Source organism: Panthera uncia, chromosome B1, assembly GCF_023721935.1.
Source record: "Panthera uncia isolate 11264 chromosome B1, Puncia_PCG_1.0, whole genome shotgun sequence".
NCBI lineage: Eukaryota > Metazoa > Chordata > Mammalia > Carnivora > Felidae > Panthera > Panthera uncia.
This window is the reverse complement of record NC_064811.1, coordinates 137,024,638-137,096,726: the sequence shown is the minus strand read 5'-3', so window position 1 is coordinate 137,096,726 and position 72,089 is coordinate 137,024,638. Positions and strand designations below refer to the sequence as shown.

Below are 72,089 nucleotides of genomic sequence, written 5' to 3'. Positions count from 1 at the left end.
TAGTGACAAGCAGAGCTCCTGCCTGGAGTGCCTGGAGATTCTCATACTTTGAATCTCCTTGAGGGGCACCTGGGTGGCTTAATCGGTTAAGGGTCCAACTTTGGCTCAGGTCATGATCTCATGGTTGGTGAGTTTGAGCCCTCCATTAGGGGCTATGCTATCAGCGAATAGGCCACTTCGGATCCTCTTGTCCTTTTCTCTCTCATTCCCTCCCCTGCTCTCTGGCTCTCTCTCTCTCTCTCTCTCTCTCTCTCTCAAAAAAAAAAAAAAAAAAAAAAAAAAAAAAAAAAAAAAAAAAAAAAAATTTGTATAGGGCATGACAGGAATAGCTTGCCTCTGTCTGAGGCTTAGTTGGAAGACTTGAAGGCTGAGGGCTAGAATCATCTAAAGACTTGTTCATTCAAATATCTGGCAGTTGATGCTGAAACTCTTACACATAATAAGGCCTCTCCTCATGGCTTGAGCTGCCTCATAAAATAGTAGCTGGGTTCCAAGGACTTGAATCCCAAAAGAGAGAGAGAGAGAGCCAAGCGGAAACCCTTTGTAGCCCAGTCTCAGAGTCACACAGTGCCAATTTTGATTCTTTCTATTTATTGAGATAGTTACAAAGGCATGCCCAGTTTCAAGGCGGCGGGAAATAGATTCCGCCTCTTCGCTGGAAAGTGACAAAGTTCTGGAAAAGCATGTGGGACTGGAAATATTGCTGTGTCATTTTGGAAAAAAATACAATCTGCCACAAAAAGTTGCACTGAAAACATTGCATTTGAACAAAAATTGACACGACATTTGAAAAACCAAGGGAAGCACTTTCCAGACAGAGTGAGGGCACAGCCCTTTAGACTGGAGCACGGCTGACACATTCGAGAAAGACAGAGGGCACTGATGTGATAGAGCACCAGACAGCTATTTCCTCACAAGGCCCCATAACCTCCCTGTTTGAGTTATTCACAAAACACACATTCCTTTGTCCTCTCTCCAGTCTTAGGAAAAGGTTTTCCAGGACCAGCAACTTCTATCATCTGGCAACTTTGAGCAATTTACATCTTGGGATAGGGGGTGGGAGGAATGCCTCTGAAAGGTAATATTCTTCCTGCCACACAAATACATGCCTCTATTTAGTTTTAAATTTTATTTTCAATGTTTATTTATTTTTGAGGTGGGGGTGGTGGACGGGGGTAAGAGAGGATCTGAAGCAGGCTCCCGTGCGGTCAGCCCAGAGCTCAGTGAGGGGCTCGAACTCCCAAACCTTGAGACCATGACCTGAGCTGAAGTCAGAAGCTTAACTGACTGAGCCACCCAAGAGCCCCTGTTGTTTTTTTTAAATGGCAACCATCATAGTGAGTGTTGTATCACCTTTCAACATGCTATAAGTTATAGGATAAATTTATATTATTTATTATTTTTCCTTTACCTTAAGAAGTTAAGCTTCATGAGTGCAGACTTGCTTTTTTTCTTAGTTTTTTACAGTGGTGTATCTAGTGCCTAGAGCAGGGCCTGGCACATGGTAGGTGTGAAGGAAATAACTGTTGAATAAATGAATGAGTGAGTGAATTAGGTTAGATTTTATTTTCTTATAGGTATGCATATGTTAACCATAGGAATCTGATGCATTCAGAATTTAAAGATTTGGGAGAAGTAGAGTGCTGTAACTAATATTTTTTATGTTTGGAAGGAAAGTAAACATTAAAGCCTTATATATTAGTAATTTTAATAAGAATTTGGGTTATTAGAATGAAAGTCTTATTACTTCAATTGATTATGTGAAATTTGATCACTTATTTAGAAGGATAATTTTTAAGTTGAAATATTACTACTTGTATGGATAATGTTAGGACATCTGACAGAACATTAGGTTTATCTTATTTAGCTATGTAATTTATTACACTTATAAGAGTTATTGAAATAATCAGACAGGATCTATTTGAAGACAATTAAAGTTCTTGAGAAGAAAATAAAGGACATTAAACTTTTAAAGTTATAAATGCAACTTGAAACATTGAAGGTGTTTGACTATTTAAGCAGTTCTAAATATTATTCCAAGATCTCTTAAAAGTGGTTATTAAAATTGACTAGTCTTACAAGTGAATAGTAACATTATGAGGCAAACTTAAATGCTTAAGAAAGTAACAAGGTTTTTAAATTGTAAATGTATTAGACTGATTTCACACAAGTTTCTTTTCTACATATAAAATGGCTGGAAAGGACACCAAAAGAACTCACATCAACAATGCCAAATATAGTGCTTTTAATGATACTTTTCAAGCAAAACTGTAACTGTTTACATTAAGTGCTGTATGTTCAGGGAATATCTAATTAGATGATTTCTTTTCTGGGGATAGAACCATCATCTGTTGTAATAAAAAGAAAACTATTTATAATACTTTCCATTTTTCTGGGCTAGTTCAACAGTTCATTGCTACTGAATATAATAAAGTAAGAAAAACTGCTTTAAAATAAACTCAACAGAGTTTAAATAAACAGAAACCATCAGCTACTCTAAATATCATTTATCAAAGATGCACATTATCAATTATCCATTATTATTTTCATTACTTTTAAGAAAGCTTTGAAGAGCATAAAGGATGCAATAAATAAAAAGAAAACATACTGGTATAGAAATAATACCAAGCTAATTAAAGAATATCTTTACCATGTTGAAGAAAAATGGTTAGAAGTCATTAAATAATTCCCAAATTTTAATTTTTCCCATTGTAGGCATATTTAGTGCATCATTGCGTTTTCCCATATACTCAGTATATGAAGGTAATAACAGCAATAACTTGTCATTATTTCAGAGAAAGAATAAATTATTATGAAAATATTATATACTTAATTTGGAAGCCATTTTAAATCTTAAAAGCAAATAATTACCTGAACCTCAGTCAATCTAGTTGTTTTTCAACCTGTTATTATATTACTTGTATTCTTAATATTATTTTTAATGTTTCCTTCCAATTAAACTTTCCCAGAATTTCAGAGGTAATTCCTTTGCCCCACTTGATGTTGGGGAGAAGAATACAGATAGAATATTGTGCTCAGTTTGAGGTTTCTCATTTTTAGGAGAACATGGAAAAATCTACAGGATTCCCTCTGTTTTCATTCATTCATTCATTCACTGGTACATGTAGCAAATAATTATTGGGCATTTACATGGTCCAGGAAGTATGAAAGGAACTAGCTATGGTGGGGGAGACATCCTTTTTAGGAGTTTAAAAATCTATGTAAGGCAACTTTGGAAAGCTTGATTTTTTTCCCTTTTGGATGACTGCTAACATATGTCAAATCATTGAGGCTATTATTAAAGTCTGTGTAATCATCAAATGGAACAAACTAGCTACAGAGTTTTTAAGAGACAATCATCACCTGCAAAGCTTGCTTAACCACAGAATTCCCAGAAAGCTGTATTTAACTCCACAGGCTAGTTTGCAGTTGGTATGTGCCATAAAATTTTGTTGCCTTAACCAGAACTGGTGTTACAAGGAAAAACTACAAAAAGAAGCTTTGTGCATACTACATTGACTAGGTATTTCTGGTGAAACTTTAAAGAATATGTTATAAAAGATAGCTGTTTTGTATCTGAGTATTCTGCCAAAGAAATAAGCACATTTACCATTTCTGGACCAGACCTTTTTAAAACTTTGTTATGGAACTGAAATTTCAGATTACCAAGATACAGAGACAAAATAAATGTTTTTATTCTCTATGGTCCTATTGAGAAAAAAAAATATTTTCTGTTTTTCTCATCCTAACTAAGAACTAGAAGTTCTGGACAAAAATAAAATAAAACAAAATAAAATCTATTTGAAGGCATAGGAAAGCTGCCAAAATAGCAAAGATTTGTGAGAGCACAAGATCCCAGAGAGAATGGAAGTTCAGAGAAGTGAGTCCAAGATCCGTCAATTCCAGAGTAACTGCTGAGGCTGCAAAACCAAGCAAAGGGTTTGACAGACTCATGAAGTTCCAGTGAGAAAAAACAAAACAAAACAAAACAAGAAAAAAAAAAAAACCCTAAAAACCTGGGCTTTAGGGACTAGGAGGAAAGAGAAAGCCTTGTAAATGTTACAGGTTTTATGCAGGACCCTGGAGGCCTCCATCCTAGGAAGCAAGGGTGAACCAGAAATAAGGCTCAAATTAGAATCATTTCAATTTCTGACTATATGAAGGTGACCTGAAATTTCTGGCACCTTAGTAAAAGAAGAGTAAATTTTCTCTGTCGGAAAGTATCATCTAAAGATCCAAGTTACCTATAATTTTTCACAAATAATGTCTGACATTAAAAGAAAAATCTCTAGACATAACAGAATGAAAAGAGGATAAATAAATCAGAACTATAGTTCTGATTGTAAGGAAAACAATGTCCAAACTGAAGTATGACAGACAAAAACATAGAAAATACATTAAAAAGTGCAAAAAACATGTGACATAGTAAAATGGTCTATCATGTGTAAAGTTGGAGACAGAGAGGAGACAGACAACAGGACAACAGCAATATTTGAAGAAATAATGTCTAAGATTTTTGTCAAAACAGTTCTCATGATGAAGAGCTGAGGAAAATCTGGCTCTGAAAGGGGAAGGAAAGACTATTCGTTGTGAAAAACAGAGAGCATTCTACGTAACAAGAGCTATTCTTTAAGGGAAAATCTTTAGCAGAGCCTTACCCCATGTGGGGAAGAACATTTCATGTCAGTCCACTCTAGTCTTTCTGTCTCACATAAAAGGGGAAACACAGGAAAGGTAGTAGTCCAAGAACTTAGATCCAGTAAGACTGAGAGTTCATCATAAGATTATAGAATGCTTCTCCTTCCCCACACCTTACCAAATGCCAACAGTGCTCCAGTATAATAACAGTGGGTTATTGCTGGAAGGGGTGCAAGATACAGACTCTTTCTAAGGAGAAGTACTTAGGGAAGTCAAAAGTCAACAGGGGAGAAACAAAAGAGGATACTCAAGGGATTGGAAGTCTCAGGTACTTACAGCTACAGAGACATTAAACACAACTGAATTCCTTTTTGGTTTTGCCAAATGTATTACAAAATGAAAAGAATGTCAGTCCAGTTAAATCTTGTGAAGGTGGGCAAAAATGTTCTAAATTATCAAGGAAATATGCTTTGAAATATGCTTTCACATCTGCTATTATTCATTCATAACTTAATTCACTCTAAATGTATAACGTATATTGTTTATCTTATGGTTTTGCGATGACTCTTTTTCAGCTATTACAGTAATTAAAATCAAATACCAATATAATTGTAAATGGCTGTTAAAAACATAATGAAAAATGTGGAAGGTGACTGGATATTTGACATCATTAAGGAATTTTTGTTAGTTTTTCTTTGTTAATGTGATTTATTTTTAAAATGCATATCTTCAAGGAATACATATTCAAATATTTACAGATGAATTTTATGATATCTGGAATTTGTTTCAAAATATTCTAAGTTAGCGGTTGGGGAATTAATACATAAACCAAGACTTCTACGAACTGATAATGATTGAAATGGATGAAGAATACAAAGGGGTTCATTTTAGTATTCACATTATTTTTCTATTAAAAATATCCTTATTTAAAAGGTAAAAAAAAACCCTTAATTTAGAACCTCAGCTTTTCTTTTGAGAGAGAGAGAGAATTCACTAGCATGAGCAGGGGAGGGGCAGAGTGAGAGGGAAAGAGGATCCCAGGCAGGGATTATTATTTTCAAATAATAAAGCTTATTCAATAGCATTACACTAAGTTATTACTAAAACTGATATTTGACAAAAGTAAAACTTTTTGTGCCATTAATTTAAAAGTTTGTATTGCTTTTAAATTTGAATTATTTAACAGTATGCTTTATTTTATCTAAAGTTTTATTTAAAATTCTTCATTTTCTAATTTCTATTTTAATGCACTTAATATTAATATGGTGTATGCATATAGTTTATAAGTAACTAAATATGCATTTTTGGGCACACATATTCCCAAATCATTTTCTGATGATGTACTGTAGTGTTTCATTTTATTTTGCTTTTTAAAGTCTATTTATTTATTTTGAGAGAGAGAAAGAGAGAGAGCATGAGCTGGGGAGGGCTAGGGAGAAGGAGAGACAGAATCCTGAGTAGGCCCCCCACCAACTTTCAGGGCAGAGCCCGACATGGGGCTCAATTCACCACCATGAGATCATGACCTGAGCCCAGATCAAGAGTTGGACACTTAACCAACCGAGCCACCCAGCCTCCCCTTTGCTGTATTGTAAATATTTGTGATTTTCTGTATATTAAGATGTTTTAATATCTTAAAAAGAGAACAAAAAAACTTGTGGGGACAGACTGCCCTTTAGGGAGCTAGCCAATTCTTGGAGATAGCAAAGGGCCCAGCCAGAAGCATGTCTTTGTTATGCAAACTAAGCTATCCAAAATCAAATCTCTATCTGGCACATTATACCCTGGAGGCAATATTTTTCTACCTTAATCATCCCATGGTCAAGTGCAAGGCAACTAGGGACTACCACCGCTGGCCCAAACCTGCCAAAATTATTCCAATCAACCAATCCTAAACTGTGCAAACTGTCCTTGACTCCCCAGGGAAACCCCAATAAAGACTGTGGCCTACACCTTCCCATCCTTCCCATCACTCCTGCTTCTGCCTCCTGACCATCCTGGTGGCTTTCCCACATGGTCTTTGTGGCATGCTATGCCTCCTGTCTGCAGAAACTGTGAATATAATAAACGTTGCTATTTCCTCAGCCAGTCTTCTGTGTCTTCTTGTAGTACATCTGTCTGACCATCTCTTAAAAAAGTAGAAAACTGGTGCACGTACAGAAAAAAAGTTTGGAGATCTCTACCCTACAAGTTGTCTAGTTCACGTTCAAGCACAATATAAGACTTTGTTTGAAATATTCCAATATGGTTTTAAATTCACCCCCCTCCCCTGCCCCCTGCCGCAAAGAAGCTGACTACATTGTTGATTTATGCTGTTTGCAACAAACAATCTTTAAATTGGCAATTCACAGGCCAGGGAAGAATAGACAGAGGTAGTAGGGTCACTGCTTTTACCTTTAGGTATGACACAGAAGTGTTAAAAAGTGAGTTAATCATTTCCTGAGAAATGCTGAAATGTTTCTGCCTACCACCATCAGTGCACCACAGTGTCTTTGACAAAAGGACCTCAGGACCTTTCAGGCAAAAGCATCTTTTCTTCACTCCATCATTCAAATTTACTTTCCTCATGATATACGCAGTAAATAATCCAGCGATTGCCATCGTCATTTAATTCAAAGAACTGAGCAAGAATGACTCTGACATACTTTAATTTGGAATCTAGAGGAAAATAACGTATTTCCTATAAGAACTTCTTGTCGATCATTAGTAAATCTCAACAAGGCAGTGTGAAAACAATTTTCTCTGATTTCACAGACAAACCACCAAACATCTGTTTTTACTGCTTCTTTCCCAAATTGGAAATAATGGCAGCTGCAGCATTCTAACTGGCTGGCTTGTGAAATCGTTCAACTATTGACTGACCTCTGTTTAACTTTCATGTCACTTTATTAAAAAGGAAAATTTTTTTGGAAGAGTACAATCAATTTTAGTAACTTCAAGATTGAATTATAGATAACAAATTGAAATATTCAACATTAGCCTGTGAACTGAAATTTAGAAAAAGAGGAATGCAAACCCTGGCTCAGACAGAACTGAAAATAAACAAAAATGAAATGTAAGAAGTTTGTCGAGCGTATTACCTTTACACCCTGCCTGGGTATAGCAGTTCCAAAAATAGTCACTGTTTCTCTTTTCTTATTTCCTAAAATTTCAGCTTTATTTAGGGACAACTAGCATATAAAATTAACTCAAGACTTATGGATGCTGTCTTCTTCTCTTATACTCCTGTGTCTGTATTCCTGCCTAACTTGATTCAGATCCTGCTCTTTGTCAAACAGCAAAAATTCAACTGAGTAAATTTGAAGATCTCACTGGCTTTGTTCAGTGACTCAAGAATTAAGCAGCATCCCGTCTAGCAAGTGGAAGGGAGCTCCTGAGAAGCTGTACAAATAGAAGACTATTACACGTAGAAGAGGGAAGACCAGATTGTTTCATCTTCCTTTTGAGGATGGCAAGAGTCTGTGCGGCAGATGACCTTATTAGTGCTGGTCAGGATGTTCCAGACTGACCAGTTAAGACTACATTCCTGGAGAGAAAGTGGAAATTGCAATTAATTTAGATATTAAGTCTTGATTTGGTGACATGGGCTTAGCACAAGTGACTCTATTTTGGGAAACTATTTTCTTTTTAACAGTTTCCCCCTTTTGATCGGATTCTCATCTTAACTGAGGGATGTGATACAAATATGAAGCATTAGCAGCACCTCAGCTACTGCTTGAAATTTTCGTTTGTTCTTTGTGTGCTACCTATAGGTCATGATGTTTTTGCTTAATGTCTGTAATGCTCATAGGTCACAGAGGTTCACAATCTTTAAGTCGGTCATTCTCTTTGTTCCTTTTATGATGTTCCAATCTTAAGGAGATCATTTGACTGCTGGTTAGTGGCTGAAAACGTGCATTAAAAGCTTCTGAGAGGATACAACACACCAGGGACATTATTATGATTATTACAAGCAGAATAATTCCCAATGTTTGAAGCACACTTCAGAGCCATGGTCCCCCAGACCCAAACTAATCAAAATCAAATAAGTCAAAGACAGACCTGCTAAAGGAATTATCCTTGTAAGCCAAATGGCTTGCTCTGTGATTGTATGTAACTGAGTTTTGACTTCCTCAGAAGTGTTAATCCAGATATAACAGGTAGTATTAGCCACAACACAGAGACCTCTTTACTCAGCTAAAAGATAATTGAACAACTTGGAACAGAACAACATGGAGGCAGAATAGGACCTATAAATACAGAGAACAAACTGATAATTGCCAGAGTGAGTAAGGTAATGAGCAAAATGGGTGAAGGGGAGTGGGAGGTGCAGGCTTCCAGTTTTGGAATGAAGAGTCATGGGAATAAAAGGTACAGCACAGGGAACATATTTACTGATATTGTAATTGTGTTATATGGCAATGGATGGTAGCTACACTTGTGTGCGCATAACATATAGAACTGCTGAATCACTATGTTGTACACTTGAAACTAATGTAACATTGTGTGTCAACTATATTCAGATAAAAATAAGATAAATGTTAACATTTGCTTTCAACAAAAACAACAACAGCAACAACAACTGCAACAACACTTTGGCCAGAGAGTCTAAGGATCTTTGCAGAGCAGCAATCACCTTAACAGTAGATTCTGCAATATTTACAAGATTTAAGGAGGTGTTTCTAATCATAAGGTCATTTACATTTATTCCTAACCAGGGAAATAGAACCCTGCCAAAGAAAGTGAATCCTGAATCATGAATGCCTTCTGGTAATTATTTGAGATCATGTGAACGTGAAAAATAGTTGGGTTAATTTTTATAAAGTTTTTGAAGATTTTTATGAATGCTTAATTTATATAAGGGTTTGATTTTCTTAAAACTAACTAAAAAGAGTTCTTTTCCAAATTAATTTTGGCAATACCATTCAGAAGTAGAAAATATCACACATCTACAATCTACAACACACACACATATACTATACATATATATGTATATATGTATATGTATATATGTATATGTACATATGTGTATATATGTATTCGTACATACGTATATATATGTATGTATATATTAAACTGAGAGACAGACAAGAGAACTTACAGCTTCCATACACACATTTCCCATTAGCCCAAATTCCAAATTACTTTTTTTTCTTTTTTTGATAAGAATTACATCCATGCAGTTTGTATTTTAATATTTATATCTCAAAGTCTCAAGACTTTTAAGAGAAATAGAAGAAGTTTGGGGATTGGTAAGAAAGAATAGGTACATTTTGAACTTCCTCTAGAGTCGCATTTCTAGTTTTTGTAAAGATTTGTAAGATAACGACAGTTGCTCTCAATTCCTCAGGAAATGGGCTTGCAACTTAAATGGCCTGATAGGTTGATCCACCCGTAAATCTTTTCACAGGGGCTTTAGAAAGTTTTTCTTTTCCTCTGAGTATATCGTTCTATTTTAACTTGGGGAGAAGGCCTAACAAAAAATTTTTTTTCTATCAGACTCTATAATTTGACCAATTTTTTGACCACAGAGCTACTTTGTAGTTTTTAGCTGGAACAAACAATGAATATTTCTGGCAGTATTGAACAACCTCTTGCACTGAGGAGGCGTTCTCAAAGATGGTGCAAAAGATATTTTATTTTCCTCTTTCTGCTAGGTACTACAGCAGAGATCCAGGAGAGCTGACTCTGATAAGGATTCTTAGTCTTAACTGGCTTCTGCCAGTTTTCCTAGGATCTCATCTGTAGCTCCAGTATATTTACCAGAATTTGGCAAGGTTTTTCATTATTTTTAGTTTTAGTTTTCCCTTGGCTATTTGAGAGAATAACAGCAATTTATCAGAAAATTCCTCCAAGTCAGGTAAACTTCGGGAGGGACCCATTTAGGGTCCCAGCTTTAAGGGCAGATTTGAAGGCATAAATTGTTGAAAATTTTGCAGAGGCCTTTTGAGCACAATCTTTTTTCCAGAGTCCTCACTGATAACAACTGAGACATTAATCCCTGGGCCAGTATTTTAACAATGGACCCCAGGAGATTGTGATATGGAGGTGGAAGGAAAAGTGTTATTTTATTTTAGGTGTCTGGCCTTGGAGCTGTCATAGCTGTAAAGCTAATGGTTTGGTAAACTTTTGTTTATGCTCTTGTGTCTTTAAATTTTCATTAGTCTTGGGGCGCCTGGGTGGCTCAGTCGGTTAAGCATCCGACTTCGGCTCAGGTCACGATTTTGCGGTCCGTGAGTTCCAGCCCGGCGTCGGGCTCTGGGCTGATGGCTCGGAGCCTGCTTCCGATTCTGTGTCTCCCTCTCTCTCTGCCCCTCCCCCGTTCATGCTCTGTCTCTCTCTGTCTCAAAAATAAATAAACGTTAAAAAAAATTTAAAAAAAATAAATTTTCATTAGTCCTTTACAACTAATTTTTTAATTAAGCTATTTTGGAATCTTGAAGCCTTTGAAAGCTTCCATATACCAATTAAAATAGGTATCCCAGGCGCATCTCGGTGGCTTAGTAGTGAGGGCCAACTCTTGATTTTGGTTCAGGTCACAGTCTCTCATTTCGTGGGTCTGAGCCCTGCATCAGTCTCTGTGCTGGCAGCACAGAACCTGCTTGAGAGTGTCTCTCTCCCCTTCTCTCTGCTTCTCCCCTGCTTGCTCTCTACTTCTCTTTCAAAATAAATAATAACTAAACATTTAAAAAAGTAAGTATCCCATTCTGTTTGTTTGATATGGGGACCCTTACTTTTAAGTATACTTAAGTAAACAATCTTGTCTAATAGGAATATTCCGCATAATGAACATTATAATTCTAGGTTGTCTTTAGTAAAATTTTGTCATTTTGGTGGATATTTAAAGCTTGCAGGAACACAGTTCTCAGACCTAAAATGAACAGATATGCTAAGAAGATGGTGTGCTTGTTGAACTTTGAGATTACTATATAATTACTGTTATTGTTATTATTTTAGCTAAGCCTTTGGGTCACTCAAGCCAAACTAATACTTACAAGGGATGTGCCATAGGGTTGGGGTTGTGTGGTGTTTCACAGTGCACCTCATTCCACACAAATTATCTTGAGGTTGGTGGGTGACCTAGGGTCAATCTAATCCATTGTGTGACCAACTAATCCTCACATAAGAGTCTTTGAAATAGGTGGCAAGTGCTCTAAAACAGCCTTTAAGTTCTCAACTTGTGCCTGCCATTTTTCGTGGCCTTTTTCCTCTCAAGATTCCCATCAGCAATTAGCCTCTATCTACACAAACCCAGGCAAACAGACACATAAGCCTTAATAGATTAGCAATAACCAAGAGAATGTTACTGCTTCCTGGCCAAGAGAACAGCTTGTGTATACCACCAGCAAATCCCAGCATGGATTAAGCCAGCAGAGTTCAGTAAATGGGGATTGTGCACTAAAACTGGGGAAAGAGATTCCAAACAACTGGGGAGTTTTGGACTGAACCAAGGGCTAGGGACTCAGGTTCCAGTGGAACCATTTGACAAAGCTGATCTGCTAAGCCCTGAAAAGCCAATTAGATCAGGATCTCAATGTAAAGACAGTGGAGCTCAGAACCAATTGGCTCTCATAAAGAGCAAGAAAGATGGTGAATTCAAAGAGGTTCACAGAGCACCATGCCTATGTTTTTCATTGTCCCTGAATGCCATCAGAAGTTTGCTTCAGATCCAGCTGCCACCACCAAATCCATTAAACAATAAAAATTCAATGCAGTAAATTTGAAGGTCTAAACAGCTTTATTCAATGATTCATGAATCATGTAATGTCCCATCTAGCAAGCAGAAAACAGCTCTGAAGACCCGTACGAGATGGAAAGCTGTTATACACAGAAGGGGAAGGGATTAATTCATCTTCCTTTAGGGAATGAAAAAGGGTTTATATGGCAGATTACCTCATTAGTGCTGACCAGAAAATTCTGGACTGACTGCTTAAGACTACATTCCTGGAGAAGGTTGAAAGTAGAATCAGTTTAGGTATTAAGCCTTGGTTTGATGACATGGCTGAGCAAAAGTGACTCCGTTTTGAGCCTATTATTTATTTTTACACCTTGACGCATAGATAAACTGAATTGCAGGCAGCACTGCTCGCAGCAATGTGTCCTTGGGCAAGAGGTTATTTGAGGTTAAGTAGAGGTTCTGAAGCAATATTAGTCCAGGTTGTTTTGAGCTATGTTGGTGGGATAAAGAGACAACATTTAAAAGTGTCAAAAGTGCAATATTAATGAATGCTAAGTCTGATGAGATGGGACTACAAGAAAATTACATAGAATTTACCAGAAGAGTAAAGAGTTAAAGATAGATTTACAGTATGGTTTGTGTTAAGCAGTTCAATGTGTTACAGACACCACCCCTTTTTTTGAAAACTTCTTTAAGGCTTTATTTCTTATTTCTATTTTTAACTGTACGGATATATATTTGGATTTTTAATTTTCTTGGAATAATTTCAAAATCATAGAATAGTTATAAGAATAGTACAAAGAGAGGTGTCTGGATGGTTCAGTTGGTTGAGCACCCAACTCTTGATTTCAGCTCAGGTCATGATCTCATGGTCATGGGATCAAGCCCTACACAGGGCTCTGTGTTGAGCATGAAGCCTTCTTGAGACTCTCTCCCTCTGCCTCTGCCCCTCTCTCCTGCTCATGCTTGCTCTCTATCTCTCTCTAAAATTAAATAAAGAAATAAATAAAGAAGAATAAAAAAAAATAGTATTAAGAACTCCCACTGACTCATTACCCAGCTTACCTAAAATTAACATTACTGTAATGGCACATATTCTGATGTAATTTGCTGCCAGAAACACAGCATTGTTTTTGTGATATCCTTGCAAAATAAATATATCATATGAATCAAATAATGAGAAAACATCAGATGAACCCTAGTTAAGAAACATTCTTCAAAATAATTGCCTTGTTCTCCAAAGAAACAATTGATTGTTACGTACAATTGATAATTTTATTGTGTTTATACGTGAAATGTCCTTTTTATAAGAAACACGCGCTGAAATATTTGAGGGTAGAGAGGCATCATTTCTGTCACTGACTTCCAAGTGGGGCATAATGTTGTACACACATGCACAAACAGATGCAGACGTATGTATACACACACATGGGGTGACAATGAGAATATGTAGTAAAATGTTAACATTCTGAGACCCTTTTTCACCTGAAGCCCTAAGCTTGCTGTGGAAGCTGCCTTGCCAGGAAAGGCACAATCACTCACTCCTGCACCATAACCACAGGAGTGCAGGGTTTGGAGTGTGCTTGAGGAAGCTAAAGGCCGTAGCTATGCCCCCTCTTGCCCATAATCTAGCCAGGGACTGAAGCTGAGTGTCAGGACAGAGAAGCAAGGCGATATGGAAAAGTAAGGCGTAATAAAGAATGAAGAAAAACGAGATTAAGAAAGTGCAAGAGCAAGAAAGTGATGAGAACAAGGACACTAGTTCTCTGGTATGAGTCAGGAACTCAGTCGTTCACTTTGCAGCAATTTGCATCTTTCTTTGCATTACCTTCAGCTCTCAGCAAAGCATGCTTTTCTGGGGGATTTTGAGGGGTGTTTGGCTTTGGTCATAAAGGAGTACAATGTAGTGAGGAACTCTTCTAGGTTTGGAAGGGCAGATGGCTGGGAAAGTCTGGGGGCTAGGACTAGGTAACTGGTATTTTGAACACAATGGACTCGAGCAGTGTAATCCAAAAAATGAACTTTATTTCTTCCACTGTCCCATTAAATCTGCCCAGGGGGACAATCCTTCTATTTGTGTGAAAACTCAGTCTCTCTGACTTTTCTGGTCACTCTGCAAAAAGAGAAAGTCCTATGATCTTTTAACATGGCAAACATAAAAATAACAATGTGTCTCACATAATAATCAAAATTCTAAATTTTATTTCAACATAAAATCTTCACACTTCTCTCCAACTGAAGACTTCTTTTTTTTTTTCAACGTTTTTTATTTATTTTTGGGACAGAGAGAGACAGAGCATGAACGGGGGAGGGGCAGAGAGAGAGGGAGACACAGAATCTGAAACAGGCTCCGAGCCATCAGCCCAGAGCCTGACACGGGGCTCGAACTCACGGACCGCGAGATCGTGACCTGGCTGAAGTCGGACGCTTAACCGACTGCGCCACCCAGGCGCCCCTCCAACTGAAGACTTCTTTGAGCTGGTTGCTGACTGTGGGAAGCAGGACATGGTTTTCCTTTTGTCTTTTATCCTGTCCTAATATTTCTCCTCCTTTCCAAGGTTGTTATCATGCTAGATTTTTTTGGTCCTTCCTGTGTTGATGAGAAATGGCAGAGAGAAAAGAGGGAAGGTGGATTGAGAGAGGGGGTGAGAATCACAATAATCCATCAACTTTATCCTTCAACAGTTTTTTTTTTTAATGTTTATTTACATTTGAGAGAGAGAGAGAGAGAGAGAGTGTGCTTGAGTGAGGAGAGGGGCAGAGAGATGGAGACAGAATCTGAAGCAGACTCCAGGCTCTGAACTGTCAGCACAGAGCCCGAAGTGGGGTTCAAACCCACGAGCTGCAAGATCATGACCTGAGCTGAAGTAGGATGCTTAACCGAATAAGCCACCCAGGCACACCTCAACTTCTCTTTCAAAACCTCTTCATAAAATCCTTTGTCCGTCCTACTTTTTTATATTTTCATTGTGAATAAGGGAAATTTAAGGTTTTCATGAATGAGCATTGGCTGTTTCCTTTGAAATTCTGCCTTCAAGGAAGTCTAGCACTTTCTCAAAGGTAGCACCACTTGTATTCTGGTGCTTTGTTCAAAAGTTCCAATTTAATATCCTGTTAGAACCATATCATGGAATATTGGTGTCTTAGTCAATTTAGGCTGCTAAAATGAAGTATTGTGGACTTGTTAGCAACAGAAACTTATTTCTCACAGTTCTGGAGGCTTGAAGTATGAGATCAAGGTGCCAGTTTGCTTGGGTTCTGATGATAGTTCCCTTCCTGATTGCAGAATGCTGACTGCTTGTTTTAATCTCACATTGCTAGAAGAGCAAGGAAGTTCTCTCAGGTCTTTAATCCCACTCATGAAGGCAGAACCCTCATGACCTAATCATCTCCAAAGGCTTCACATCCTAATACCATCACATTGGGGATTAAGTTTTAACATATGAATTCTGGGGGCATACAAACAATTAGTCTATAGCAGCAGGTATATATGAATTCTATCTTCAGGGAAAGAGGTAATCCTATAATCATGCTTAAAAAATTTGTTTCCCTGGAGACATTCTTCAAGGACCTAATTTATATGGTCCATCTGGTTGTTCTCATAGCAAAGGGCAATGGGAATGCATACTTGTCTTGAGAGAGCTTTCAACCCTGAAAGCCTGACATCAACTGGCATTCTGAGTGAGATGCATTAGGGTTTGGAGGACTTTAACAGCCATAAAAACAGGGTCAGAAGATGATCTAATGCAATCAACAGATGATCATTTTTAAGGGTCAACAATAATGTATGTGGAGTCCTCAGGGCAGTCTAAGATAAAGTCTATAGTTCCAGCTCTCAAGACCACTCAAGTATCAGAAGATCACATCCAGTATATTTTGACATATTTGAGAACAGTATGTTGAATGTAGAAATAAAAAACAATGCCTAGCCCAAGAGAAGGAAAACCAGCCCAACTTTCCCTGTCTCCTTGTTTTGCTTAAAATAGTCTCTGACAACACTGTCTTCATTCCCATCACCTATTGGGTGGTTGCTTTGCAATTTTGTTTTCATGTCATATTTAGGAGTTTTCTTTTATCTTAAGGAAATGGTGAATTACGGAAAGATTTTAAGTCAGAAAAATTATATGATCATATTTGCATTTCAGACATCTCATTCTGGCAAGAGTGTAGAGCATGGGTTAGAGACAGGTGAGACTAACTACTACATCAACAGTTAAGAGAGAATGGAGGAAAAGCCAAAAGTAAAACCAAGAAAATGAAAATAAAGCAGAAAGGGGGAAGGTAGAAGAATGGTACCATAGATGCCACAGGTAGGTGGAGGGAGTGATAAACAGCTTATAATCGTTATGTGACAAATGTTACAAAATCTTATTTCCATTTAACATGCTCCTAACCATACATGTGTCTATTCATGTCTATTTTTTAATCTAAATTTTTTTAAATATTTTTTTTCAGAGAGAGAGAGAGAGAGAGAGAGAATGGGGGAAGGGCAGAGAGAGACCAAGATAAAGAATCTGAAGCAGACTCCAGGCCCTGAGCTGTCAGCACAGAACCTGACATGGGGCTCGAATTCATGAGTTGTGAGATCATGAAGTGAGCTGAAGTTGGACGCTTAACCAACTGAGCCACCCAGGCACCCCTATTTATGTCTTTTTAAACATTGAAATAAACAGATCAATCACTGTTATATTCTATAAAAATTCCTGAATTCAAAAAATCTGAGAACTAAAAGACTATATGAAATCACAATTCTATAAAAGGTCTTAAGTTTCAAGTTGTTCTTTTTTTTTTCTTTTCTAAATCTTTTCTTCAAATGAAATCTTACTTGAAACCCAACACTTGTAATCCATCTGGAATGCCAATCTCTGCATTATTGGCTCCTGATGCACTCTGAGGTCTATCAAGGTCTGTTCTTGTGACCATTCATCATTTAAAACTGAAATTTATACTGTGAGTTCCATGAGCTCTAGGGCCATTTCTGTTGTATTTACCACTTTATTCCCAATACCTAGCACAGCATGTGACACAAATTGGTGTCTGATGAATATTTATTGAATGAATGAGTGACGAAAGATCAGACAGAGAAAATGACATGACTTGAATTAAGTCACACAGCAAATTGATGAGGCTCAGACTTAGTATATAGCGACTGGGTAGGTACCGGTGGCATTACCAGAATAGGAAATAAAGGAGGAGAAATAGAGTGAAAAAGGATGCTGAGGTCACTTTTGGATATTAGAGTTTGAAGTGCTTTGGGGGCATCCAGGTAGAGGCATCAACAGACAACAAACTGTTAAGTCTATTTAGTTTAGACTCAGTGGTCTAGCTCTTCAACTCCTCTTGCAAACGGCTTTCATTTGTTTCACTTTTAAGCACTGTGTTTGTCCAGGCATGTTTCCCACCCTCACATAGCCACCAGAGCAGAGTTTCCTCAACTTTATTGTACATGCAAATCAACATGAGGAATCTTCTTAAAAAACAGATTCTGACTCAGAAGATAGAGCCTGAGCTTTGGCAGTCTTAACAGGCAGTCTTAGTAAGTTTCCGTGTGATGCCGAGGCTGCTCATCTACATCTTGAGAAGCAAGACCCTGCAAATCAGTGAAAAATGGCACGAAGAGTTGGTTGGCAGTTTGTTTTTTTCGTTCTGTAAAATTTCACAATCTTTATAATAGAGATGGGGAACTTGCAAAGTTTTATTTGCTTTTCAAATGAATTTCTTCTCATAAACTTTTCTTTTGCACTTCAAAGAATATGTTTAGGTGTTTTACATGTTTGCTTTATAATATAATGTGACTCTTAATTCATAAATTAATTCAAGACAAATTTTCTTAATTTAGTTTTATTTTTTTGTTATTTTATGTATGTATGTATGTATTTACTTATTTATATTTTATTCTTAGGAGAGAGTATGAGCAGGGAAGGGGCAGAGAGAGAGAGAGAGAGAGAGAGAGAATCTCAAGCAGGCTCCACACTACCAGCTCAGAGCCCAACGCGGGGCTCGATCCCACCAACTGTGAGATCATGACCTGAGATGAAATCAAGAGTCCAATGCCCAACCGAGCCACCCAGATGCCCCAATTTTTATTTATTTTGAGAGAAAGATAGAGAGCAAGGGGGGGAGGGCAGAGAGAGAGGAAGACAGAATCCCAGGCAGGCTCTGCACCATCAGCCCAGAGTCCGATGCAGGGCTTGAACATACCAAAGCGAGATCGTGACCTGAAGTCAAGAGTGAGAGGCTTAACTGACTGAGCCACCCAGGCGCCCCAGAATTTTCTTAATTTTAATAGTGATCCCATAAACTGCTTATTCTTTCTAGGAGTTTTTTTTAGCTGTTAGCCTCAGGCTAAAGATTTCAGGCTAAGTTTAGCAGCTGTTGGAAGTAAAGCTGTTAGAGAGGCAGGCTCTGGAAGTAGGTAAATTCAAGACATTTTGAAACATTCAAGTACTTATAAAAAGTACCAATTGCAAAATAGTAACATAGTTTAAATCTATGCAGAGGTCTAGTTATTCTTATCCTGAAACATGGAGACCATCCCAACTGGAAAACAAAAAGATTTTTATGAGAAACCAGTAGCCTTTCTTAGATATCATTACATTCATCTAAATTGAATGAATGACTTAGGCATCATCTGTACTTTTATCTGTAAGTCATTTTTCTTTTAACGTGATTGCTATACAAAACTTCATTGTTTTCTTTTTCATTCTTCCATTCAAAAAATCTTTTTATGATTCGTTATGCTTCTGGGCACTGAGAGACAGCTGTTGAGTCAGATAAAGATCTTGGGTTCACAGAATTAGTTTTGTAGGAAAAGAGACAATAAGTAAATAAATGTGATCGTTTCATGTGAAAATATGTACTACTAGAAAAATAAAAAAAAAGAACAACCAACTAGAGTGGTTCAAGGGTGGTATTCTTAGATTGGGTGGTCTGGAAAGCCTTATCTAGGGTGTAATATGTGAGAGAAATGAGTAAAATGAAGACATGAACCATATTTTTTTATTTTTTTAACTTTTTTTTTGACTTTTATTTATTTTTGAGACAGAGAGAGACAGAGCATATGAACAGGGGAGGGTCAGAGAAAGAGGGAGACACAGAATCAGAAGCAGGCTCCAGGCTCTACGCTGTCAGCACAGAGCCCGATGGCGGGGCTCGAACCCACAAACTGTGAGATCGTGACCTGAGCCGAAGTCGGACGCTCAACTGACTGGGCCAACCAGGCGCCCCAAGACATGAGCCATATTAATAAGAAAAGATAAGAGCAGAGTGGAACTGCCATATACCAAGAGTGAGCTTGGTGTGCGGAAGGGAGATTAAGACCAGTGAGATGACGGGCACAAGGGAGGAAAAAGCAAAAGAAGAATTGAAATGAGAGAGATAAGCAGCAGCCAGATCAAGCAGAGCAGGGAGTATGGATTTTATTCTAAGAGTGACTGCAAATATTTAGAGTTTTTAACAGAAAATTACATGTAATTTCTCTCTTCAGCATTTCCATCTGTACATTCCACTACTATAGTACATGCTTCTATAATACATTTCTTCACTAACGTTATTTATCACTTATTTCCAACATGTCTTTTCTACTAAACTGTTAGCTCCTTAAGAGCAGGGACTGTATTGATTTATCCACCTTCTTGTATGCCCAGTTCATAGTGCAGTGCATAATATATGGCAGTGCTAAGTAAATGATTACTGAATGAACAAATGGGTATTTTATTTGTTCATAAACCTCTACTCCTGGTTGTAACCTTTCTATTGAATTCTGGTCTCATACTTGCAAATGCTACTGGCATTTTCAATTAACTGTCCAATTTTTTTTTTCCTCAAGTTCAACTACAAACTCATTATTTCATTCCAACTTCTCCATATGTATTGGTTAATATCAACTTCTTTCTAGTTTCCTCAGTTAGAAATGTTAGAGTACTGGGGCACCTGGGTGGCTCAGTCTGTTTAGGGTCCAACTTCAGCTCAGGTCATGATCTCTCAGCTCGTGGGTTCGACCTTGTTTTGGGCTCTGTGCTGACAGCTCAGAGCCTGGAGTCTGCTTCAGATTCTGTGTCTCTGTCTCTCTCTGCCCCTCCCCTGCTCATGCTCTGTCTCCCTCTCTCTCTGAAAAACAAATAAACACTGAAAAAAATTAGAAATTTTAGAATACTTTGATTCTTCTGATATTGGGAATTTTCTTTACTTCATTGACTCTAGCACTGGTTCAGACTTTCATTATTTAACCTGGAACCATCCAACAGACTTTTATCTGGCTAGGACATTCTGACTTAAATTTCTTCTCTTTTCACATTGACACCACATATCTCTGCAAGATCATTGTCGCTGAAGTGTCATTTTACTCCTAAGTTTGTTCATTGTTCTATTTATCAACCATTTTTCACACTAATGTGTGTTTGATATGTGGCATTTTCTTGTATAAATCCTTAATTAGTGCTCACATGAACTATATGAGATAGTATTTTTATCTCCATTTTATAGGTAAGGAAAATGAGATTTTGATAAGTCAGGCTACCTGCTTAAGGTTACTTTTTTTTTTTTTTAAGTTTATTTATTTATTTTGAATGAGAGAGGAGAGAGCACAAGTGTTAAGGGGCAGAAAGAGAGCAAGAGAGAGAGAGAATCCCAAGCAGGCCCATGCTGACAGTGATGTGGAGCTCAAACTCACAAACTGTGAGATCATAACCTGAGCCAAAATCAACTGAGCCATCCAGGAGCCTCCAGGTTACTATTACACCAATAAGGAAATGGTAGGGCTGAGATTTGAACACAGGTCTATTTAGCTGGGAGAACTAAACTTTAGTTATTGCATTCATGAGTGGTATCTCAAGCTTAAATTCCTGCTTGTCTTTGGAGGTTATCCATGATACAGCCTACCAGTCTTACTGAACTTCTTATGACTGCTGAATTTGCATCCTGTATTTCACATTTCAAATGTTTTTCTAGTTATCTTCTGGGCATTGACCTTTTTACTTCAATTACATCGTAAGCTCCTTAAGATCAGATACCATGTATTACTCTTATGTTTCTGTGAAGGTCTGCTAATGTGGCGTGCACAGGATATATTCTCAGTAAAAAACTGACAAATCTTTAGCACAGTCCTTGGCACATATGCATGCTTACTAAATGGTAACAATGATTATTATTTATTATTCCTGAAGAGCTGATACATTAAACTGAAGTTCTAAAAAGATAACTATAGAGAAGCCTGGGTGGCTCAGTCAGTTAAGTGTGCGACTCTTGATTTTGGCTCAGGTCATGATCTCACTGTTTGTGGCTTGGAGCCCCATATCGGGCTCTGAGCAGAGCCTGCTAGAGATTCTCTCTGCCCCTCCCCCACTCACACTCTCAAATAAACATTAAAAATTTTTTTTTGAAAAAGATACCATCGAATTCCGATCTCTGCCTCAATCCTAAGAAATTTTTGCTTACCTTCCTTATGATCTAAACAGTTTTCCATGCTAAGTTTGTTCATTTTAGTCCCATCCTACCCTTTCTATTAAGTGGCATCAACTACAATATAGATCTCACCATAACATCAACAAGCAGCAACATTCCGTCAACTATTACTGCTCTTTTTGAGAGTGCTTTGAAGAAAAACAAGGAATAGTTGGAGTAATTTTTTTCAGATGATTGTTAACGCGCTTGCTATCTATCTATCGATTTAACTTTAATGAAGTTTACTAGAAGTGTCTGTTCCAGACTGCTGGCTCAAGTTTCTTACTTACAGTGACTCGTGCAATCAGGTAACTCCCTTGCCCTACAAGCCCTCCTTCGCATCTCAGCTTGAAGTTGAATTGTCCCAGATGCAATAATTGGAACGTCCAGCCCCCTCACCCCACGGTGCCCGGGGACGCAATGAAACGGAGGGTTTAGGGCCCCGCGGGTCCGCCCCGCCCCCGGTGAGCGCAATCGCTTCCGGTCACGTCGTACGCTCCCCCGGAAGTGCCGCTGAGTAAACGGCGGGGGCGTGTCTCCAGGCAGCTAGGCGTGCAGTTAGCCAGAAACGCGGGAAGTCGGGCCTGGCGCGGTTACAGACGGGAACCCTGTTGTTCTGTCCTTTTCCCGAGGGACCCGCGAGCCTCTCTGAGGGCCCTGAAGGTGAATCCGACTGGGTCTCCGGCGCGACGCCATGGAAGTGGTGGAGGCCGCTGCCGCTCAGTTGGAAACTCTGAAATTTAATGGCACCAGTTTGGGAGATAGCCAGGGTCAGGCGGTGCTGTCTCCGAGCTGTGTACCTGTCCCAGACCCTCGGCCGCCACCACAGTCGAATGAGCGGTCCCCGGACACCGGCCAGGCCGCGGAGGCTCAGCCTGCAGAGGAACAGCCGCCAGAACTCGCGCCGCAATCAAGGCCAGAACCTCCACAGGGAGGGAACTGCGTCACCGGCTCAGGCTCCGCAGAGCAGGCGCGGACCCCAGACTCTCTAGAGACCTCGGACTCGGATTCAGACTCGGACAGGTCCGGTGCCTAGGGGTCCCGGATCTCCGGAGGGTGGGGGGAGGCGCGAGGCCAGGGACTGAGAGGGTTCTCGCGTGGGCCCGGGAGGGAGGGAGGAGCGGTAGCTAAGCTTACTGAGCACATGTTGACAAGTAGCTCGGACCGCCCATTCCTCTCTCCTGCAAATCGCGTGGTGAATCCGAGATTAATAATCAGATCCCTCTTTCTTAAATGTGGTAGTCTGAAGGGTCCTATGTATAGATCGTAAAAAAAAAAACCTGAAGATGATGGATTCGATAACCAGTTTGGCGTGTGTCCCTTTACGTTTATGATTTTGAGTTTTGTCGGATCTTCAAACAAACAAACAAACAGGTTTAGAGTGTGTTTTTTTGAGCCAGATGAGTTAAGGAAGGACCAGTTACAGGATTTCAGACATTTCCCGTTTGGCTCCTGACAATTTTGTTAATTCGTAGAATTCTTGCAGGGAGCACGTGTTCGTGAAATTAGGGAAACGTTGTTATTTAGCATTATTATATGATCTGGATAGATTTTATAAACAGGTTTTTTTTTTTTTTTTTAGAAATATGACACGTGGTGAGAGAGGACTTAAGGTTGTAGGATGTTACTAGACCACACTGAACGTTATCTACACGTATTTGAGTGTCATGTGGGATACTGAATAGGTGAATAAAATAGAGGGACCAAAACTAAAACTAAACACATCAATACATAAATTAGAGGTGGTGAGAATTACAGTGAAGGGACAAGTGAGACATTGAGAAAGTAATAGGAGAGGCCAACCCTGTAGGACCCTGTAGCCGTGTTAAAGTTTTCATTCAAAGTGTTAGAGAAGCTTTTGAATTTTAAGCAGAGAAATGGCATTCTCAGGTGTATATTCTAGTAAGTTTTGCTCTGTAGAGAAGGAATTGAACTGGATTCAAGAGTGAAAGAAGAGGGGTGCCTGAGTGGCTCAATCAGTTAAGTCTCCCACTCTTGGTTTCAGCTCAGGTCATCATCTCAGGGTTTGTGGGTTCAAGCCCCACATCGGGTTATGTGCTGATAGTTTTGAGCCTGCTTGGGATTCTCTCTCTCTCTGCCCTTCCTGCACTCGCTCTCTCGCTTTCTCTCAAATAAAGAGTGAGAGCAGAGAAGCATGAGTGGAACAATGGTTGGTGTGGAAGTAGTTGGAAAGATGTTGCATGAGTCCATGATGTGACCATTGTTGTCTGGGTTAAATATTTTGAAGTTGCCCTAATAGATGGGGCAGTGAGCTAGACAAAGAGACATTGGTGGTGCTGTTTAGTGAAGTGGGGAGTAACCTATCTGGGATGGGGGCTGGAGACAAATAAGAGTGTTTAATTTGAACAGTTAATTTGAGATTTCTTTGACAGCTAATTGTAGATGTCAGGGAAGCATGGGATAATAAGTTTAGAGTTCGGGGGACAATTCTTGACTGGAGATGTAAAGTTGAACATCAGATTACAAATAGGATTTAGTTTAACTTTTTATTACAGACATTTCAAATTTGTTGAAAGTAGAGAGTAATGTAATGAATGCCCATGTACTCGACACCACACTTAAACAGTTTCCATTATTTCGCTAATCTTGTTTTATCTTTTTTTTTAACCTGAGAGTTTTAAAGGAAATCTAAAACAGCATGTTACCTTACCTATATGTTCTTTACATTTCTGACTGATAAAGTACTTGTTAAGCAACCACCATGTCATTATCAGATGTAGTAAAATTAACCCTGATTCCTTAATATCACCTAATAGTCAGTCTATATTCATATTTTGCTAGTTGTCTTTTAATAGTTGGTTTGTTTGAATTAGAATTCAAACAAGATTCTCAAACAATGCATTTGGATGTTATGTCTGTTTAGTCTCTTTTAAGTGAACGACATTTTTTATTTAATGTTTATTTTTGAGAGAGAGAGAGAGAGAGAGAGAGAGAGAGAACAAGTGGGGGAGGGGCAGAGAGAGACGGAGACACAGAATCTGAAGCACGCTGCAGGCTCTGAGTTTTAGCACAGAGCCCAACACGGGGCTTGAACTCACTGGGATCATGACCTGAGCTGAAGTTGGACGCTTTACTGACTGAGCCACCCAGGTGCCCCAAGTGAAGGTCATATGTAAAGCCGTGAAGACAGAAGAAGCCACATGAGGGTGGAATACCCCCTTAACATAGTGGATGCCAAAATATGGAAGTTTTTTTGAGGAAGCCAGTGGGAACCATGTCAGATGTTGCTGAGAAGTTAATTAAGATGACAGAAACACGTCCATTGGACTTGACAACATGGGGAATGTTGGTGATCTTGTCAAGGAGTGGTGGTGATGGAAGCCATTTTGGGGTAAAGACTGAATGGGAAGTAAAGGAGCAGAGACAGCATGCGGTAACAACAACCGTGTCAAGAAACTTTAAGGGGAGAAATGAGGCCATAGCTGGAGGAATTCAACAGAGGTAGTGTAGAGTTTTGATATGCTGATGGGAATGATCAGGGATAGAGGGGAAGATTCCTGATAATAGTAATAGTGGGAAGGAGTTCACTGGTAACAGAAGGAAAGACCATACTTGCCAGGACTAATGTCTTAATTTCAAGCACTTAATAGTCCATTGTTTTTCAGTGAATTATGGAATAGTATGGACTGGCTGTACTAGGCAGTTTGAAAAGAAAACGCTGTGCTAGACAAAGAAAGAAATAAGTGTACCTTTGGTGGGTAGGGGGTGGCTTCAGAGGAGGTAATATTTGAGTTGAGCCTATAAAGAAGAATGGAATTTTTCTGCCCTGGGGCATTCCAGTCAAAAAGCACAAATAATGGCATGAGGTGTGAAAATAAGGGAATTTGGGAAGTTTTATATGCTTCTGGGCTAGAGAAGTGGCAGGAGATGGGATTGTAAAGGTTATCAGGAACCTGATTGCAGAGGGCTCTGAAATACACTAGGAGCATGGCCTGTGTCTTGTACCCAGCATAGATTTATGGAGAAAGTTTTAAAGGTTTTCTCTGTTTAGTGTTTTCTTAATAAAGAAATGGAAAGAATGGTACAAACACACAGCTGTCATCTTGATTTAATACTTATTAACATTTCAGAAGTTAGTTTCAGAGCCATTTTATTTTTTTAAATCCTTATTTATTTTGAGAGAGAGAGAGAGGAGGAGAGCATCCCGAGCAGGCTCTGCACTGTCAGGGCAGAGCCTAACACAGGGCTCCATTTCACCAACCATGAGATCACGACCTGAGCTGAAATCAAGAGATGCTTAACTGAGTCACCCAAGTGCCCCATTAATGAGCCATTTAAAAGTCATTTATAGGTATTATGACACTTTCTCCCTGAATGTTTCAGCATGCATTCTCTAAGGGGACATTTTCTTACATAATCACAATTACCACACATAACAAAATTAATAATTCCCCAAGATCTAATGTCCAATCATGGATGGTTTTTTTCTTTTTTATTTTAAGCAAGTGTGAACTGATTAGGAGGGAAGGTCATGAAAGGGTGAGGGTTAACAGCAGTAGAAGGAAGGGTTGACTGTAGTGGAAAGAGACTACTAGTGTTAACGCCAGTTATACAGTTATTACAGAAAGATAGGTGAGAAATGAGGACCTCCCCCAAATATGGTCATAGTGACAGTGGAAATGGGAGTGAGAAGTGGAGTAGGAGTGAAGTTTGCCATCTGAAGATAGTATTTTATCACTGTGAGATTGCATTAGCTCAAAATGATTCCAACTTTTCTACCTATGGTGACTGGATTGAAGACTAAGCAATGAAATAAAATAGTAGCTCAAGGAGAGAAGCAGGTTTAATAGGGAGAATTTTTTTTTTTTAAACTTGTTGCTAGTATGAGGTGAGTGTAGGTTATTCATACAGAAGTGGCCAGTGTACAGCCAGAGATAAGGGGTGGAGCCTAGAATTTTCAGTATCAAAGCTGATGATTTAGGAGTTATCTATACAGGAGTGATGATTGAAATCATTGGAATGGATGAGGTTATCCATGGGAAGAGGACAAAGGAGAAGAAATGAGGATGGACTTTTAAAAACATAAAATGTGCTGAGGGACATAATCAGCAATTTAAGAAGAGGGTTACTGGTCATTGCTGTGGAAATCAAGGGCTAAGGGAGTTTTTAGAGAGTAGAGTGGTCAGCATAATTGGTAATTTTCAGGAGTTTCCCAAGTTGCATGAAACTGTGAACATTTTATTGGCAATTAAGTGATCTTCTGGTCATTGAGTAGTAAGAAAGGTCTCTTGTTCAGAGATTTCTTTTGTGAGTGATTTGTCACATGCATAATTACATTAAGACAAATGTGTGATGTGTGAGACTATTTTAATAAAAAGGTTTTGGGTTATAGCAGAGGTTTTGCAAATGTTACCAATGGATTAAAGTCTACTTTCCAAAAATCATAGTCAATTTCGAGATGCTAGCTTTTGAATTATATCAGCAACAGTAAATACATAGTAAAGTAGATATTTCCTAGTTGAACACTTGTAATTTAGTACTGTTTTACTACTGCTTTACTAAGTTTTCAACTTTTTCTCCCTACAGTGACACAGATTCAGATAGTTCAAGCTCCTCCTCGTCCTCATCATCTTCCTCATCATCGTCCTCTCGTCTGTCACTTCCTCCACTGCTGTCAGATGGAGAAGATGATTTACAAGTTGAGAAGGAAAATAAGAATTTCCCTCTTAAAACAAAAGATGAATTACTCCTTAACGTAAGTACTTCTGTTTGTTCTTAAACTTAATTTGCATGTTATAAAAGATGTTACGGTACTAATTCTGGTCTCATTTGGCCTGTATCTGCCTCCATAAATTTGAAGACTTCTCAGCCTGTTATTGGGCAGACTTTTGCTATGCCTTGTTTTTTGTTTTGTTTTTGTTTTTTTTTTAACATAAAAGCAAGGATTGATCTGGTTGCTAAGGTTTCTAAGGTTGCTTCTAACTCTAAAGTTTGAAAATTGTTCATGCTGGGCATTAACTTTAGTTTGCTACTTTTTTTAAATTTTCTTAGAAAAGATTTCATATGTGGATTTACAACCTTGGTGATGTGTGTGTGTGTGTGTGTGTGTGTGTGTGTGTGTGTTTGTCCACACGTCAGAAAATTTTGTCCAATAGTAATTGATATCTTTTTTTTTTTTTTTTAAGTTTATTTATTTATTCCGAGAGAGAGAGTGAGGGGAGAGGCAGAGAGAGGGAGACGGAAAATCCCAGGCAAGCTCTGCAGTGTCAACTTTAAGCTAGCCGGATGTGGGCTCAAACTCCTGAACCATGCGATCATGACCTGATCTTCAGTCTGAGCTGAAGTCAGGCATTTAACCAACTGAGCCACCCAGGTGCCCCATAATTGAAATCTTTTTATTAATTTATTTATTTTTAAATGTTTATTTACTTTTGAGAGAGCAAGAGTGTGCATGCCCAAGTGAGCAAACACAGGTGGGGGGAGGGGCAGAGAGAGCAGGAGAGAGAATCCCAGACAGGCTCCACACTCAGTGCAGAGCCCAATGTGGGGCTCATTCTCACAAACCATGAGATCATAACCTGAGTTGAAATCAAGAGTTGGACACTTAACTGACTGAGCCACCAAGGTACCCTTGAAATCTTTTTAATTGATTGCATTTAGAGGAGTAGAAAGTGCAATTAGATGGGTAGAGTTTCTTAGGACCCCTATTTACTTGAGGTTTGGGAACATTTTATTGTTGCAGATGGAGAAAACTTGTTCATTACAGGATGGTATTTATTGGCACCTGATAGGTTTGGTTTGTAAAGTAGTCTCGTGTGGTTATTTCCTCTTAAACTGTAAACCGTTCCTAGAAGGATGGTGATAGTTTGGTTGAAACCTCATGATCCAATAGAAATATCTCCTCAGAATTTCAGAATATAGGCTATATTGCCCCATGTTTATTCTCTCTATACCCTTATGTACTTTACTTATTGTTAATGTTTTTTAAAAATTTAATGATCACTAATTACAGTTATTATGTAATAACTTAAATCAATGAAACATTTTAGTGCAAGGTTTGAAAGCATTTAATTTTTTAATTTTTAATTTTGAAAACATTTTAAAAGCCTGGAGGTAATTGGGCACCTTTTTATGACCTACCAATATTATTTCTTTTTCTCTGCTTGTAGTGAGAAATATCCTATTTTATGCTTTATGTATTGAAAACCGCTTGGATTTTTATGCAGCTTCATCAAACTACAGACATTGATATCCCTTCCTGGCCTTTTTATGCACAGGCTCTCCCAACTTATGACTATTTATTTTCTGAAAATATTGGGAGACTTCTTTGGTCTTTCTCTTGTATTTTGGTCACCTTTCTAAGTTTTCTCAGATCAACAAATAAAGGACTGCAGTACTCCGTATATATATCATTAAAAAAATTTTTTTTTAATTTACTCATTTTTGAGAGACAGAGACAGAACATGAGTCGGGGAGAGGCAGGCTCACCCTGAAGCAGGCTCCAGGCTCTGAGCTGTCAGCACAGAGCCCAATGTGGGACTCAAACTCGCAGACTGCAAGATCATGACCTGAGCTGAAGTTGGACACTTGACCAACTGAGCCACCCAGGTGCCCCTGTAATATCATTTTTTAAATTTATCTTACTAGACCTGGAATTTTACCTTGTGAATCTCTTGAAATTTAATGCAAAATTTTAGTCTATATGTTTAAGTATTTTTCTTGGTATATTGTGCTCATATTTTCATCAGAAAACCAAAAGGGTCCATGTTTACACAGAGGCCAGGAACTACCTTCTGGAAGGCTGAGTTCATATCTCATCTTTGTAGCTTCCATAGTATCAGGTAGGGTGCTTAATAGATAATGAGTTGTCAGTCAAGAGTAATATATGATTGAGAATAAGAATGAGTAAGGGAACTGGCATTTTACATTCATTCATTCTTAAACTATTCTAGCACACCTGTCATATACTAAGTGCTATAAACAAAACCCTCCAGTTTCTGCTCTCATAGTGCTTGGTGGAGAGAGACAGAGAGTAAATAAATCAGAGACAAATATAATTTTGGAAGTGCTATTGAATTGTGAAAGTATGTTTGGTTAGTATCAGAAAATTACATGTTTGCTGGCAAGGTATGTTAGCTTTTGAAACTTGAACAGTGGGCCAGTCTGTTCCCTTTTGTGCCAGTTCTGAGGGATCTTTGGGAAGGATGGAAGAAGCAATTATAGTCTTTACTTTTCAACTTCGGATTCTTGAGTAGCTTTTCACTTTATTTTATATTTACATGATTAGGAAGTCAATTTATTGGAAATTCCTAGTCCTTTAGACTACTGCTACTAGAGTTGAGTGGAGGAATGAGTTCCTTGGTCTGCCATAAATCTTTGACTTAGGGCTGTGAAAGTATATATTAGGACTCCTTCAGGACTTCAGCTCTCAAGTTCAAGGGAGAAGAATGACTTGGCCCTGATGAGCAAGGATGGTATGGTTACACATACAGCGTGTCTTTAGGACTCTGCCTTTTTCTCTGTTGATCAGTAGGTTTTTCTCCATAGACCTGGCAGTTTGGCCATTGATATTCCTATATGCGAGTCTTGTGAAGGGCTTAATACTGGTTTACCTGGGGCCTGGTACACAGCCCTGAACACATCATTGAGGCTAATGGAATGTGTCTTCAGATTGCTTGAGCATTAGTCACAGTCACTCCTGTTTATGTGGGAAAGTATGTAGGAGAGTAAGTGCTTTAGAGAAAGTACATGGGCATGTGTGAAGGTGGGAACATGTACGAGCCAGTTTACAGAAAGGGAGTGTGAATGTGTGTGTATTTTGAGGAGGGTGAGGGTTGTGTGGTTAACACCAAGCCATGCAAACCACAAGGAATGGGTTCTCTGTCATAGGAAAGGGAGGCTTTTATCCATTTCGGAAAAGGATGCTATTTAGTCAGTAATAACAGTTATCGTATTAGAGAATAAAAGGGAAATACTTGGAAGAGGTTATCACACGTGACTTATGTTGGACTCTTGTGGTTGTGAGTAGCAGAGGCTCTCCAATTACCTCGAGAAGGGAGATGTATTGTAAACTTACTTGGGGAGGAAAGCCATTGGGAACTAGGCAGCTATTGAGGATGGCCGTGCTGTTTCTTTTATAGGCCTCTTGGATATTCTCCTAGTTCTCTGAGTGTCATTTTATTCTTTCTTTACTTACTGACTTCTTCTGTTTACCTGTAGATTCATCTTTTTAATTCTAGCTCCCACATAGATTGTGACCCTGGCTCTCTATCTAGTATCTTCTGTCATCTTCCCCTTGACAAACCAGACAGTTAGTGCTATATTTCTTTGCTGACTTTGGGACAGTCCTATTATTTAGCTTATTAGATTTGTTTTTGTGTGTGTGTGATTTTGTTTAAGTAAAAACAAAATAAGTAAAAATAAATAAGTTTATTTATTTATTTTTTTGAAAATGACAGTCTACTTTTCTGGGAACTATCCCCTCTTGACAACTAGCTCTAGCCAGTATCAAATGTACCATCTTTTTCAGATCATACTGATATATCCTTTTAGCAGGGATTGTGCATAGAACTGTTTCATCTATGTAGTCTATTTAATTTAATTTCATAATGAAATTAGAAATTTCTGAAATTTCTGAAAATTCAGAAATTACTGAAGAAAATTAATGAGACCTATTATTCATGTTGTCTTTGCTAAAAGGTACACATAAGTTAAAATCGACCAAGCAGTTCTATCCATTAGAGAGTTTCTGCTGGATGTTAGAGATCTCTAGAACATAGACATGCCCAATTTATCCCAGTTTTCCCTGTCTTACCTCTTTATAACATGTCTCATATTCTAGGCTGTTTCTACTGCCATTGAGGCATGCTGAACATCATTTTTACCTTCAGTTAGTCTGTCAAGCAGGAATGTTGCCTCCCTGGATCTAGCTTTTTAAATCTTTTCTATTGTTGAAAAGTTAGGTCCTGGTGATCTAACTACTAACTATTGCAGGTCTTTAATTGTAAGTATATGGGAGATAGTGAAGCAACCTCAAGATTGTTCTTTTAGAATTAACCTTAGAGTGTTGCAGTAATCCCTTTGGATGACAAGATATGGTTATAACTTGATTTAAAAAAAGGAGGGGTGAAGAGAAGAGGAAAAAAAGAGGGAATGGTTAGCCATACCATAGAGGCATTGAAAAGGAGGGTAATCTTAGATGGCTCTATTTATAATGTCACAATTATGTAATATATGCTGTTAAATTTAGCCAAGTGGACTTATTCTTTTATCATATACTCCTCTTTAATGCTGAGAAGGTGTATATTTAACCTCCACAGTAAATGTAAAGCAGCATAGATATTACAGCTTTGAAACTACATTAGACCACATTGAGTTTATTCAGTGTTTCAGTGAATTGGAAAATTAGGTCCTTTTTGAAAAACTTTGTCAGCAGTTTATGCCCTGAACTGTTTATTCAAATAAATCAGATGTAATTAAAAATTTAGAGTCGTAAAAACGTTTAAGGGATTGTGACATTTCAAAATCTTAATCAGAAATTAATTTTATACATTAATGCCTATTATTTTCTCTTCTGAAAACCTGAAGGGTTTTACTTAACATTCAAAAGTTATGGTTACAGTGCTTATGGGGATAAAAAATAGATAATGCTGTAGTAGGCATAATAGTATGTATTTATACACATAATATAATATGACCAAGAAAAAACTTTAATGCTTTAGGCAATTCTTGGTACCTTCATAATTTAGAGACTGCCTATGTTATATTGTAAAACAAATGCATTTTGTGGTTAGGTTGAGTACACTATATTTTCTTTCTGATTTTGGCAGTGCAGATGCATATCCTAAAACATCCTAACATAAGGGTATGGAAACTATCTGGACCGCCTCAAGTGGTCAGAAGTTACTTACAGCCGATTATTTCATGCCTGTTGATCTCACACCATCTATGAAACTGTATTGCACCTTGGTCTTCACTTAAAAATCATAGACAGAATATGTTGTTTTCGAGGCCTACCTTGCTTTATAAGTTTTGCTTTAAATGAAGGCTTCTTTCAACTTTAGCTTTTTATGACTCTAGGTACATTTGAAATTACTGCATTGTATCATAGAATACTGATGACACTTCTAACATTCTTTTTGGAATGTTTGATATTTAAGAAATGGCTTATGTACTTAAAAGGAGCTATTTTTAAATTAATATGTGGTACTCTTTAAAAATAGTGCTCAGATTTTTTAAAAAAATTAAAATTTCATGCTTCGTTATACAAAATTATTTTAGTAAAGCTTATAGCAAGTAGAAATGATCCCTTAAACTTCAAATAAATAGTGTTTTATCTATTAGAGTAACCATATATGTTCTGTGAATATACCATGTGGTTATTATTACACAGAAACATTCCATTTGTTACATTCTCCAATTCCTCAGTAGATTTTAATAAGTAAGTTCTGATTGCTTTAGAGGATAAAGACAAATGTCTGTTAAAGGGGAATCTAGTTAGAGAGTGACACCAGAAAGTTAATGATTGGATGCCTGATGAATGCTACTAGCCTTAAAAAGCTGTGAGATTTTGTGTAAGAGCAGATAACTTGCACTGCAGGGGTCAAGGAAGTCATCCTGACTTGATCTTAAATTACAAGGTAAGATAGGTATGGAAAGGTGACAGGTGAAGAGAATATGAACTTTCCCACTGAATAGATCCAGGGTGTTGCTTGGCAGTTGTATTCCCAGTGTTGGTTACTAGTAGGGGCTCAGAGAGTGTTTCTTCATTCATTCATTCATTCATTCATCATCCATACAGCTAATGTCGTCAGTTCTAAAATGGGCACTTTTTTCATTTGTTAACATTTTAAAATTTGGGACTAATAATTGATGACATTTAAAAATTTTTTGGACAGTGCTTTATCTATGTGATATATAAAGTCAGTGTCTTATTTGATGAAATACGGACTCAGTTAACAAAAGAATGCTTAGAGTTATATTTATTGCTAAAGATTTTTTCGTATCGAGATCTTACTTTAATGTTTATGTGAGTGAACTTTTGGAGATATTAGGAACTTTGTTTCTGACAGTAATTTTAGAGAAAAACAGGATAAGAACATTGTATTTATTTAAAAAGAAAAATATAAAGACACTGCAAAGAAGTGTTGACTCATTTTTTAGGTGAAAATATTTAATGGGCTAGTCTCAATCTTAAATTTAGTGTCATATACAATAGAGTAATTCATGATGGCAATTAATGTGTACTGGTGAGAGATAGCTAAAGAAAAAGCTGAGTCCCATGGAACATTGTAAAAGTACTTTTTGTAAAGTTGATGAATTAGACTACTACTAAATGTTATATGTGGTCATAGTTACCACACAGTGTACAGACCTAATCCATTCTTTTTTCCAATATGTTTTACCAGCTATAGGGAAAAAAAAATTCCATTCATGGCTCTCAGTACTCCAGGGATTGGATCCTACTTTCCAACCATATCTGAAAAGTGAAGGCTCACCTAATAGCATCAGGTAATTGGCTGCCACATGCATGTCCTGTATTCTTGAGTAATCTGAGGAAAGTGGCCAGATAATTTTATTCCACTTTCCTCACTTTTAAAAATTCTCCCCAGTCTGCACCAGAAAGGATTAGTTGCCATTTGGAATGTTTGATTCCTTTTCTATTACCCTCCACTGCCCTTTTTGTAGATTCGTGAATGAAAATCCAAATCAGGGTTCTTTAGATAATTTTGCCTCAGAAAATCATAAATTACTGATCTCTCTCTCTTTTTTTTCTTTTACTGATTTTTTTTCTTGCCCCATAAGTCTTAAAGAAATAGAGAATTCAAGATCATTGTAATGCACAAATGTCATCTTCTCAGAGGCCATATTTGACCCATTAGCTCCTTCCAATTTTGCGATGGAAGTCTTTGACACCCATTTTTTGACTAGTGTATCTACAGTTTAATAGGATGGATTTTTAATGTTCTATGGTACTCATTTGAATATTGTGCTTAATTGAACAACCTTGTAGGCCATACAGATGTTCAAGAATCAGAATATAATAAGCTTGTAACACGAACAATAATTGTTCTTTCATGGATATTTCAGAAGTGTAGTTAGGGCCATGCATTTCTTTAATGCCATGGTTATGGGTATCTATTATCCAGAATTATAGTAATTGTGTTTGAGGCTGGTATATAATTTCTATCTTACTGTGCTGTCTTTTTGATTACATGCAGTTAAACATTTTTTAAATTGCATTATTAGCCATTTACGTGAAATATTCAGAACTTTTGCTCACTTTTCTCACTATTTAGAATAAGAAAACCAGGACGCCTAGGTGGCTCAGTTGGTTAAGAGTTTGACTCTTGATTTTGGCTCAGGTCATGATCTCGCAGTTCATGAATTTGAGCCACCATGTCAAGCTCCATACTGACAGCGTGGAGCCTGCCTTAGGGTTCTCTCTTCCTCTCAGCCCCTGTCTGTCTCTCTCTCTCTTTCTCTCTCTCTATCTCTCAAATAAATAAATACAATAAATAAAACTTAAAAAAAAAATCTTTAGAATAGGAAAACTGGTTCCCAGAAAGTGATTTGCCTGAGGGTAGTATTTAAGTAGGGGGAAGCAGATTCAGAACTAGTAACAGATGTGATTCCAGTCTGCTGTATTTTTAGTGTTTGTGTAGAAATGCATATGTAGCAATATTAGAATTTGATCATTTGAACTTTGGTTATTTGGTTTCTGAATAATGTAGCATATTTTGTCTTGGTGATAGATGATTGTATCCTAATGTAATAAGCTTTCTTAAATTGTATTTGCTTGGACCATCATATTGTCTTTTAATAAAGACTTTGACTTGGAACTGTAGATTGTGTAGGAAATAAGTGATTGAATTTCTTAGTATGTTGAATTCCCGTCGTTCATTTGCCAAATGCTGGTATGTGACTAGGGATTTTTATTTCCATGTGGCCTTTTCTTCTGCTGATGATGTGAATGAAGTACTTTTCTTCCTTTTCTTGCCTATTCTTTGTTATTACAAATACAGGTTTTGAATAAGTATGTCCAAAACTATTTTTACTCTTCTTTGATTTTGAGTCAGTAAACCTAACACTCACTGTATTTAAACAGTAGGATAGATATTTATCTCTGGTTGCAGATACTGTACATCCAAGACAGGTTTTAGTTTCTTTTTTTTTTTTTTTTTAATTTTTTTCAACGTTTTTTATTTATTTTTGGGACAGAGAGAGACAGAGCATGAACGGGGGAGGGGCAGAGAGAGAGGGAGACACAGAATCCGAAACAGGCTCCAGGCTCCGAGCCATCAGCCCAGAGCCTGACGCGGGGCTCGAACTCACGGACCGCGAGATCGTGACCTGGCTGAAGTCGGACGCTTAACCGACTGTGCCACCCAGGCGCCCCGGTTTTAGTTTCTTTTTAATTTTGGGAAGTAAAAGTCATAAAAATAGAGATTGATCACAAATCTTCATTTCCCAGGTAGAGTATTCAGATTATCATTAAGGCTTAATAGTAATATGGTGTATGCTGTTGTAATGTGGCCTTAAAATTATATCTGTATTGATGGCCGAAAACAGATGGGTACTATTATTACCTGGGTGTATGTTTTGTAGTGGAGGGCTTTTTGGATGTCTGAGAACATAAAGCAGTGCTGTTCAGTAGACCTGTCTGCAATGGTAGAAATGTTCTATATCTGTGCTGTGTTAATACTGTAGCTGTTGAGCATTTGAAATGTGGCTAGTCCAACTAAAGACTGCATTTTAAATTTTATTCAGTTTTAGTTAAATTTAAATAGCCAAATGTAGTTAGTGTCTGGTGTTCTATAAGCAGAATAAAAGAAGCCTTTTTACCTACTTATCCATCTTTCCATGAGGGTTGTAGGTTAATCCAGGCTCATACTTTAATCTTCCTTACCTGCAGTATATAGCCTTTTTGTCTTTTATTTTCAGTACACTTGATTTTTGCTTATGTGATGGAGAAGGTCTTTCTATCTCAGATTTCCCTCATCACCTCTGCCCTCAGCTTTTTAGTTTATCAGTATGACTTTTACTTTTAATTCTTTATATCCTATGTGTACTGTCAAGAGCAGTAGTGTCCTTCAGTATGTGTTCTGGCTATTTTTTCCCCCTTATTGGAGTGTGTCTGTGTTTTTCCTCTTTTTTTGTGACAAGTGTATCCTTTCCCCACTCATGGAAAACAAAATTATTGATTTTTATTTCTTTAAAGGAGATTATATGACTGAGCAGATTTATTCGTTACCTTACCAGGAACAGCTGTTGAACAGCAACTGTGTTATCGGGCAGCCAGGTGTTAATCTAATAATTGTAATGATGTTTGCTGCTGCAAACCTGAGGTATCTATGCATCAGTCCTGGGCAACGAAGCTCCCTTAGAAGCCTGTGTTTCTTACTTTCATTCCTTGAGGATTCTCTTTTGATTCCTGGGAATTACATTTTCATTATTTGATTTTGCCGATTGAAAAAGACTGTGACCTCTTCTGAGAGTTTTGTTTAACTTAGACTGATGAGGTAAGTCATTTCATTTAAGAAATATGTAGTAAGCACCTACTATGTGCTAGCCACTGTTCGGGGTGCTACAGCAATCAGCAAGGCTGACCAAGTCCTGCTTGTTGTTGTATTTATTGTCTAGTTAAGGGAGTGGACTTCAAGCAAGTAATAAACACATGGGATGTTAGACAGTAAAGTGTTTTACAAAAAAGAAAATTAGCAGGGTGATTTAATAAAGAGTAACTAGGCTTGGTGTGGTGGTACTTCAGATTTCATAGTTAGGGAAGAGAAAGTAAATTTGACATCCAAACATCAAGACAAGATCTCCTACTGCCCAGTCTGACATAGCAATCCAAGGAACTTCCCTCTTGAAACTTCTGAAGTTCTGTCTTTTTGAACCTGACAAAAATCTTTATGGAAAGCATATGTGTTTAAAAAGGACAAATATAATATCTCTTCTTCTCTGATCCAGTCCCCAAGATGTCATTTTCAAAGCAAATATACTGCTTTACTTCACTGGACTTTCAAAGGTAAACGCCAAAACACATAAAGCTTTTAACCTGGAATTGTACTAGGCTGATTTCACTTATTTCTTATAAATTTTATGCACAATATTTAGTTTGTTATATACTTCTTGTGTTCTGCAGAGTATTTGTGAGAGAGATTTCATATATCACTTAAATAGGTCTTTTACTATTAAAAGGCAATTTAATGCCTTCATTGACCTTTTTTAGGAATGCTTAGAAAACATTCCTATGTTACAAGATACTGGGATAACTGAACTAGAACTAGAGGAATGGTGGTGATCGTAGATAACAGTATTTCTGGGTTTTTTTTCCCTGAGTTTGGTTCTGTATGGGACTAGAGATCCTCCTCATTTGTAGGCAGTTTTGTCCTGTTAATACATAGCTCGGAAACAGGATAACAGGAATTAAGGAAGTCTCTCAGACTCTGCTTTTGACCACAGTTGTGAGTTCCTGCCCCACTACAAATATTCTGGCTTTGTATATCTTCCCCTGTCATCCTCATTGCTAGATGTGTCTCATAAACATCCTTAGAGAACATCAGGATTTCATCAGATGTTGAAGCTGACCTGCTGAACTTATAGTAAATTATGTTATAATGATCTCAAATGATGATGAAAAGGCATTAGATAAAGTTCAACAGTCTGATCTAAAAAAAAAAAAATCCACACACAAATAGAAACACAAATAGGAATAGATGGTCACTTTCTTAACCTTTTTAAAAAGAAATTTCAGTCAAGACACATCATTATGCTTAACATTAAAACATTCCTAATAAAAACTCATTCATCATGCCCTCTATCATTACAGTTGCTTGACACTTGATATTCTGGAAATAGCAACCAATATTATTTGAAAAGTTAAAAACATGATGTAATGATGTTGAAAAGGAGAGGGATTTAATATGGTAATATAGTGAATACACAAGAAAGTAATTGGACATAAATTTCAGCATGATGCTTTTTTGTGTTCAAATAATACTCTGTAAAGATACATTTATAATAGCAAAGATACTAAATAACTAGGAATTTATAATATCAAATAAGGTAGAAGATGGCTTTAAATAAACCTAAGGACTATTTATGACTTATAAAAAGACAACTCTAAACGTGATTTTAATCACTACTAACAAGACGCATATATGACAAAATGGTTTTAAAGTTTGTGTAGTGAAATAAACCTGAGAATAGTTAGGAAAATTTCCAAGGGGAAAAATATGGATGAAGTGAATAGAAGAACTTGCCTTATTCCCAAATATTAAAACATGTAATGAAAGGCACAGTTGTTAAAATAGTTTAGGACTGACACTGAAATAAATCAGTGGAACTGAGTGGAGATTTCAGTAAAAAACCCAAATATATAAGTACATTTAGTACATGTTAAAATTTATTCTTCAAATCAGTAGAGGAAAGGATGGATTGTTCTATAACACATGGGAATAATTGGCCAGTAATATGGATAAAGATAAAGCCAATCTTTGCTTTGCTTTTATACAAAAGTAAAATTATAAATGGACCAAATTGAAATATTAAAAATGAGATTAGAAGCAATGAAAATATCAGTGAATTTAAAAAGCGATTTTGGTATAGGGAAGGTCTTTCTTTTTAGTGACACAAGTGTCAAAAGCCAAAGAAAGAAAAGCTTGATATATTTACATAAAAATTAAAATGCTGAAGTTCGTTAAGCAACTTAAATGCATTCTGGGAGGTAAGCAAGTGGATATTTTCTTCATATTTGATAAAGGGCAAATGTTCTTTAATACATAGTTCTTATAAATTTATAAAAAAATAAATTTTAAAGAAAAATGTATAAGATACACAATTCGTAAACAGAGAGCCAGGAAACACGTAAAGATGCACAGTCTTCCTGATTAATGAAGAAATTCAAATTAAAGCAAGATGTATTTTATATTGTAGACCTCTCAGACTGGCCAAGGTTTCAGGGTTGCTTCTCAGTGATTACAAGAATCTGGGAAAAATCTCATCATTTGTGGAATTGTTAATTGATGAACCTTTTTGACTTTTTTTTCCCCAAGAGACAGAAACGTAGTGCAAATGGGGGGAGGGGCAGAGAGACAGGGAGACACAGAATCTGAAGCAGGCTCCAGGCTCTGAGCTCTCAGCCCAGAGCTGGAGCCCATTGCAGGGCTCGAACCCGCGAACTGTGAGATCGTGACTTGAGCCAAAGTTGGACGCTTAACTGACTGAGCCACCCAGCTGCCTCTGACAAAACCTTTTGGAAAGAAATTTAACAGTATCAGTAAAAAATGAAAAGTGTTTATACCTTTGGATCTAGCAGTTCTACTTACAGGAGTTTATAACAGGAGTTATGCAAAGATATATGTGAAAGTTCATTGTATCATAGGTATGATAAAAATTAAAAAGTGGCAAATATATCAGGTGACTGTGTTAAATTATAGTCCATCTATACAGTGATATACTGTAAGAATGTTTAAAAAATTAGGTGTTTGTTTTGTTGTAGAAAGATGTACAAAATGATAGGTAAAAAGGATAGCTTGCATAATTGGATATTTTAAGTAAAATATTTAAAAGTTAGAAATGTAGAGTTTATATCTGCATAGTAAGTGTATTTAAAAGACTATTAACAGCCATCTTTGGAGAGGAATTGGGAGGTTGAAGGTAATAAGATTGGGGAATTTTTGGTTTTTGCTTTGAATCCTTCTGTACTGTTTTTTTCCTTTTTTTAAAAAAGGGAACATATATTTTAAAGTTAAAGGAAATCAAAACAGTATCAGAATATAGATCGATACCAAAATATAATGACTGTATATTGCATAGATTTTTATTTCTCTTCATAGAAAATGAAAAACAAGGAGCTTTTCATTTTGTGGCCAAATAGCATTTATTTATTTGAGAGTAACATTGATTTTTGTGTCCTAAGTGTTAATGGCATGTGGTCTACCTCAGTTCAGAAGTTTTCCCAAAAGCTCTAATAGCGCTTTCTCTTTTGGAGTCTTCTTATTCTTTGTTCTGCCTCCATGATCCTGAGTTTATTTAAGCAGTGGGCTTTATCACAATCCAAAAGTGATGAAAATTTTTGTATTAGATTTAACTATAATTTGGTTAGTCAGTGGGGCAGATTTCAGATTTCATCACTATACTTCTGTATTAGTGTGGTGCCTGGGTGACCTAGTCAGTTAAGTGTCTGACTCTTGATTTTGGCTCAGGTCATGATCTCATGGTTTGTGAGTTCGAGCCCTGTGTTGGGCTCTGCGCTGACAACGTGGAGCCTGCTTGGGATTCTCTCTCCTTCTTTCTGCCCCCCCCCCCCAAAATAAGTAAGTAAACTTAAAAAAAATAAATTTACACTTTTGCATTAGAAAATGCCATTTGCTATTTTTAAGAGGTGCCACTCCTAGAAGCAGAAATCAGTGTGATTTGTCCTCTTAAATATCAGTAAAGCCTTCCTGTCTGCAGTCTCCCAGTGTTATAATTCTCCATTCTTGTATTTAACTGGGTGTGGGATTTCTTTACCTAAGAACTTCTTAAACAGGTCTGTTCCTTGTCACGTGTTCTGTATCATTTCTACCAACTGTACTCCCTTCTCTATTCTAATGTACACATGGACCACTTTCAAACCATGGTCTTGACAAGAAAAGACTTTCCATGTTTAATATGCAAAAATGAACAGTGGCTGTCCTCTCCCTAAAAGAACTCAGAAAAATTCTAACATAAGACAGTCATTTCCTCTACCACCATCTAGACTAACCTTGCAGAGATTAAGTCTTAAGCATTGAGTTGGTTGAGACTTTTAGTGTAGTTTTTCGTAAATAATTCTTGATCAGAAAATAAAAGCAAGTTATACACTTCAACTCTGGTTATATGATTTGTTAAAAACCTTGTTTGATCCCTGAAGAGGAAAATGATTACCCAAGATACATCCATCTGCAGTATATTGTATTGTTTAGGTTTTCCCATCTTTTCCGGCATTTCTTCAGAAGTTATCTTTTTCCTCCCATACTAACTCCTGATATGCCATCCATAGGATCTTTACACTTTCAAACCTTCTTAAGGAAAAAACTTCCTTGTAAAAGTTAATTATGATCTTTTGGAAAAGGTCAAAAATAGAAAGCTCTGTTTACTTTAAAACCTAAGGTCAGTTTTACTCTTAAATTTCTCTTCAACTTCATCTCTACTTCAACGTCTAGTTTCTATAGCAACTGAGATAGGGTCAAAAAAGAGGAATTGTAAAGAAATTTAGTTTTTAACATAGAGAAAGAAGATTCCAGGAACACAGTCACCGCTTTTGCAGGTTGGAGCCTACATTCTGTATCCTAGAAATTCTGTACTTTTTCCTGAAGAGGCCAGACATTTACTGTCTTTCACAAAGCCCCAGAAAAGATTGCTGCTTGTCTTCAACTGCTTAGTCCCAATCAAATTGATTAACCAAATTAAGACGGCTAAGTGAGAGAACACTTCTGTTGGAGAAGTCGTAGTGACCAATAGAATGATTTTTCTGGGACTCACTGTGTGAATTGTCTATTTTTTAAATCATGCATTCCTTAACAGTGATAGCTTTTTTTTTTTCTTTTCTTTGTCTCATTCAAGTGTGATTGGTGGGCAAATCTAGGTACTTTTGTCTGTGTTCTTTGTCTAGCTGGATTAAGCTATAGATGTTATTGTATTACTCATGTGGGGAGATATTGGAGGTGGGAGAAATACTGCCAGACACTAACAAGGATAACATCAAAGTGATGTTTTGAGTGCCTAACGTTACATCGTCAGACATGTTTATAAAACTTTAAATAGAAATGATGTCCCATTTTTTTTTTTAAGTTGGTGAAGCTGGAGGAAGATCAGTGCTTTTTTATATTATAGGAACTACCTTCTGTTGAAGAACTCACTATTATCCTGCCTGAAGATATTGAATTAAAGCCTCTTGGGATGGTTTCAAGTATTATTGAGCAATTAGGTATGTAAATGATTTTATTAATCAAATTTTTTGTATCCAGGTATGTATTCATCAAAGAATTTATGACTAGTGAGTTTTCTGTGAAATATGTAATAATACTTCATTTTATAGTCACTAAGTTTGAATAGATAAATTCAGTTTTTACTTGTATAGGTTACTAATAAATACATTGTCTTTTTAAAAATTTAAAGTCTACTTTTACTGACATTTCTCCAGAATTTGATTTGGTATCTTCGTTTTTTACTACTATTAAATTACTACAAATTTAATAACTTTACACAACACAAATTTATTATTCTACAGTTCTCTAGGCCAGAAGTTTGATATGTGTCTCACTATGCTAAAATTAAAGGATTCGTCAAGGCTGAGTTTCTGTCAGGGCTCTAGGGAGGATCCATTTTCTTGTCTTTTTTAGCTTCTAGAGGCTGCCTGCATTCTGTGGCCCATGGCACCCTTCATCTTCAAAGACAATAATATGCCTTATCTGTGACCCTTCTCCCTTCATCATATCTCTCCCTGACTACAGCCTTAGAAGATTATCTGCTTTTAGGGACTCCTTAGGTTGGGCCTACACGTATAATCCAGGATAATCTCCCCATCTCAAGGCTCTTAACCTTAATCACATCTGCGATTTTTTTTTTTTTTTTTTTAATGTAAACATATTTACAGGTTCAGGGATTAGGATGTGGGTATCTTTTGGGTGGGGAGTGAACATTTTTCTGCCTACTGCCTTTGATTTTTATTTTAGAAACATGTAAATTAGCTCTGTGATTTAATGGCATGAAATTTAAAGCTGTTGGTTAAGAGAACTATATATTACAGATTTCTTTTAGCTCTAGGATGTGAGGTAGGAACATGAAAGGCCTTGAAGTTAATGTAGCTACCATTAAGTCTTATAGTGAGATACACCTGAAAATAGAACTCAGAGTTGACAAAGTCAAAGATACTTAAAATGGGTGGTAGACCTAGATTGTCCACCAGCCTCCTTAGTTTACAGGACTTAAGGGATACAGGAAAACCCAATTTACTTGCCCTTATGATCAGTTGTATAATGAGTCAGTGATAGAAATTGGACTTTTGACCTTTTCCTAACAGTGTCCACACCAATATTTTTTTTTTTTTAATTTTTTTTTTTTTCAACGTTTTTAATTTATTTTTGGGACAGAGAGAGACAGAGCATGAACGGGGGAGGGGCAGAGAGAGAGGGAGACACAGAATCGGAAACAGGCTCCAGGCTCCGAGCCATCAGCCCAGAGCCTGACGCGGGGCTCGAACTCACGGACCGCGAGATCGTGACCTGGCTTAAGTCGGACGCTTAACCGACTGCGCCACCCAGGCGCCCCCACACCAATATTTTTAAAACTTCATACATTTATAATTTTGTACTTTTACAATTTATTAATCAAAATTTTGATTAAAGTGAAACATCCTTTTTATAAAAATCATGATTATTAAAACTCTTTATTTACCTGATTCTAAAATCCTTACATTTACTGGTTTTTGAGTTACTTTTGGCATTTAAGAATGTACATAAATAAGTCAAATAAATAATTATTTGCTTACATGGTATGAGTTGAGCATCTATTAGGCTTGATGTTTATAGAAAAAATTTAGGTCATAATGTTTATCAAGAAAAAATGTGAACTATTTGATAAGCACAGAATAATGCTCTTTAAAGATACTGTTTTGACTAGCACGCCCTAATAGACTAACAGAATTCTCAAGCTGCTGGGGAAAAAAGATTGTGTCAAAATTATCACATACTCCTCTCTTTTGAGAGCCTAAAATATCTAACATTATTTGGACCAGATTATAAAAGAGAAAATGAAGTATTAGTACATTAAGCAAAAAATAACATGAGTTCAAATGAGAACCCAAAGAGAAAAAGAGAGGATTTGGCTTTGTACTCTGCAGTTCTTCTACAAGTTCTGCTGGTTTGTTCCTCTCTCTCTCTCTGTTTTAATTTGGAAAATACAGGAGGCTAATTAGATATTATTCACCTTGGTAGAAGTAGAGAGATGTCATAAAATTAAGGATCTTGTGCTAGTACCTATTTGTTGAAAGCCTTTGAAAATCTTTATCAGTGTATGGTATAAACTTTAAGTTGATCTGTACCCAACTACCTGCAACTGCCACCTAGAATCATAATAAAAAAAGAATAGTTCTGTAGGCTGTGGAAACAGGGTCAGTAGTTGTGATGTTGCAGGAAGATTTTAGGTTCTGGTGATAACTTGGTCTGGAATTAGCCAGATTATGATTATAAGATATTAACATTATGATAATGTTAATCTCTTGAGTCCTGTTTTCTCATCCTTTTATGAAATGAAGGTATTAGATTAGGTGATCTTTTATTTTCATGTAATTTGATTCTTGGGAAGGGGATTAGGGAAGAGAGATGATTGAAAATGAATTCTCTTAGTGCTCACTATCATTATCAATCCTTACTCATCATCTTTATTCCAGAAACAGATCTACCTCAAAAAATGTTGATCTATATATAATCTGTGACTTATACGTATGTTCAGAACTTAGAAGCAGTAACTGATGGGGACGCCTGGGTAGCTCAGTTGGTTAGGTGTCCCTAACTACTGCTCAGCTCATGATCTCATAGTCCGTGGGTTCAGGCCCTGCATGGGGCTCTGTCCTGACAGCTCAGAGCCTAGAGCCTGCTTCAGATACTGTGTCTCCCCCACTCTCTCTGCCCCTCCCCCGCTCATGCTCACTCTCTCTCTCTCTCTCTCTCAAAATAATAAACATTAAAAAATATTTTTAAAAGAGGTAGTAACTGATACAATTGAAGTTTTTGAAGTGGATTTTAATAATCTGAATTACTATATTTCGTTTCTCAAGTAGACATGACATCTGTAATGTGGCAAAGTATTCTTGCTTGTTACTCTAATTTTCTAAGAGCCTACTGCTTGTTTTTTCTCTTTGCTATGTATGGTAGACTGGTTGTTTAACATTTGTGTCATATACAGGAATTGATTATGATAGACTAGTGGGATAATGCTATTGCTTTTTGAGAAAGAGAGTGATAAAAATTGCTGTTGAGTCCTATCATTCTTCATCTGTTCTGAGGAAGATGCTTTTATGAAGTCTTTAGCGTTTTCATAAAACAGTAAGTATTCAGTTCTTTGTAGAAAAGAATTTCTACAATGAGAAAGAAGACTGATTTTTCCTAAAATAAGAGTTTTGTGAGTAAATGCGATTATACTTTTTTGGATAAAAGTTGCTTGAGAAAATGTACATGACTTAAATTTATTGACTTTTTAATGGGCGATACAACTTTTCTGTGAAATTTTATACTTTAGTTTTTTTTTTTCTTAGAATTGTAGCTTTTTGGGTTTTTTTTTTTTTGGTGTGTGTTTGTTTTAAGTTTATTTATTTTGAGAGAGAGAGAGAGAGAGAGCATGCACGTGTGTGAGTGGAAGAGGGGCAGAGAGAGAGAGATGGGTAGAGAGAATCTCAAGCAGGTTCCATGCTGACTCAGGGCTTAATCTCATGACCACGATGTTACAACCTGAGCCGATAGATAGCAAGAGTTGAATGCTTAATGGACTGAGCCACCCAGGTGCCCCACACAGGTGCCCTAGAACTGTAGCTTTCTGTAATAAATAAAAATATGTAGACTCTATTTCCCTGTATCACTTGATAATAAATAGCTTGTTGATTTAAGAGAAATAGTTACCAGATACATTATCTCATCTTAAATTTCATTTTAAATTATGTTGGAATTAAAGACTAAATAAAATTATTACTTAAATTTTACATTATTGTCTAATTAAATCTTGAAATATCTGCTCTGTTTCATTTTTCAGTAATAATTGAATCCATGACTAACCTACCTCCGGTTAATGAAGAGACTGTAATTTTTAAAAGTGATCGACAGGCAGCAGGAAAGGTTTGTTAAAAAAAAAAAAAAAAATCAGATCTTAAAAATTATGCTGTTTCTTTGTTGATTGTTTTTTCTGACTTTCCCTATCTGTCCTAAAAAGAAAGAATTTATTAATTTTAGTAGGTGAGCAATCTAGAGCTCTGAAGTTTTAGTTTTTTCTTGATTTTCGTCAGTGCTTCTTATCTGTTGATATATTGGTTTAATACTGCTTATCACTCTTTGCTGCTTGCATCATTAAATATAAAATACATTTTTTTCCGTTTGTCAGGTACTTTGTGAGGCAGTGGTTCTACATATTGAATATCTCCAAGTACTCAAAGTTGAGTGCAGGGAACTTTCTACAGTGTAGTAGTTAACCTTTTTTTGGTTTGTGAGTCCCTTCGAGTGGTGGCTCTCAAAACTTTAGACTTTGGTTTCCTCTGGTAGAATCTGAGGATGGAAAAAAGAAAAAGTAGAAAAAGATTTCAGCAATAGCTGTAAAGTGTCATTGTAAGCACATTCTGGGAAATTATGAGTATGTGTACTTTAGTACTTAACATAAAGTTGAGTCCCTTCTAACATCCTTCGAATGGAACAACTCTGCATGTCCATCTTTAATATGGAAGACTTCACATTTTACCAAATCTGTGCAATTTTGAGCAGTCAGCAAAGGATGTAAAGTCAAGAATATAAATACCAACCAAGTGTTCCTTTTTTGGCTGTAGGGGTAGCTTTATTCACCTCAGCATTTCTGCACCATACAGAGTACAGTTCTTTGTGTATTGTGTTGAAGACAGATAAGAAGTAGCTTTTTGGGGTTTAGTTTTTCCCAGGTAACCAACAGTTGGCTTCTTTTTTTGTTCTAGGACAATTAATTTATATCTAATCAGAAAAAAAGCATACCTTTTTAATTATATTATTGGATCATTCATGTAATTTTCCCTTTTTTCTGCCACTTCCCTACTATCCCATTCTAACACAAGTTGGAAAGAGCTCAGGTTTTTATCAGGATCCTACCACCTTATACTACCTACTTATATTTATATTTAATGCAAGTATATTTAAGTTTATAATATATAAAATCGTATATATATATATTGACAGGCTAATTTACCAAAGAGAAATGAGTGACTTAGGATTGCAAAGCAATCAGTGGTAGAATTAATTGGAGTCTAGAGCTAATCTATTTTGGCAATGCTGGAGAAAGTCAGTGAGGGGAAGAAAGATGATTTAATGCTTAAAGGATGGTGCTGTACTTTTTTGTCTTTCAAATACCTAAGCTCAGTCCTTTTCTTTCAAGTATGGGTTCTGCTGGTGCCTTTGTGAGGTGTTAGAGATATGCTAGGGGGCTGTACTGCAGAGAAGGTTGAGAGAGAAAAGGGATGGGAAATGAGTAGATGACTGTGTCATGAGCCGCTCTCCGTGCCCTTGGGCGTATATACTTCTTTAGGAGAAACCAGTATTCTGCCCCAGTGCAAAAGCAAAGCATTTCTCGCTGTGCTCAAGAAAGATGTAGAAGAAGGGAGAGGAGAAGAGGGAACAGAAACATATTTCTTCATTTTCTGCCTAGGAGTTGAAAATGATCATTTCCATGATTCCTTTTATTTATGATTTTTGTGACAGTTACCTTTTTCTCTAAATAGCTAGCTTAGACAATTTTAATTTCACAATACCCAACACTAAGCCAGTTAAAAGCCTCTAAATTCACATTTCTTAATACCTCTCATTACATTTGAATTTTTAATTCTATAATCATGACTAATGTTAATATTCAGCTCTTTTGTCATTTGAATTTGAAAGGTATCAGATAAAAATGTAACATTTACGCCTCTAACTTTAGTTATGTGACATAAGTCTAGAGGGAAAAATTAAATCTATTTCTAAATTTTACATAGAGAGCTTTGTAAATTCAAGAAGTGACAAGCCTTTAAAAAATATTTGATCATAAATGGAAGCACTTTGAAATGATTCCCCAATATAATGGCAGGGGAGAGGAGAGTTGGGAATATCAAACCATTGATCAGAAAATGAAATTGAATCTGTTTTAGATCTTATTTGGACACTAAATTAGTTTTACCTTCAATGTCAAACCTTTGTATATCTTTTCTTTTTCCTCTGCCCTTCAACAATAATGAGCCACAGTGATATTTTGTATATTTTTTTATTTTTATTTTTATTTCTTTTAAGTTTATTTATTTTGAGAGAGAGAAAGCATGAGTAGGGGAGGGACAGAGAGAGAGAGGAGAGACAAAGAATCCCAAGCAGGCTCCACACTGTCAGTGCAGAGCCTGGCGCAGAGCTCAAACTCACGAAGTGTGAGATAATGACCTGAGTCAGAGTCGGTTGTTCAGCCACTGAGCCACCCCAGCACCCCTGTATATCTTTTAAAATTCATTGAAATTCTGTAAGCAAGTGAAATTATCCCCACTTACTTAAAGATCACAAAGTTAAAAAGGAATAAAATTGAGTTTCCAACCCATTTGGTCTGTCTGATGCATTTCCCTTAAACCTCCTCCCCCTTCCCTACTGATGTAAGGAAGGTGACCTTGGATTTGTGTTTCTACCTTTTGCCCTTTAATCCTGATGATGAATAGTTCCTTTTGATAAATGAATAAAATTTTATTTTTAATGTTTAGCTCTTTAATATCAGGGAATTTAAAAATTGACCAACCTATGCAATATATTATCCCTATATAACATGAATTACTTGTTTGTTTTGCATTTAGTCTTCAGTATTTGTTAGAACAGGTTTTGTTTTTTAATTATTATGTACTTTACTTTCTAATGAAACAATGAAATGTTTTCCCTGTCAAATATTGAGCAGAAATTTTTACTGATCTTTTTTTTTTTTTAAAGATCTTTTTAAAGATTCTTTATTTAAAGAATACTTTGTTACAGTCTGGTTGGTAGTATGTGTTGATTTTCTGGAAGTATAGTTTGATACAGTGTTTTTTTTTTTCCTCCCCCAGCAACTTGTGAAGTAATAATACACAGGGTGATTGAAATAATCATTTATTCTAACCAGTGAACTAGAATACTCTTATTTTCTTCATTTTTATTAATAGGAAGTCACAATAGTAATTGATAGGAGAATTCTTTATGGCTGTGGAGTGTTCTCGATGCATCTTTAGCCAGCTGTCTCATGCTGGCCCCCAGCCACTAGAACTTTTGCCAGGCTGCATGTAGAACATCTAAGCATGGACTGTGCTGTAGAATGAGAATTTGGGGGAATGAATGTACTTCTCTTCTTGTCAGTTGTTTTCCTAACAGACCCTATGCTAGATCTGTGTAATGTGGTGTAGTGGTGTGTGTTTGTGACCTCTGTGTGTGACAGGAATCCTTTGAGGTCTTTTAGCAGAAAGATACTGCTTTTAAGTAAGAGATGGTAAGTATATTCTAGAGCCAAGTGGAAGGACACTGAAGACTACCTCTCAAATGACAGGGCAAGTATAAAACATTAGTTGGGTTAGATTTTTGTGAGTATTTCTATGGAATATGTACTATTTAGAGTATAAAGAAAGCTTTTTACCTTCCTTAAAGTAAATATCTTAGACATCATTATCCTAAGTTTTGTTTCTCACACTGTTGTCTCAGCCATTCTTTCCTTGCATCTGTAGTCAGGATTTCTTGCAGAATCCTCAAGGGCAGGTCTGAAGACTGAGTAGGGGTAAAACTGTGAGGTGAAGTGGGGCTGGCCTGAGCCCTACTTTGTCTGAAGTCGTTCTTCACAGTTTAGCTTTCAAGTATTAGCCAGTCTAAAATCTATACTTTGAAGCTGATAGTAGTTTAAAATATTGTCAAATCCCCCCTTTTTTTTTTTTTTTCTATAACTCTGGGTTAGCTAAATTGCTTATGTGAACTCAGTTAAGTGTTCCTGTGGCTATTCAAGTTAGTAGCATAAATACTTCTCAGTTTTGGTGTAAGCCATATATGGATTCACTAATGGAGCTTCCTGTCACCTGTTGTATGTATGTGGTGTTATTTTACTTAAAACTTTATAATGATTTTCTCATAGATACAGCTGATCAACACTTAAGATCTTAACAATAGTGAACTAAGCATGCTTTGATTTTTATCCAAGAATTTTGAATGTTAGTTCAAACTAGTCTGTATATAAACCTGAGGCTATTAAGGCATTGCTCTAGTGAAATCATTTCTCAGGATATGGAATTATTTATCCAGGGAACCATTCCTTGGGAAACAGTTTTATGTACCAGGTTGCAAACAATGATTATTATACTTTTATAGGAAATTTTTCAAAAACTTATTTTATCCCTGTCCAAACTTTGAAGAATGAGATTTGTCTATATTTATCAAAGTTAAAAAAGAATTAAGACTTAAATTTTTTTTTTTTAAATATTTACTTATTTTGGGGAGAGCACAAACGGGAGAGGGGCAGAGAGAGGGGAACAGAGGATCTGAAGCAGGCTCTGCAGGCTGACAGCAGAGACCCCGATGTGGGGCTTGGACTCATGAACCGTGAGATCAAGACCTGAGCTGAAGTCAGATGCTCGACTGACTGAGCCACCCAGCTGCCCCAATAATTGTTAAGGCTTTTAAAAAAGTGACAAGACAATCTGTTACTTTATGTAATGTAAACCAGTAAGAGTCATGCTCTAGGATATCCCTTCTGTCCTTTGTGGTTCTGGTTGGAAGAGGTCTGCTCTTTGTATCTAGATCCTTTCAAAGCAAATTTGCTATTTTCTTTTAAAATTAAAAAAAGATAAATTTTTTATGCTATTAGTGTTATTTCAGAATATGTTGCCACTTGTATTGAATACTACTAGTTGTTTTTAGGGTAATCATGTCTTCAGAATATTGGTACCCTGCCTGTTTTATGCCTAACTGAAAATTTAATAAAACCTTGAATGGTATACTGAAGAGAATAAAATGAGAATATTTACTATCAAAAATCAAGAACTGAGAAGGTACTAAAACATACTTTCAGTGCAGTTGGTTTAAAATGATCAAAGCTATTTGGAAAGTTATTTGGTAATTTTTTTTAAGTTTATTTATTTATTTTGAGAGAGTGCAAGAGCACGGTGGGGAAGGGGTAGAGAGAGAGAGGAGAAAGAGAATCCCACGCGGGCTCTGCACGGTTAGCGCTGATTCGGAGCTTGATCTCAAGGTTCCTGAGATCATGACTCAAAATCTAGAGTCAGACGCTTAACTGACTCAGCCACCCAGGGGTGCCCCAAAAGTTGTAATTTACATCCAGAGTTTTAATAGTAATCATACTCTTGGCTCCAATAATTCTGCCCCTTACCATTGAATTTTCAGGAAACCTGAACTATGTAAATTTACATAAAAAGATACTCATCATGGCATTATTCATCATATTGAGCAAATTGAAAGCTTCCTAAATGTCCTGGGAGACAAGTTAAATATATTGTGCCAGATCTATAAAGGAGTGTGCTATAGCTACCAAGATATACTTACGAAGAACATGGAAAAACTTAATGCAACCTTTGGTTTTAAAAGGGAGTAGTATACAAAACTACAGTGTGGTCTCAAAAGGAAAAATTTATTAATAGAAAAAAAGACTATAGAAGTCTACACCGATATTGGTCATGTCCAGTTTCTATAACATACATACATTTATTACCAGAAACATTATTTTTAAAAATTTAGGTATTTCTTTTGAGAAGAGCTTGAAAACAAGAGGCTTTGTTTTATCATTCTTAAAACATTTTCGGAAATACAATATGTCTGTACTGAAAGTCCTTGCTTCACATAAAAGTTAAAGGCTGTATAGCTTCTTTGGTTTTTGAAAAATAAGCAACTTCAAGTTCAAATCTACTTTTCTAAGTTTTAAATTAGAAACAGTTGTGGTTTAATTTTATGAAAATGTTAACTACCATATGGGAACAGCAGAAATGATTGAATACCCATTAAAGCAGAAGCTAGCTTTTAAGTTTTGTGTTATAAGAGTCCAAGTGACACAGCATTTTATTTCTCAGAAGTTATCCATTGTAATTCTTTTCTTCATACTTTACAACTTAAATGAGGAATAATAAAAAAATGATAATTTATATCTAATTGGTATACCACCAAAATGATTTGAATTTAATAAGGTACAAACTTGTTACACTTGTTTTAAATTCATAAAAAGGAAATCTGGATTGAATTGATGCATTTATAATCAAAATATGAAGACTGATTATGCAAAAATGACTTAAATAGAAATACAGTTTTATTGTTCTGACATGAGAGAATTACCTTATTATAACAATTACCAGTTTTTAAAAAATATTACTGTTTGAATTACTTTTTTACATATTAAAGGAGGTATTTATGTTTTTTCTATTTTATAGATATTTGAGATATTTGGACCTGTTGCACATCCATTTTATGTGTTACGTTTTAATTCTTCAGAGCACATTGAGAGTAAAGATATTAAAATAAAGGATACTATGTATTTTGCTCCATCAATGAAAGACTTCACCCAATACATATTCACAGAAAAACTTAAACAGTAAGTATGTTATTGACATGTTAGTTGTCTGCCTATCTGGTGTTTATATTTTAGGAATAATTTTCAGTGAAGGTCATTCATTATTGTTAAATATCTGTCTTCCAAACAGTTCATTTATTTTCCTAATAACATCTTTGAAAGGTACAATTTGTTATCAGACTTTGCAGGTAGAGATGATTTATATCTTTAACCGAAAAAGACATAGTCAGCTAGTAGGAATACATTTGGACCATATAAAGTTTCTGAATTCTAATTCATATTTTTTCCATTATATACTTTTCTAACATACATGCTATTTCAGTATTAGTATTACCACCCAAAAAGAATTCTTTTCCATTTTAAATAAAATTATTTAGTTTGGATTACATTATAGGCTTAACTAATAAAACTTTGTAATTCTCAAGAAAAAAAACAAAATGAGTACATTTCAAGTTGCTTATAAATTGTGTCTAGAAGAGACAACTAAAATATGTCCCTGAAAAGTTATGTATCAAGTTGATAAACGGTTGATTTAACCAACAAACTACTGCTCTCCCTTTTATAAGATGCTAAATGATGCCTATGGCATATGGAAGTAATATTTCTGCATGTTTATGGTACTCATTAATTTTGCATTTCCATGTGTTAATTGTGTTGCCAGGTGTTAGCTGTAGAGCTGTTTTTAGTTGACCTTGTTATTATAATTATATAATTTAATTTTTATATTAAATCAGTGGCATATAGTTCAAGTAGAATAGCTTTTTTGGGGAAAAAAAAGTTGAATGCTTTGGAACAATGAAATGAATATAAACCATTTAAAAATATTATAAAATTAGGAGTGGAAGAAACACTTCAAAAGATTGGGGGAGGAGAGGGGATCCTAAATCCAAAAATACTTTGCATTCAGTTTGACACACAAGTCCCTTTTAGGTCTAGCTCTCTTTTGATGGGAAACTTGAAGTATAGTTGAAGCATTAGGAGTGCGGTTTTTGCAGAACATACAGGAACTTTAGTCAGTGAGTAGCCCTGGAGCTACAGCAAAAGTACTAGCTAGTCCTGATGGCATGGCGAAAAATCTCTTAAGTATTTACATAGTAAATGAAGTCTCTGAATTCATTTATCATTTTAGAGATGAAAATTTTGTTCCTGATAATTCATTAAGCTCGTGTTTAGGAATCTACACAATTATCTGAGGGAAACATTTTGCCTAAGTTGGTGAGGTTGATTTTTCTAAATAACTGCTAAAAAGAAAGGTGAATTAAATAGACAGTAAAGTCATGTTTTAAAATCATTCCTTAAGGGGCGCTTGGGTGGCTCAATAGGTTGAGCATTCTGACTCTTGGATTTTGGGATCTTGGGTTGTGATCCCAAAGTGGTGTGATCCAGCCTCCTGTGTCACTTTGCGAGCTGAGTGTGGAGTCTGCTTGAGATTCTGTCTCCCTCACTTCCTCTGTCTCCCCCACTCATGCTCTCTCTCTAAAGTAAAATAAAAAATTAAAACATTAAAAATAAAATCATGTCTTAAAATAGTATTTCATTCTGCTTTAAATATTAGGATGTTGCTGTAGTTATGGCATCATTTTAACTTTAAAAAATTTCTTTTAATGCTTTTTTTTTAAAATTTATTTTTGAGAGAAAGACAGCATGAGCGGTGGGAGGAGCAGAGAGAGACACACACACACAGAATCCGAAGCAGGCTCTAGGCTTCAGACTGTCAGCACAGAACCTGACACAGGGCTCCAACCTGTGAGCTGTGAGATCATGACCTGAGCCAAAGTCGGACGCTTGACCGACTGAGCCACCCAGGTGCTTCAGCCATAATTTTAACTTTTAACAAATAAAATATTTTAGCTTAAAACAGATACACTTAAAAAGATTTCCTGAAGACATTTACTGAGTAGATTTTAAATAGTAGAAGAAGTTTTTGTTCTTGATTTGCAAGAATAAGAATTTTGTCCTGGAAAGAAAAAATAAACTAAAGAATTGGGAAATTAGGCCCACCCTGCAGAAGCCCCACCTGACAAAGATTATTCTGTTTTAGACTGTATTTTGATGTCTGCATGGGAACTCTGTTGAGTACTTGCCTTTGAGGTAGAGAAGTTCAGCTCCTCTCTAGTTTATCTACCTCTAGTAAGGCTATTTTAATTTTGGCTTCCCATGAGCTTACTTTCTTGTTAAAAGTGCTTTTTGAAATGTTGCTTGATCTCTTCTTCAGTAGATTTTGATTTTCTGTGGTAAATATACTAATGGGGAACTTTCTCCGTTTATGTCTTTAAGCTTCTTGCTAAGGGCACCCCAGGCCATGAGATGGCATATATGTTACAAGGGGACTGGAGCTGTGTTAACTGCATAGGTGTAAGCTAATAATTATTGAGTAATAGCTTTTTTGTAAATACAAAAATCATTGATAGTGCCCTCATATACAGGGTCAAAGTTTTGAACCAAAAGAGCAGACTTCATGATTTTCATATTCTGCTAGCCCGTTGACATCTGTACATTTATTTTTATGGATTGTAGATTAATATATTAATGATTTTAATGAATTAATAACTGAGAACCTCATTTATTTCTGAGATTTAATTTAAAGCAGTGAGGACATCTCCTAAAGTTTTGTAATACTTTAATGTAATTGAGTAACAAGATATTGTCAAACTTAAAAAATCAAAAAGATTAAAAAGATAAAGATGAGCTTTCAGAAATCCTAGTCCTACTTAATAATATATGTACTTCTGTTGGTTGTAGAGTATAAAACTGTCCACTAAAAATAGTTCATGCTTGTGATTATACTGTCCTTCAGACTCTTCAAAATTCTCCTTACCAAATGAGAGCTTGTTTCTGCCTTCTCTTTTGAGAAACACTGTTGGAGTAAGGTTTGGTTACTCATGAAGTATTATTGATAGCCCTCAGGTAAATACAGGAAGATATCATGTTGTTATCTCTACCATTATACCTGTAAAATCTTAAATAAGAGAATGCCTCCTGGTCATTTTTGTATCCTTGACACTGGAACTGTGTCTGACCTATAGTTGGTGTAGAATAAGCATTTGTTGAAGTGAACTTTATGAACTGAGCTCAGGTATCATCAAAGTCATTGCCTCTGGAGATGCTTATGAACTGCAAAACCACTTTCCTCTGCACACCACGCACAGCCTTGGCTTCTTATTCTGGTTCCCTGGTTCTAATATTTATGTGTGTCCAGTTCTTGTGTTTTCCTTATTAGCTTTCCGCATCTTCTGAAACAAGGGAAGAATATACACTTGGTCCTTTTATTTTTTGCTCTTATTTTCACATATATTGCAGAATTAAGGTTTGAGCTCATGTCTTCTACTTCATTATTTTCTATACTATTAATTAATAAACACTTAGCAGAATCTTAAGTACTTCTTGTTTTCTTTTGACTTTTTATTTTCTCTTTCTAGGGATAGGGGATCAGATGCGTCATGGAAGAATGATCAGGAACCACCACCAGAAGTAACTATAAGTCTCTTTACACAATATTTTAGGGATTATATAGGACTTGATTTTATAAAGTGTAATACCTGACCTTAACGAGGTCCTTTAATGCTGCTTGGCAGTCACACTGCCGTCCTTGGGCCTACCTATGTAATGTTTCCATCTCCCAGGTGACTGTTTTATACCCCTCAATGAGAGTTTTTGATCGATCATTTTAGGAAAAAAAATATTAAAAAACAATTGGGGGGAAAATATTTTTTAAAAAAATTTCTGGGAAAAAAATATTTTCAGCCATATTTTAATATTTATCAGTTTATCAGTTTCCTCCTAATTTACTATGTTTTAATCAGTTTTGTGGAGAGCTGGTAAAGGAAGAATTGTCATCATTGAAAACAATTTTATTCTTTAATTTAGTAAATTAACCATGGGGGCATGAAGACATTTATTAATGGTGCATTTTAATAAGCTGCCTTACTTTTGGAGGTACAAAATGATTAGAATCAGGGCACCTGGGTGGCTCAGTCGGTTAAGCATCCGACTCTTGGTTTTGGTTCATGTCATGATCTCACGGTTCATGGGTTTGAACCCTGTCCAGTGAGGAGCCTGCTTGGGATTCTTTCCCCCTCTCTGTCCCTCCCCTACTCATGGTCAGTCTCTCTCTCTCCGTCTCTCTCTCAAAATAAATAAATAAACTTTTTTAAAAAAGATTGCTTAGAATCTGCCTCCCTCTTCATTTTTTTAGAATTACCTCCCTAAAAAAGAGAACTCTTGATTTTCTTTCTTGAATTCATGTCAGCCAAATTAGTTTTATGTCTCAAAGTAGCTTGACAGTTTTTCTAGAGATGTGGAATAGTCAGGAGTAATGATTATTTAACTTTCCATGGAGATCGTTAGGCAAATTTTCTTTTTTTTAAGTTATTAAAATACAAAAATTGCAGCAATGAGTATATATCTTCTTGAAAATAGCATGAAATTTATACAAAGTAAAGAAAGAATATTATAAATGAGAATTTTTAAATGTACTAATTCTGATGAAGTTTCTCAGTATTATAAATTCTTGGTATTTGTAGATTTAATTTTGTTCATTTTAGATGTTTTTAAGCAGTGGTGAAGAATCATGCTAGTTTCTAATTTTGCTGAGGCATGAATCAGGTAATACTGCCTTAGAGAGTCATTTAACCAGTGAGTGATCCTAATTTAATTCCACATTACCATGGGATTATGTTTTCTAATTTATGTTAGGTATACATGTGATTTCTGTTAAGGCTCTGAGGTTCACTTAGTGTTCTTAGTTATTTTTAGGGTATCTTCATACTGAAATTGTATGTTTTTAAAGTATTTAAGGGGTGCCTGGGTGGCTCAGTCGGTTAAGCGTCCGACTTCAACTCAGGTCACGATCTCGCGGTCCGTGAGTTTGAGCCCCGTGTCGGGCTCTGGACTGATAGCTCAGAGCCTGGAGCCTGCTTCAGATTCTGTGTCTCCCTCTCTCTCTGCCCCTCCCCCGTTCATGCTCTGTCTCTCTCTGTGTCAAAAATAAATAAACGTTAAAAAAAAAAAAGTATTAGAAAATTCACAAAGGTCTTAAACATATTTCTTGTGAAATGCAAATATTCTAATACATCCCTGTTGTTTTAGACCTAAGCTTTGAACTTACTAATTATGGTAATGTTAACTGTTTATAAAATTGGCATGATCAGGTTAATTTTAAAATGAAAACCCAGCGTACTTCATGGGATTTTTTGGGTTTTTTTTGTGTTGTTGTTGTTTGAAGTAGTTGACCGTCCCTTATTTCTGTAATAAGAGAAAACTTCTTGAGATTTAAAGTTTATTATGATGAAATTTTGTAGTATAGAATTATTGCCTGACATTAATCATAGATTATGTATAAGGAATGTACTTCATTTCCATATTCATTTCTGATACGTGAATATGTAGTTTGTAGTTGAAGTAAGGTATATGGGTATAAATTTCAATTAATGTGTATACAAGAAACAGTGAATTTTTTTCTGACCTTAGGAGATGATAGCAAAATTATTACCTAAAGCACTCTCTAAAATAAACCAATGCCAATTAAAATCCTTTAATACCGGCCTCCTGCTCTTAGGACATGCCCAATGACTGGCTCATAAGGTTCTTTATTCTCCAGTTTCATCATCTGATTTCTCTATATAAGCAGCTTTCACTTTGCCTTACAGAACCAATTTCATGTCTCAAATATACCATGCCTTTGCACATATTCTCACATATTCTCCTTGAAATTTCTCTTTCCTTTATTTTCACTGCTAATTCATTAGAGATTTATCTTGAGTTTCATAACAAACATCTCCCTTGCCCTTTTTTTTTTCCTTTCTTCAGTCCTATACTCCCATAGCACTGAGTCATAGCACTTGTTCATTGGCTTTTTAATCTCATTTGAACAGCTTCAGGGAAAACAGTGTTTTCCATCTGATCTCAATAGTTTCCTAGCGTTTGGCAGATAGCAGATTTAACAGGAGCTTAAAAATCTTAGCACTTTGAGATCAGCAATAAAATGTCATGTATTTGAAGGCACTAACGTTGATATTTTCGAATTTGATTATAGATTCTGAGGTAGATGGACTCTTGGTTCTTGGAAAATTTGATCTAGAATATATTTCAGCAAGGCTATACTGAAAGTCTCATAAAAAACTTTCATATACATTTTATTTCTCTTAATGTATATACATGCATACACAGTGAACCTGTGTAAGTAAAACATACCTGTTTTTTGATATTAATAGAATAATAAAATTATTCTAAGAAGTCATAATATATATAGCTTTTAAGCTTTGGTATTTGGGCTAGAACAGTGAATCTCAATTCTTACTTACTCTTGTAAGTAAGACTGACTCTTCCCATTTGTAATTTAAAATGATTTCCTCTTGGAAGTCGGATCATCATGTATCTGCTTATCTAATAAGCCTTTCCCTGCAGTCCAATCTAAATAGCATCCGCAGTGATTTTTCTGCCCATATTGTGCCTTATTATTTATTTACAACCCTTAATATACCTGACATTATATTATTAAAAGATAATTATTAACTAAGATTATTGATACCTGTAAAGTGTTTAGAACAGTACCTGGCATATAATGGGTATATATAAGTTTTTGAATATTTTTTATATTAGATCTGATAATTTATGTAATTTGCTTATTCCTAACTATTCCTTCCCTTTAGCATTGTTTGGTACCTGGCATTATGATGAATATTGACTCTTAAACTTGAGGTCAGTCTTCTAGCTAAGGAATATCTGTATCTGAAAGTTGTTAAAGATTGGCATTTTAAAGTTACCAATCTGGGAGAAAAGAAGTTACCTATCTGAAACTTTCTAGAAATTAAAAGATAAAAAGCCTTGAGTACTCTGGCCTGTGTTAATTAAGAGTTAATTCAGATATTGCTAGAAAATATTATCAAAAAGAGTAACATTCTTTTATTATTTGGGGTCAGTGTTAAATAATAGGCTTTTTCTCACTTCCAAGTATGTACCAATGAATTGGTAAATCCATGTGACATAATCTATATATTTTCCTCTGCAAGGCCTTAGATTTCAGTGATGATGAAAAGGAAAAAGAAGCCAAACAGAGGAAAAAATCTCAGATTCAAGGCCGGAAAAAATTCAAGTCTGAGTCTAATGAATCAAGTGAGTAAATGCAATATACAGTGATTTTTTAATCTTCATTTAAGTTTATGTTAAGTTCATTACTAATAAAACTGAAAGAAACCTCTGAATTCTCTTTTTACCTCCTGGCATCCATCTAACATTGGAGGCATTACATGGCGTGAAATGTGATGGAAGAGAGCCATGAGGAGTATTCAACCTTAGTTTTTTAAGCGTAAGGACGTAAAAATGGCTTCTAGGGATAGATAAAAGCTTGTGAGTCAGTTGTGCGTATAGGCATTTTTTTCTTAAGTAACCTCTGCTTTCATGTTTAGAATTAAATGATATAGTACTTAATATCTAAATCAAGGTATTTTATTTTTTAACATGCATTTCCTTTCATTATACCTTTCCTGTTTCCTTTTCCCTTTTTTAAAACTAAACTTTTTATAGGTTTACATGCAGTGGGAAGAAATAATAGAGATTTCTGGCATGCCTGTTACCCAGTTTCCTGACATGGTAACATCTTGTAAAACTATACAGTACAATATCACAACCTCCAGGATATTGACATTGGTACAATCAAGATTCAGAATATTTCCACCACCCCTCATGTTGCCTTTTTTATAGTCACTCCCACTTCCCTCCCTCCCACCTTCTTAACTCTTGGCAATCACTTATCTTTTCTGCATTTCTGTAATATATTTTGTCATGTCAAGAATGGCTATATAAACGGAGCCATACAATATGTTACCTTTAGGGATTGGTTTTTGTCACTTAGCTTTCCCAGAGATTCATCCAGATTGTTTTATTTGTCAAATTTGTTTCTTTTCATTTCAAAGTAGTATTCCATGGTATGAATATACTACAGGTTGTTTAACAGTCATGCAAGGCATCTGGGTTGTTAATAATTTTGGGTTATAGGAATAAAGTTGTTTTATATATTTGTGTACAGGTATTTGTGTGAACACAACTTTTCATTTCTTTGGGATAAATGTCTAGGAGTACAATTGCTGGATTATATGATAGTTGGATTCCCATCACCAGTGTATGAGTGACTCAGTTTGTCTGCATTCTCACCAGCATTTAGTTTTGCCACCATTTTTTATTTTAGCCATTCTCATAAGTGTGTAGTGATAATCTAATTGTGTTTTTAACTTGCATTTTCCTAATGGGTAAGTATTTTGAACATCTTTCCATGTCCTTATTTGCTATCTGTAAATCGTCTTCAGTGATGTATTTGTTCATGTCTTTTGCCCATTTTGTAACTGTATTTCTGCTTTTTTTACTCTTGAGTTATGGGAGCTTGTACATAATTTGTTCCAGCCTGTAGCTTGTATTTTTATCCTCTCAAGAGAGCCATTTGCAGAACAAAAATTTTTAATTTCGATGAATCCCTAATATATAATTGATTTTCTTTTGTGGAGTCTGAGGATTTCTTGTCCAGACATATATTCCAAAAGATTTTTCTCTATTTTTTTCTTCTAACAGTTTTCCAAGTTATTTTAGCTATTCTAGTTGCTTTGCTTTTCCATATGCGTTTTTAATAATCTCTATATTGACAAAAAGTCTTGCTGGGATTTTGATGGGAATTGTTTTAAACCTGTTTATTGGTTTGGAGATAATTAATATGTTAACTGTATGTATTGAGTCATCCATTGCACAAACATGTATATATCTTTATTAATTTAGATCTTCTTTGTTTTTTTCTAGCAGAATTTTGTGGTGTTTAGAATATAAATCCTGTACTTTTTTTTGTTAGTATACACTTAAGTATTTCATTTTCAATTCATTGTAAATGGTTTTGCATCATTAATGCCAGTGTCTATGTGTTTGTTGCTAGAATGTAGAAATAAAATTAACATTTGTATGTTTAGCTTCTGTCTTGTGACCTTGCAAAACTCAGTAGTTCTAGGAGTTTTTTGTTTGAGATTTTCTACTTAGCCAATTACATCAGTTGCAAATAGGGACAGTATTCCTTTTTTGTTTTTCAAACTGTTTTTGTTTTTGTTTTTGTTTTTTGGTCTCCCTTAGTAGCTCTCTGGCACTGTTGAATAAATGTGGCTTGTTCTTGATCATAAGAGAAAACACTGTCTTTCATCATTAAGTATAATGTTAGGTATAGGGTTTTCGAGAACAACATCTGTTTTTATCAAGTTAAGGAGAAGTTTCCATTTGTTCCTATTTTTTGTAGCTTTAAAAAAATTATGACTGAAGAGTATTAAATTTTGACAGTACTTTTTCTGCATTGATAACATGATACAATTTTTTGTCATTAGTCTGTTAATGAGGTAGATTACACTGGTTTTAGAAAATTGAACCAGCCTTTGCATCCCTGGAGTAAACCAGACGTGGTCGTGGTGTATAATTCTTTACATATGTTGTTGAATTCACTTGTCTCCCTCTTTCTCTGGTGATTTTCTTTATTCTGAAACCTACTTTTTCTGATATTAGTGTAGTTACTCCTTTCTTTCGATGTATCTTTATCCTTTTACTTTCAACCTAACTATATCCTTTGAAGTGAGTTTCTTATAGACTTGTGTTCATGTTCTTTAATCCACTCTAACAAGCATTTCCATCTGTTTTAATTGATGTATGTAGTCCATTCGTGTTTAATGTAATTTTTGATATGTTGGGGCTCAAGTCTGCCCTTTCCTATTTATTCTCTCTGGATTTCATTTCTCTGTTTTATTTTTTCTGCCTGCCCGTGGGTACTGTAACTTTTTTTTTTAATTCCATTTTGATTTGTCTGTAGTGTTTTTGAATGTGTCTCTTTGTATAACTTTTTCAGTGGTTGCTGTAGGTATTAAATTGTACATACATTACTTATCACAACCTACTGATGTCATTGTTTTACCAGTTTGTGTGCAGTTTAGAAACCCTACCTCTTTATGTCCCTTTATTATTCTCTAGTTTATAATATAATTTGCATTAAATACTTCATATATATACAATTAGAATCACAAAAACTCATAATATTTGCTTCAACCTCAAACATAATTTAGAAAACTCAGAGAAGGACACTTTATTGTATTTACTCATATTTTTGTTGTGTTCTTTCCTCCTTTCTCATGTTTCAAGTTTTTTATTGTTTCTGTTTACAAAACTTGCTTTAGTCATTCTGTCAGGCAGGGTAGGTCTGCTGGAGAGAAGTTAGTTTTTCTTTATTGTAGAATGTCTTTGGTTTCCGTTTTCCTCAGGATATTTTCATCTAGTATAGAATCCTACATTGAGTTTTCTTTCAGCCTTGGAAGTGTGCCACTTCCATGTGTCCTCCGTGGTTTCTTATGAAACATCTATTGCCCTTCCTCATCCTCTGGCCTTGTGGATTCATTTAAAGTTTATAACCTTAAGCCTTAGGCTTTTTTAGCTACCATAAGATATCCTGGAAGTTAAAGAAAAGGCGTTACTGAAATTTTATACTGTGTTTTTTGATGTATTAAAATTCATTTTAATTTTGTTTTTAATGTGTTCTTCCTCACTCATAGGTGAAAACTTTTCAGAAGTACATCAGAATTGGAATGCTCACAGCTCTGCTTCAGAGCACTCAAAAGGATATCGCAACAGAGAATTCACACGAGGATTTTCCCGGGGTAGATATCCTCGACCTTGCCATGGCAGGCCTCCATCGCCACAGTTTTATAACTCAGAACAGATGGTGTTTCAGGAGACTTCAGGATTTCCACCTCAGAGACCAGATAATACTATCATGCCACAGTATCCTTTTCCTCCGCCGGTGTTTGACATGCATAATTTTTCACTCCCTCCTCCTCTGCCACCACTCCCACCACCTCCACCGCCTGCATCTGTAAACCTGGGTTGGGCCACACCAAACATGGCACCTCATCCATTAATTCCCTTACCATACTCCATCCCCCCACCCCCTCCCCCGCTGCCTCCACCTCCTTCTTCTGGAGATAGTAATTCTTCTCACTTTGGATCCTACTACTAGGGGAATGTATACATTTCTGGAGAAATGTAGACTTTTTATATGGGAAGGATTTTTTTTTTTTTTAAAGAAAGCAATTATGGAGCTAGATTTTTAACACTGTAAAATACTAAATGATTCCTTCAGTCGTGACTTGATATATATTTGTAACCTTTGTGAAATTGTATCATTATGAAAATTTCACCTTTGTGGAGGGGGATATCCAATTATGTAATATTTAATTAAAACTTTGAATCCATGCTTTCCCTATTTCTGCTCAATTAAATAGTGTATATAGGTCTAATAGATCTGGAGCAACTTTCATCATGGGTTAAAGTATATTGAACACATTGTCTTCTTGATATATCTGAAAATAAGATGCTGAAATCCTATTGAGAGTCTTTAAAATAAACTATTTTTACAAATGTATGCTTTGCAAATTGATTTTGATTGTAAATGCAATTTACCAGTAATTTTTAATGTTCTCTAATTTTTTTTTTTCAAGTAAGTGAAGGTACAGAGAAATAAAGCCTTCAATATTGGTAGAAGTTCTGACTATAATTAAAGTTAACATTCATTAATTATGCATAGGCAAACTTTTCATCATCTATGCAGATTTCCATTACTGAGGCATTATGTAGTAGATTTTACTATTTAATTAAAGGAACAGAAGGACTATTCATGATAAAGTATGTTACTTATTCACAATAAAATATATGTAACCCCATATTAGGACACTATGTCTTCTGTATCTGTTTCTCAGATTCTCACATGCCTGCTGCAGATTAGTGCTTCATAAGTATTTATGGAATGACTGACTGAATTTAGAGCTTTTAATTAAATTACTCCTGAGTATTCTTTTACATGATGAAATGTAAATGCAAGGAAAATTACAGAATTTTAGAAATAGAAGAGGCCTTAGAAGTAGTTTAAACTAGTCCTTATTTAACAAACAATGAGGAACCTAAGGATTCCAAGTTTTAATTAAGATTACCCAGCGGGCCTAGTTTTACTGATTCTCACATCAGCAGTTTCTACTAAATTGTTGTTTCCCGACCTTTTATTTCTTGAAACCCTTAGAAAATAGTATTTGTATGCACATTGGGGTAATTTGGAGACCATTCATCACAACCCCATGGACTGTGGTTGCACCCAGGCCCCTCTTCACATCCCTGAAGGCTGAGGAGACTCTTTGCAGAGTTCCGGGGGCCCAACTGAGAAGCCCTGGCTTTGGCGTACATTGACTTTATCATGTGTTGTACTTCATTTTTCTTTCTTGAAATGTGTTTGTAGCTTCTCTTTAGGAGTTAACTGTCATAGATTAGTTCATAGGACATTGTTAGAATTAATTGAGATTATATCTGGAAGCACTGAAAAAAAAATTTCTCTAAGAACGGAAAGAGTAAGATGTTACCATTCATTACAGTAAATCAACAAGTCATTAGAATCACCAAGGCATAAAAAGCATTCTTTGAACCTCTGTACCTAAAGTACTAGTATCTGACTTTAGGTATTTATTTTCTGAAGAAACATAGAACTGAATGATACCATTTGGTATCTGCCTTCGATTAAGTTGCTAACTGAAATACTTAATATCCAACTTGCTTCTTCATACATGAGGGATTTTGAAACTTCAGGGTGTCTAGAAATCACATGTAATAATCACCTAAGGTTGGGATAGCTTATTAAAAGTGTACATTCTTGGATTTTATCCCCAGATTCCAATTCAATAGATCTAAGAGGAGACCTAGGAAATCATGTGTGTGTGTGTGTCTTCTGCTTTCCCAATGTTCTATTTATTGCTTTAATATTTTATTAAGTTTTTAATTTTAATTCCAAGATAGTTAACAGTACGGTGTTTGATTAGTTTCAGGTGTGCAATAGAGTGATTCAGCAATTCTGTACATTACTCAGTGCTCATAGTTAAGTGTACTCTTTAATCCCCATCCCCTATTTCCCCCATACTCCCACCCACCTTCCCTCTGGCAACCCATCAGTTTATTCTCTGTATTTGAGTCCGTTTCTTGGTTTGTCTTTCCTTCCCCCCACTTTGTTTTCTTAAATTCCACATATGAGTGAATCATATGGTGTTTGTCTTTATCTGAATTATTTCACTTAGCATTATACTCTCTATAACTCCACGTTTTGGCAAATGACAAGATTTCATTCTTTTTTGTGGCTGATTAATAGTCCATTGTGTATATGTGAAATATGTATATCACATCTTTATCCATTCATCTATGGATGGACACTTAGGCTGCTTCCATAATTTGGCTATTGTAAGTAATACTGCTGTAGATGTGGGGGTGCGGGTGTCCTTTCAAATTCATGTTTTTGTATTCTTTGAACAAATACCCAATAGTGCAATTACTGGATTATAGGGTAGTTCTATTTTTAATTTTTTGAGGAACCTCCATACTGTTTCCTACAGTGACTGCACCAGTTTGCGTTCCTACCTGCAATTGTTTTGTTGCCTCGTGTGATCTATTCTGGAGAATTTTCCATGTGTATTTGAAAAGAATGTGTATTAAGGATGGAATGTTCTGAATATATCTGTTAAGTCCATCTGGCCCAATGTGTCATTCAGAGTCACATTGATTTTCTGTTTGGATGCTCTATCCATTGATGTAAGTGAGGTGTTAAAGTCCCCTACTATTATTTTATTACTACCAATTACTTTATTACTAATTGCTTTAAGTATTTGGGTGCATAAATATTTACAATTGATACCTCTTTTGGATGTTACCCTGGCTTGCTTTTTTACTTCTATTTGCACGATTAATGCTGCTCCATCCCTTCATTCTCAGTTTACGTGTGTCTTTACATGTGAAATGCGGCTCTTTTAGGCAGCGTATGTATGGGTCTTGTTTTTTTTTAACCATTCCATCAATCTGTGTCTTTTGATTGGTGTGTGTAGTCCATTTACAATCAAAGTAATTATTGATAGGTATGTTTTGATTGCCATTTGTTACTTGTTTTATGGTTATTTTTGTAGTTTTTTTCGGTTCTTTTCTTGCTCTCTTCTTTCAAGATTAGTTGGCTTTCTTTAATGATACACTTGCATTCCTTTGTCTTTATATTATGTATATTTTCCTGTTTTTTGATTTTTGGTTACCGTTTGGTTTGTATATAACATCTTCTGTATATAGCAGTCTATATTAAATTGATGATCACTTAAGTTTGAACCCATATTTTACTTCTCTTCTCCCCATATTTTAGGTATACGGACTGTACATCCTTTTATTTGTGAGTCCCTTGACTGATTTTTACAGATTTACCTATTTTTACTGCCTTTGTGCTTCCTATTTTACTTATCCTTGCTTATGGTCTTTCCTTTCCACTCAGAGAGTTCGCTTTAACGTTTCTTGTAGGGCTGGTTTACTGGTCATGAATTCCTTGAACTTTTGTTTGGGAAGCTCTCTTTCCTTTTTTTAAAAAAAAATGTTTAATATTTATTTTTGAGAGAGAGAGCTCGAACAGGGGACAGGCACAGAGAGAGAGAGCGGAGACACAGAATCTGAAGCAGGCTCTGGGCTCTGAGTTGTCAGCACAAGAGCCTGACATGAGGCTGTAACTCGTGAACTGGGAGATGGTGACTTGAGCCGAAGTTGGACAGATGCTCAACTGACTGAGCCACCCGGTGCACCTCTATCTTTCCTTCTATTCTGATTGATAGCCTTGCTGAGTAGAATATTCTTAGCTGCAGATTTTTCCCTTTCAGCACTTTGCATGTATTATGCCACTCCTTTGCTGCCTGCAAAGTTTCTGCTGAAAATCAGCGTAAAGCCTTATCAGGTTTCCCTTGTATGTAACTGCTTTCTTTTCTTTTGCTATATTTGTTTGTTTGTTTCTTTGTTTGTTTAAAAATAGGCTCCAGGGGTTCGTGGGTGGCTCAGTCTGTTATGAGTCTGACTCTTGGTTTCAGCTTGGGTCATGAGCTCATGGTTTCATGGGTTTGAGCTCCACTGTCTCCCTCCTTGCCCCTCCTGCACTTACACTGTCTCTGTCTTTCTCAAAAATAACATAAATTTCATAAAAAAACAAAGGCTCTGTGCCAAGTGTGGAACCCAACACGGCGCTTAAACTCCTCAACAGCCTTGAGATCAAGACCTGAACTGAGATTAACAGTCGGACACTTAACTGACTGAGCCACCTAGGTGCCCCATCTATTGCTGCTTTTAAAATTCCCTGTCTCTACTTTTGCCATGTGTCTTGGAATAGACCTCTTTGGTTGTTTATTTTGGGGGGGCCCTCTGTCCCTCTTGGATCTGGATTTCTGTTTCCATCCCCAGATTTGGGAAGTTTCCAGTTATTATGTCTTCAAATAATATTATGTCTTCAAATTTCTCTTCTTTTGGAATTCCTATAATGTGGATATTATTAAAATTTGATGGTGTCATTGAGTTCCCTAAGTCTGTTCTCATTTTGAATATATTTTTTTCCTCTCATCTACTCAACTTGATTTCTTTACATTACCATGTGCTTCAGGCCACTAATTTGTTCTTCTGCTTCATCTCCTCTACCATATATTAATTCTAGTGTGTTTTTAATTTCATTTATTGTGTTCACTCTGTTTCTTTTTTGTCTCATTTTTAAGGGTCTCACTGATATCCTCCAAAGTTCAGTCAGTATCTTTATGGTCATCATTTTGAATTGTCTATACCTCTGTTTTGCTTAGGTCTCTTGCTCTGATTTTGTCCTGTTCTTTCATTTGGGGCATATTCTTCTGTCTCCTTATTTATCCTACTCACTGTGTCTGTTTCTGTGTGTTAGGAAAGACAGCTGTATCTCCACTTAAAAGTATGAAGTTAGGAAAGTATGAAGTATGAAAGTATGAAGTATGAAGAAAAGTATGAAGTATGAAGGAAAGACAGCTGTATCTCCTGCACTTATGAAGAAGAGGTCTTGCAGTGCCCTGCCGTACAGTGTTTCTTGTTCACCAGAACCTGGTGCTTCAAGGGGTGTCTTCTATATCTGATGTGTATGCCTTGCTGTTGTGGCTGAGCTGCTCCTTCCTTCAGTCCAATTGTCTGAAATGGGTTTCTTTGCTGTTGTGGGTCGGGTTAGGTCCCTGTGGTGTTAGTGGGCCAGTCTGGGGCTGTCTTGGCTTGAATTGAGTCAGACCAGGTGTTTGCCAGAATGCAGTAACACCAAATTACAGGGGGCTTTTCCCTTTGTTTTCCTTTGAGAAGCTTTTGCTGGTGGGTGGGGCCTGCAGTCAGATGAGTTGTCTGCCTCCAGCCCTCTGTGGGGCCTCCTGACTGGTATGTGTGGTTATCTCCCCCTCTGCCTCCAGGGTTCCGCTCCTGCCCCCCCCCCCCCCCCCCCCCCCGCAAAGTGGTGCTGACCAGTGTAGGGGCTGCTTGCATACTATCAGGCCTGTGGCACCACCATGGGCTCTGGCCAAGAGCGCATTGGAGTTGGCAGTTCCATCAAAGCACAGCATGTGGGGTGAGGGCAGCAGGGCAGTAGTCTTAGTAATCTTGGCCCACCCCTAGTCCTTTGCAGGAGGGGCCCTGCAGCACCCTTACTCAGGTGGGCTGTCTGGAGGGGTGGATTGGCAGAAGCACAGTGTAAGGGGGCAGGGCAGCTGTGCTAGAAAACTTAGGCAGCGAGTCCCTTAGATGGCAGGTTGTTAATGCTAGAGGACATGCTGGGGTAGGGATTGGGACAGGGAAGGAGGGGCAGGGAATGGCACCTGCCAGTTCCCTTGCTCCTGGAAGAGTTGCCCAGCAATTACTGCCCCTCTGAGGCGTGTTCTGAGATTAGTAAGTAACTTTCCTTCCCTTGTACCCCAGGTGCCTTTGAAACTGCTTCCGTGCTGTATCTCTACGAGCTGCTTGCTGTGCTGTGTCTTTAAGGCAGGGGACTCAGTTTCCTCTCATCCACCAGTTCTGCAGCTGAACCCATTGATTTTTTAAAAACTCCCAAGTTTAAGTTCCACTAGTGGTAAGCACTCATGAAATTCAGCCCCTCTGGTTTTGGAAACCAAATTTTACAGGAATTTGGCTTCTCACAGGGGGCTCCCCTGTGTGGGAGTCTGTCCCCTCTCCATGCTCACTGCATCCCTCATTCCTGCAGACACTCCTGTGAGTCCATTTAGTTCTCCCAACAGCATCTCTACCCTTCCTACCCTCCTCCACATTTAGTTGTGGGGTTTGTTCTGCCAGTTTTTGGGTCATTTTCTGGTTTATTTACACCGATGTGAGTGTTAATCTAGTTGCGTATGTGGGTTGAGGCAATACCACGACTCTGCCATCTTCCCCAGAATTCCCCCAGGAAACTAATTTTAACAGCTACTACTGGGTGATTAATTTCAGAGTTTATTCTTAGTATTTATAGATTTCTGAATAAATATATAAAGTCCCAACTCCTTGACCATTTGGAACTTCAAGGAGCACTTTTGGGAGGAGAGGTGAAGATGTGAGGGTTGATAGGGAAGAAGAGAGAAATAAAGTCAATTAAGTTCTATAAAATCATATAACAAGTTATATTTGTAGCATTTCACTCAGTTCTGAGTTTTTGTTTGTTTGTTTTTGTTTTTGTTTTTTTTTTAGTTTTTATTTTATTTTGAGAGAGAATCCCAAGCAGGGATTAGCACTGTTAGCTCAGGGCCAGACATGAGGCTCACACTCATGGACCATGAGATCATGACCTCAGCCGAAATCAAGAATCGGATACTTAGCCAACTAAGCCGCCCAGGTACCACCTCAGAGCTGTTATTTTTGCCAATTACATCTGTCTTTGGAATTTAAGAGCAGAAACCCATCATCATGTCTTTTTTAATTTTTTTTTTAATTTTCCTTTTTTAATGTTTATGTACTCTTGAAGGAGAGAGAGAGAACGTGAGTGGGGAAGGGGCAGAGAGAGAGAGGGAGACACAGAATCTGAACAGGCTCCAGGCTCTGAGCTGTCAGCACAGAGCCTGATGTGGGGCTCGAACTCACGATCTTCGAGATCATGACCTGAGGAGTGAAGTTGGTTGCCCAACTGACTGAACCACCCAGGCGCCCCCCACCCATCGTGTCTTTTATGTAGAAGAAAAATACTAGCATTTTCATCATCTCCACCTTGATCTTACAGTGCTTTTAAAATTCTGTAGTCCAGGGGCGCCTGGGTGGCGCAGTCGGTTAAGCGTCCGACTTCAGCCAGGTAACGATCTCGCAGTCTGTGAGTCTGAGCCCCACGTCAGGCTCTGGGCTGATGGCTTGGAGCCTGGAGCCTGTTTCCGATTCTGTGTCTCCCTCTCTCTCTGCCCCTCCCCTGTTCATGCTCTGTCTCTCTCTGTCCCAAAAATAAAATAAAAAACGTTGAAAAAAAAAATTTAAAATTCTGTAGTCCACACTTTAAACTACTAGCTGGTATAAAGGTGAATACATAAAGAGCTATACTCACAGTTTCTCACCTCAATAGAGAATTCTTTATATTAGCCTTTTCCTATAAGAGGTGGGCATTCACATGATTGAATGTGTATAATGCCTTTGCATGTCTGCAGTTATAAATACAGTAAAATTAAAATGATTGCCTAAGCTAATCTATTTGTTTTACTAAGATGAATAACCGTCTCTTCTCTTTTTTTTTTTTTTTTTGTCACAGAAAAGATAGTGAAGTTCACGGTGGTAACTGGATGACCTGTCTATGTAATAGAAATAGGTGTTGAAAGAACTGGGTTGAGACTGTCTGTCTAATGAAGACCTGGAATAAAACGTGTAGTTTTAGGACCTACCAAAAAACATTCTTAAAAGCCATGTAGTTAAGTTGTAATGTTAAATACCAAAATGTAGCCATCTCTTTTGTGTAGCTAAATGACTAGTAGATTTAATTATCAATACCAGTTGGTTGTAGGGGAGATGAAAGGAATAAGCAATGGCAGGGGGCCTGTGTGCCCAGCTCTCCTTGTTTTGGGGTAATGAATATAGAAGGCTTTCTCTTCTTTTTCCCTCTTCCCACTCACATTCTGATTTATTCTTCACTGCCTTCCACCCCCACTACTTTTTGTGCTACATTTTCTTTTACTTGCTTAGAGTTGGTAAACAGTAAGTACATTAAAAAATCTAGAACATTTGATGAATAAGAAATGAGTAGAATCTGAGTTCTAGTCTACTGTAA

At 36.6% G+C, this 72,089-nt stretch overlaps 1 protein-coding gene across 1 annotated transcript; it reads left to right on the top strand.

The window, feature by feature from the left end:
- The first annotated feature begins 22,418 nt into the window (after nucleotides 1–22,418).
- Nucleotides 22,419–64,409, top strand: NAF1 (nuclear assembly factor 1 ribonucleoprotein). The gene is made up of 8 exons (XM_049631269.1): nucleotides 22,419–22,759; nucleotides 27,284–27,452; nucleotides 42,560–42,653; nucleotides 46,472–46,554; nucleotides 52,842–53,002; nucleotides 56,401–56,452; nucleotides 59,992–60,094; nucleotides 63,541–64,409. The coding sequence occupies exons 1-8, from the start codon at nucleotides 22,431–22,433 to the stop codon at nucleotides 64,002–64,004; spliced, it is 1,455 nt and encodes a 484-aa protein (XP_049487226.1). The 5' UTR covers nucleotides 22,419–22,430; the 3' UTR covers nucleotides 64,005–64,409.
- The last annotated feature ends 7,680 nt before the right edge of the window (nucleotides 64,410–72,089 follow it).

Bases quoted from the DNA above. Each gene is read 5' to 3' on its own strand.
- NAF1 (XM_049631269.1), top strand. From the start codon at position 22,431: ATGGAAGTGGTGGAGGCCGCTGCCGCTCAGTTGGAAACTCTGAAATTT. The intron at 42,654-46,471 runs GTATGTAAATGA...TTCATTTTTCAG, and splicing joins AAGTATTATTGAGCAATTAG to TAATAATTGAATCCATGACT. The intron at 53,003-56,400 runs GTAAGTATGTTA...TTCTCTTTCTAG, and splicing joins TTCACAGAAAAACTTAAACA to GGATAGGGGATCAGATGCGT.